We start from the raw sequence: 72089 nt of genomic DNA, 5'->3' as shown, positions 1-72089 counted from the left end.
GACCTGAGCCAATGTCAGACACTGAACCAACTGGGCCACCCAGGAGCCCCTGAAAATATATTTTAAAGGAAATTAATTTTAATTCATTCTATGAGATATATGTTTGTCTATAAAGATAAATTCAACTCATAAGCTACACATAAAATATACTTTTTAATTTCAAATAGTATATTAAATATTAGCAAAATTTCTCCTATGGAGATTTGAGTTTCTACCTGCCCCACACCCTTTTCATGAATGGTAGAGAAAATCTTGTTAATTGCACAGAAGCAGCAAATATATTAAAGTTATTTGTGGACAATTTGGCTTCATGCTGCTAAGTGCTGAGTGATTGATTCAAAATATAAATTTGAAATAGCTGGTCACAAATGAATTAGTTGAAATGGCAAATGTATTTCTAGACATTGATTATTTTCATATATTATTAACTTTGTATACATAGAGGTGTTTGCAACTTCTGTATTTTTACATTTCTGTTCTTTCTATTTTTAAAAATTCTCTTTTAACCATAATGCTTATTGGGTTTACGTTCATGAATTTTTTATTTTATTTCTAGCTGCAGGTGACTTGTCTGAAAGCAAATTTCAGAACTTTAACCATCATTTGGATAACACCTTCTATTTTTTAAAGTTATTATTTTTTTAATTAATTTGTATTCTGTCAATGTTGTCCACTTCATTTACTTTAATCATGTTTTTGTCTTTTCCCTTTGCATATGTGTTTTACTTTAAAGCAAGGTTTTTCCAGAAACATTTTAAGCATAATTTTTACTGTGCTATGCTCTTATTGCTACAATTTCAAATGATTTCTGCTTTCAAGATTGAAGCTGTATAAGGAAGTATGGGCAACCTCACTGCACATTCAGTGACATGTTTAGAGAAGAAAATTGAGACAAAATGCTAAGAAACCTGTACAAATTTTCCAAACCCTCTGAGAGTTCACAAAATATATTACTTTCCCCCCCTCCCCAACTTTTGATAAAAGGAAAAAATTCTTAAAGGTATGTAAAAATTGCCAAAACATCTCCACGACACACAAAATTATAAATAATTTGAAGCCAATGACTAGAAATATTAATTTTTTGACCAATTTGTCATGTTGAGCAATTTGTCATTATGATCATTTTGTCAAATCAGCCAGTTTATTTTCAACCAATTTACCTGTAGTTTAATAAAATTGTTCTGTAGTTTCTGGTGTTACTAGAGACATTTAAAGGCCCCTAGGAGAGAAAATTCTGTTCGAAGTAAATGTTCATAAAATCTTCCAAGAGAAGTACACTTTTTCTTTGACCCTTGGTTTTATTCCTGCCAGACCATTCAATTACTATGTGTACAATATATTCCAATTTGGTAAGTGCATTTGATTTTGACCAACATTTAATGTAAGAGTGTGGCATACAAGTATCTTGAAGGTACCAACTTTACAAAACTTCAAGAATTAAATATATTTAAGATATATCAGAGGCTAAAAACAACAAGTTATGGAAAAATATGATTAGCATGATTTTACACTTGCACAAAATAAAACAAATAATACAAAAGTTTGTATTTTTATGACAATTCCCTGAGCAAATGGGATTATACCAAAAGGAATTATAAGGTAGGAACTCTCATTTTTATTTCATAGTTTTTTGTGTCATTTAGAATATTTAGAAACATTTAGTACTTTCATAATTGAAAGATTACATGGTTTGGGTGACTAGGCAGCCATTTGGCTAATCATACAGATAGGCCTGAGCATGTGTCTAGAGAAAAGCATCAACGTCTAGGGTAAAAATTGGAAACTGGCAGATCTAGGCACAAGCTTGACATTCAGCAGACTGTGCATGATAGTCATGCTGAAGATACTCATATGAAGGTAATGAGTGTCCTTGACTCCCTAGAGCCCAAGAGAGGATTGATTGGTGAGCTGAGTCTCTTCTGACACTGAGATGGAAATTACAGAGCAGTAGGCTTCCTACGTTCTGTCAAAGCAAAAATTGCACCAAAGCTAAACAAGTAAGGATCTATTCAAGACTATTCCAATAGAGAGGTGCCTGGGTGGCTCAGCTGCTAAACATCCAGGTCTTGGTTTCAGCTCAGGTCATGATCTCACAGTTGGTGGGTTCGAGCCCTGCATTGGGCCCTGTGCTGACAGCATGGAGCCTGCTTGGGATTCTCTTTCTCCCTCTATGCCCCACCCCTGCTCATGCTTCTCTTTCTCTCTTTCTCTCTCTCTCTCTCAAAATAAATAAACTTAAAAAAAAAAGTTGTTTTTTTTAAGATTATTACAACAGGAGTGAGAGACTAAACTCAACCCTGCCAAAAAAAAAAAAAAAAAGTCAGGAGAGTTTTTAAGTCAGGGTGCTAGTGGAAAAGTACTGGAGAATGTTAGGGGGTAAGTTCATCAATGGGATGCATCAAGCATATTGAATTATTTCCCTTTTTTTTTTTCTATGGGATTAAGCCATCTGTTTGCTAATTGGTGCCCATTGAATTTAGCTTCCTACACTCCAACAGACTAGGAAATAGGGGTACTATCTTCCTTGATGATTGCATTTCAAAGTTATAGCCCCTAGGTTTCCAAGAAAGACTTTCCTGGGTTGTAAACATGCAAGAAGCTTTTTAAATGGGGCACAGAAAAAATTCACAATTGTAAGTTTTCTAAGGTAAATGCTTTAAGAAAAAGGAGATTAGGAGTTTGTGGTTAAGAAGAAACCTATATAAATTTCAGTCAAGCTAAGTGGAACATTGAGATAATCTTGGTCATTTATTTATATTTGTATCCCATAAGGTCAACATTTCTTTGCCTTTCACCACCTAAGGGATTATGATAAGAATATGACAATAACCAGATATGAGCTAAAATGAGTTTGTAAATTTAAATAATATATAACATATTATATAAGGGAGTCTAGTAGTCAGAGAGTCAAGGTGAGTCAGATTTCAGGACACAAAAATTAAAGATACAGAATTATTTGAAGAGTTAGTTGCACAAATACCCGAATAACCAAATAATAAAGCACTTAAGGTTCAATGCACCACACAAAAATAAGACACACTCAGGAACCAAGTTTGCCTTAGCAAACTAAAGGAATCAAGAAATGATTTAAGCAAAGCATGTTACTCGTTAAGACTTTTTGGCTTATTGATTTGAAACTTGTTTCATTGGTTTGAAAGTTTAAGTTCAAAAAATATCTTACAGGGGCACCAGGGTGGCTCGGTCGGTTAAGAGTCTGATTTTGGCTCAAGTCATGATCTCAAAGTTTGTGAGTTCAAACCCTGCATCGGGCCCTCTGCTGTCAGCTTAGAGCCTGCTTCAGATCCTCTGTCTCCCTCTCTCTCTACCCCTCCCGTGAGCTTTCTGTCTCTCTCTCTCAAAAATAAATGAATATTAATTAAAAATATCTTACAGTACAAATACATATAGAGATAGATATTGTATGGGAGAAGCTAGGGAACAGGAGATATAATATAATAGGTCCAAATGGGGAGAGGGGAATGTAAGTATGGAACATGGGTAATAATGTAACAAATAGTAACACTAAAAATTCCTAAAGGAAAAAAACATGCAAGTTTGTAAACCAGAAGGACTCACCTGTTTTTCAGGTGGATGATGAAAAATTATACATACTTAGCTCTTAGCATGGTCAAATTCTGAATCTAAAAGACAAAAAAAAATCCTTTCAAACTCTCTGACAGAAAGAACAAGATAACTACAAAGGAACAAAAGAAAAGAGAGCAGATGCCATATATCAATACTATTTGTCTGGAATTTAGAATATTATACATACTTGCCAGGGAGTAAGAATGCTATCAAAAGCATCTGAAAGAAAATACTATCCATCAAATACCTAATATATGAAATGATGTTTCATTTCACAAATAATCAAAAAATAGGGTATATTTTAAGATCATGGAGGAAAAGAAGTTATACAACCAAAAGGCAATTGTATTCAGAGTAATCAATATACTGATTTCTTCAGAAATTTTCAGAAAACGAGAAGTAACCTCAGGTTTGTAGATGATTGCAACAAGAAAAGGTTATCAGACAGTATAAGATTCAGAGAAGGGTATTTAGAGAGAAGAGAGTGAAATTGCAGAGAAGGAAGATTGGGAGACAATTTCTAAGTCTCTTTCGATTCTGCCAGTTTCAAAAACAGACTGTCTTTGCTCTGGCCAATGTTTTCAAGGATGTTTGTACAGCAAACAACTTTGGGAGATAGAGAAAACAAAGGGCAGATACGTTTACTGGCCATTGCAATAAAAATAGTGTCTCCCTATTTGGCGAAGTTCAGGCAGTCTTATTACACATTTTGAAAAATCTGTGTTTCCTAAGCACAGGGTTCCTCTCCTGTAACGCATCCCCATGTGCACCTGTGTTACCTGATCCTCTCCTTGTCACCCTGCAGGAACTGGGTTTCAGAGAGCTGGTAGAAGAAAGATGATATTCTGGCCACTGCTCTTGTTGTAATAAACTGTCCTTTGTCTGTGGAAAGAGGAAAGAAAAGAAAAGGAAAAAGAAAAAAGAAGGAAAGGAAAGGAAAGGAAAGGAAAGGAAAGGAAAGGAAAGGAAAGGAAAAGAAAGGAAAGGAAAGGAAAAGAAAAGGAGAAAGAAGAAAGAAAGAGAAAGAAAAAAGAAAGAGAAAGAAAGAAAAAGGAAGAAAGAAAAAAAAAGAGAAAGAAAGAAAGAAAGAAAGAAAGAAGTAGGGAAGGAGGGCTAGAGGAAGGAAACATTCTCCAAATAAAAGAAAGAAAACTATGACTTGGAGACAGTGAAGGAGAGAAAGAAAAATGATGACATATGAACATTAATTAATACATATAACCACAGACAGAATATGTGTCTCTATATACTGTCATATTTTAATGGGCTGATAATCTTTCTGGGAACAAAAAAAATATGAAACCTGGAACAAAAGAGGACATACTACGAGGAAATCCTCAAAGGTATTCTGTATCTCCTAAAACCTAAGCGTTGGTACAGGAGGGAGTGGAGGTACAATACTAAATCTTCCCTCAGATAGTGCAGAAGGAAGAAAGGGAGAAAAGGAATAACTGTATTTTGAAGATGCCAACTGTGGGATGGATTATGGCACTGTGGAGATGAAACAGTGCTTCTCAGCAGGGGGAAAAAGTTGGCATCTTGTTGCTAAATAATAGTCATACATGACCGAAAAAACTAGAAAAGCAGAAGTAACTATGAATATAATGGTGAGGCACAGAAAAGCCTCTACATGCTGGGGTAGGGTGGGGTTGGGGTAAGGAATTGATAGCATCTTGATTAAAGAAGAAAAAAGGAGGAGGAGGAGGAGGAGGAGGAGGAGGAAACATCCTTATTTTGTGCATGAAGGCCTCCTGGAAGGCACTGAGAACCAAAAGGCAGCCTTACCTGGGATGGACTGCAAGGAAATAGGGGCTAACACGTGAGCCATTCCAGGCTGGCTGATATGGCAGTATCCTTACCTGCAGAATTACAATTGAGAGATGCACAGATATGGAGGTAAAAGGAGCTCTGAAGAATTAGAAAAGGATGACAAGTAATTACCTCTGAATATATGGGAAAGATTTCTTGTTCAAAGTTAAAACTTCTCCATTTTCTAGCTTGCAACAAAGAAGGTTGGCAGCCAGCCATGTCACTCTTCCATCTTGGATTCATACACTAGTATGAGACTCAAGACCTCTGAAGCCTCCAGGGTTGGCAGGGGTGAGTGAGAAGTGGTGAGAGAGCAGGACAAAGTCTTTTTTGATTACCATCTGACATTGGTTTCTACTAGATTTGAAGATATTTGATGCCAAAATCTTTTCCAGTTTAAACATTTCTGACAATTACCTCTTACCTTCCTAGTTCACTGAATCTAATACCTTGACTCTGAAACTTCTCCAAGACTGGGACCCATATCCATTGATCTCACTCTCTTTTCAGTGCATAACTAGTATCTCCAGCTTTCATCCTGTAAAATACCTACCATTTAAAAATTTTCTCAGCAGGAAACATTTTATTTTCAATATACAAATTTAATAGTAATCCATTTTAAGCTCATATTTTAATATGCATTTACATCAATGTATACACACACACACACACACACACACACACACACACACATTTTATGTTCCCCAAACTCAATATAACATTCTAAACAACAAAAAAGTGGAGGTGAATCTTAAGATACATTTTAAATATAATTGACAGAATGTCAGAATTATACATAAGTGTATTGAAGATGTTTGCATATAAATAGCATGCAAACTAAATACATTTTTACAGGCAGAGCAATTATTAGTTATTGGCAAGTAATAATTTTATGATTTGTCATCTAGGAGCGCCTGGGTGGCTCAGTCAGTTAAGCGTCCGACTCTTGATTTCAGCTTCAGTCATGATCTCACAATTCATGTGCGTTCCAGTCCCAAGTCAGCTCCACGCTGGCTGCGCGGAGCCTGTTTGGGATTCTTTCCCTCTCCCTCTCTCTCTGCGGGTCCCCATGCTCATATTCTGTCTCTCTCTCAAAATAAATAGAATAAAGTTAAAAAACAATTTTTCATTTAAATAAGATAGTTTTTTTTATTCACGGACATTTTACTAAGTTTAGTTACATTTAAGGAAATTGGTTGGGGCTTCAGAGGTAATAAATAAATTTTTTATAGTTTTCCCTTTTCTTCAAAATAAGATATAGGCTCTTGGTTAGCTGTTTTGCACAAAACATCTGATTTACAGCGATGGATTACTAACTAAATGGGGATCCTCACATTTCCTCACCATCCGGTACACGATGTCTAAGTTAATACCACATGTATTAGTTCTATGTTATGGCAGCCCCTTTAAGTTTCACATTTCTGTGTTAAGGAAGTCACAGTTGTTATAACAAACATGCATCAAGATTTCGGGGACAAAAAAATAAATGTTGCTGAGCTTACTGTTATAGTTGCAGGCCCCGTCTTCTGGTGGCAGAGTGCCATCCCTGGCCTCTATTGTTTTAGGTCCTCATCAGTCTCCTTGCCAAACTGTGTGACCACCTCTCCCCATACAAGTCCTAGCCGGCCGACGAGAGCTACCACTGAACTTCTTAGTGATGCCAGTGCCCCTCTCAGGCAGTATATTCCTGATGAATATGACTGATATGTCCTCTGGACCCTCTCATATTTACACTACTCCTCTGAGGGGTTTTATGGCTTCTCACAATGTACTCATTCCAACATGCCTATCTTACTGGACTCTTTAATCCCTTCCATCATAATTCAGGCATTTCAACGTCATTTGGTGTGGACCACTGCTTTCTCTACACTTCTCAGAGCTACCATATCCCTGACTTTGCCTATTCCTACTGAGTCCTACCAGAGAGTTAATGTCCCAAAAGAGCTTATGCAAATAAATTAATTCTTGCTCATCTAATCCTATCCAATGCCATAGGTCCTCCACTGAAAGCTCCAAAGAACTTCAGAAGTCACTAAGTGCTCTTTGGTAGCTACCCAAATATTCCAGATACCAGGGAATTCCCAATAGCAAGAAGCTATGGGATGCTATATTTGAAAGTATGGGGAATCACCAAAGCCAGGGGACCAAGTAGAAGTTATAGTCAGATATCAGGTGATCTGCAGGTCATAAAGAGCCTGACTGGTACCTGATAAACAAAGAGCAATGGCCCACCTTTCTGGGAGCAATTGTCTTGAGACAATTGTCTCTGTTTAGAGCAGACTAAGTGGTGCACCAGCTGCAAAGTCTCCATCTCTGAGGCTGTGAGAATAGTGTAACCCAGAGCCTGGTAGTAATGAGCCATGACCAAGCTGCAGAAACGGCTTTGTGTGAACAGAGGTCCCCTGCCAACAACTTGAGAAAATGCCAGTTCTTCCTGTACTCAGATACTAGTCAGAAAAGGAGGAAGAGGAGCCAGGACTCCAGGAGGCTGGAAAGACAGATGTGATAGGGAGTTAATCTTTAAATTCGGAGAATAAATTACCCAAAAGGCATTCATTTAGACTGAGGGAAAAAAAGGTCTAAACTAGAATTTAATGATATATGTAGTCCTTATTATTGCTAATCTCCCATTAGGCAAATAGGGTTTTGTGTGAAAGATGATATCCTTGTTGAAAATAAGGAAAGTTTAGATCTCTGTTGTTTTCATGTCTATTCAAATTCTTATGTCCCTAAACAGCTTTTTCTTAAGTTCTTTTGTTTATGTTCATCTGTAAGAGGAGGCTACTATATAGGAAAAATGAACCTATTATACTTAAATCCCCAGTATACAGTCCAGCCTTCTTTCATGGATAAAAACATATAGCTTGGGTAATTGACTCCAGATCCAGGAATGATCCCTAATTAGAAAAGCCAGTCATGTCACCTACTTCCCTTGCCAGTAACTGGTTGAGGAACCTAGATGGATCATTGTAGGGTTTTCCCCCAGCAATAGGAAGGTGACTTATGCTAAATTCGAACACAGGGAAAGATTTATTCTATGGATACAAAAGAGGAGATTTGTACGTAAGAAAATAATCAGTTCCTTGATTTACGTAGCCATATTATAAGCACGGGGAAAGAAATTAATATGGCACAATGTAGACAGGAGACATGGAGGGACCTGAGCCCTTAATGATATTCTTGAGCTGCAGAATCTAACAAACTTGGGGTGCCTGGGAGGCCCAGTCGGTTAAGCGCCAGACTTCAGCTCAGGTCATGATCTCACAGTTAGTGGGTTCAAGCCCCACATCGGGCTCTGTGCTGACAGCTCAGAGCCTGGAGCCTGTTTCAGATTCTGTGTCTCCCTCTCTCTCTGCCCCTCCCCTGCTTGCACTCTATCTCTCTCTCTCTCAGAAATAAACATTAAAAAAAATCAAAAAAAAAAAAAATAACAAACTTGAGACTCACACAACTTCTACACTTTTGTAATTTCTTTGTTGTTTGAGCCAGTTTGTGGCTGGAATTTTCTTATTTGGAACCAGAAGCATCCGGATTGTTACACATCAATATGAAAAGTCAATATGAAAAGTCATGCCACCGGCAGTTCCTTTTGAGTTCTCAAATACTTGTATTGCCAGTCAGTACTAAAGCTTTAACAGGAGTTAATGGGCTATTCCTAAAATAGCAACAGAAATAACCACAGTAGCAGTCAGCTTGTCTCTTCAGTCAGAGATGCCATATTCTGTAGTCCTATTATAAAGATCAGTGAATTGTTCTCCTTATTGAATTCATTTTTAAAAAAGACAAATGTATTTCTTAAATTGAGAGATGGAGTATTTTCCAGGAAAGAAGAGTATCCCCTATTGACAGACAATCTCCAAACCCTCCATGCTAGTAGAAAAAAAATTTTTACAAGAAGAGGACTATCATGTAATGACATTACTCTTATAATTTTCATTTCCACTACTTGCTAAAAACCACCACAGAAGTGCTACCTCTGCAAACACACCTGTGTGGAGTTCATTTCTAATATATAAAATTGGGTAGAAATTACTCTGCAAGGTATTGCACAAAGAATTTTAGAGGGAAAAAAAGTTATATAAATCCAATAGACTTAACTATTTTGAAGAGAAAAAGGAAGAACCTAAAAGGGTTTTGTTTGTTTTTATTAGCTTTACTGTACCAATAGAGGAATTATATACATGTTTGCTGAAATTCTCTTTTATCTTAAAGCAGCCTCTCTTTTTATCATTAGAATAGCGTGTTTAAATACATACCTGAGACAAAAGTACGATACTGCTGCTAATGTTTTGTTCACTACATCTTGTAACTAATTGTTGCAACATGTGTGAAATGACATATCAGGTAGGAAGTTCAAAAAGACAGAGATTCTAAAGGAACCCACTACTGCGTTCTCCAAACTCTAGATGCAGAAGCACTATTAAAGCCAAGGGAGATTTATATTTTAGATAAGTCAGTTGATGATAGACTTTTAGAACAAAATGTTCTTACTTGTAATATTTGCCTTTAGAATATATCTGCATAGGCAAAGCTACTCTTAATTCTAAATTCTAAAATTGTGACCTGAACTTGTAAGAGCTCCCTTTGCTACTTAAATTTCCATTCAGGATTTACTCTAGGAGATCTTTAGAGTTAGTCGATATTTTCTTAAAGTCTTTTAGGTATTGAAAATAGTATTAAAATGATTAACGTCTAATCAGATAAAAACTATATAAAAAAGAAAAGATATGGCCCATGTTTAGCTGAAAAAAGCATAGCACATACACTTGAGAAAAACAAGACCCTTCATACTCCCCGATGAGACATCACTCTTAGAGTGAGTTTTTCATTTATTTTATAAATAATCTTATTTTATAAAATAAATGAGCTTTTCTAAATGGACCTCTGAATAGTTCCTTAGAGCTATAAGATTATATTATCTTAAGAACATATCAATATTGAAAGCATATTAACAAGGAGTAAAGAATGATCAAATCTAAGCAGGATCCTTGAGAGAATTTGAAGCCCCATGGGGTGAAGTATTAGTGCTTCTGTAATGTTCCCATCAATAGAATAGAATCTATACCATAAGTCTTAATCTGTATTTTTAATAAATATCATTAGATATCTCACATTATCTTATTTTTAAAAAAGGAAATTATAATACCATAGCTTATTCTCCTATATTGTACCTCAAATTATATTTTTCATGGCCATCAAATGCTCTGAGATTTTTCCCTTGACTTACTATTTCTAACAATTCAAAAATAAATTCTATTTTAAATTAATTCTATTTTCATTAGCTAAGAATATCAGAATTTTGTTTAATTTGGGCAAGCTGCTTCCTGAGTCTGAACCTCAATTCTTTGGCAATTAAGTGAGAGAGTGAGGATGTTGGATAAAGTTGTTTCCGTAGTGTCCAAAGTGCCCATCAAGACTGAAACTTGATGATTCTATAGACCAATTAAGAAATACCTACTACATTATGTTTTCTGGTGGACTGTGGAGCTACAGGCAAAAAATGGAAAAGTTCCGTGAAAATTACTACATGTAGCTGTGAGAGAAAACCTCAGAAATTGATTTTACAAATAAAAATCTTAATTTTTTTAAAGTAACCATTTTCCAAAGTAACAGAGGTTTGCTTGTATTGCCTGAATAATTTGAAATTATGTAACCTACTAAAATAACTATTTCGAGGACATCATCATTCATTTGAAAATAAAACTCCTAAAAATTTTATTCGGTAAAAGTGATATTCCCAAATACCCAGGATCTTGGGTATATAGGTATATAGATGGATAGATGAATAGATAGCTAGACAGATAGACATAGATATAGATATATCTATCTGTCTGTCTAGCTATCTATATATTTTTTCCCCTTTTTGAGAATCCATACTTTAGTAAAAACTAATTATGAACTCTTCTTTATAATACATGGCTTTTTGCCACATAACAATATAAAGATGCGAAATTCATATACACCAGACATATCCTTAGAGGCACCTGATACATGTTCTCTTTCTGATATGTTCTATAAAAGTAGAAAGATTCACAAAGCATGTGATGATGTTCTCAATATCTTCTTAAAGTTCTGTACAGGCAAATGCTCTGACCTGTAGCAGGTGAGAGGGATGGGATTCTGAGACAGGTTATTTGTGATAGCTGATCTCACCAGAATTAGACTCGAGGCATGGTGTTCCGACACAGACTACTATTGCCAATCCTATCCCACTGAAAAAGAAAGACTCTAGATAATATGATTTTTTCTTTTCCTCAAAGGATTAGAGTCATAGATTTTTGATGGTTTATTTTTGTCACATACTATGTTATATACGTTTTGCTGTACCAGCATTTTAAAATGAGATTATTTGCTTCTAACAGTACAGCTTAGTAAGCCTTTTATACATATTTACTATATATAATAGCACATGTCTAAATTGCATTTAAATTATTCATTATTCTGGAAAATCAAAATCTTTTAACTACTTAACCAGAATTTGTAAGACCTATGAGACGGATTGTTGTTCAAAATGGCTACAAGATCTAAAAGCAAATTTTAAATATTTTTGCTTAAAAAATGTGTTGTTTCCATTGTAATTTTTATTATATAAATTTTGCATTCAAAATTTTGAAATTGGATCATCAGTTTATACTGTACAAGCTAAATCTGTGAAGCAAGTACAAGTATTTATAAATAAGTAGAAAACCCCACTCTTTACCCAGACAACAAAATGGAGGATTGCTTATAAACAATCCTTGGCTTAGTAACAATTAGTGATGTCTGCACATCCAGTGCCTGAATCCACACTAAACACTCTATCTTTTAAATCATTTATAAAATTTTAGTGTAATGTATAACCTGCTTAAGTAAAACTGTTTACATTTATAATAACATTGAAAAGAATTCATTGGGGAGCCTGGGTGCCTCAGTCGGTTAAGCATCGGACTTCAACTCAGGTCACGATCTCGCGGTCTGTGAGTTCGAGCCCCTGTCGGGCTCTGGGCTGATGGCTCAGAGCCTGGAGCCTGCTCTGGATTCTGTGTCTCCCTCTCTCTCTGCCCCTCCCCCATTCATGCTCTGTCTCTCTCTGTCTCAAAAATAAATAAACGTTCAAAAAAAAATTTTTTTTTAAAGAAAAGAATTCAGATTCTACTCACCAGTGTGTTTTAACCTTAATCAGAAAAAAAATTAACATGGATCCCATTCTTGTTCAACTCTTGGCTTGTTCAAAGCTGGCAGTTAGCATCAATTGAGGTCCTTTCACAAATAATCTTATTTGTGAATAAAGTGAATTTATATCATCAACAGATTAATCATCAGCTACTGAACAGATGGGAACAATTTTTAGTTACTCTCAATTTTATCAGATTTGTAATATTAACTTAACTGTGTTAAAACCTCTGTGTTAAAAACCTGTCTTATATTATGTATTCTTCATGTGGATTAATTTATTCCTTTTTTGTGAAAGATACATAGTCTTAGCAATTTCCATTTTGTTTTAACAAGCTTTTCATGTTCCATTAAGTTTTTCATTGACCCAAATGTATACTCATTCCCATAAAACTAAAATCTTTGAGTACTAATCTGAAGTATGATTGGATTAAAAGAAATTTTCTGCAAGAGAGTAGTTTTTTTCTAACTGCTTAGTAGACAATTTGCCTCGTTTAATCATTTAAAATCACTAAATACAATATAGTAAAGATCTTTGTTATCTCTACTTTTCATTTCCAAGATAAAAATGCCGCATTGGAAACTTTTGTTTGTAACACTCAGATTACATCTATTAACATAGCATTTTATGCAGAACCTAAATATATAGTAAGGAAAAACAACTATGATAATTCATCCAATTATAGTTAATCCGCATTATTTGTGCATTCTGTATTTGTGAATTATGAATTCATCTACTTGCTAAAACTTATTTGCAACCCCAAAATCAGTACTCAAAGTGCTTTGGGGTCATTCATGGGCATACACAAAGCAATGAAAAATTTGAGTCACCTGTTTTAGGCATTACTAGCTGAGGTCAAACAAAGCCATGCTCTACCTAGTTGTTTTAGTTCTCATATTGTAAACAAATGTTTTCTGGTGGTCTTTTGAGCCATGTTATTTCACTATCTAAAGTGGTCCCCAGGTGTAGTGCTGAACTATTTCCAAACTCAAGAAGGCTGTGATGTGCCTTATGGACAAAAAGCGTTGGATAAGTTTCATTCAAGACATGCATTGTAGTGTTATTGCCTGCAAGTTTACTGTTAAAGAATTAATGATATATATTAAGTGTCTTTAAATAGAAATACACACAAACCAAGGTTATGTATTGATCAGGTGATAAAAATTTTGTGATCAGAGGCTCTCAGGATTTCTGGTAGGAGTAATGATTCAATATGCATTAATTCAGTATTCACAGTGATTTTATAAACCTTAACTACTGCAAGTAATGAGAATATATCATATCCATTTTCAGGTAACTAGCATTATCCCCAAGTATACTATAACCTTTTTAATTTCAAGGACTATAGTGATATCAATGCACACTGAGTGGAACAAATGCTAATTCAAATAAGCAGACCTGGGGCGCCTGGATGGTTCAGCGGGCTAAGTGTCTGACTTCAGCTCACGTCATGATCTCATGGTTTGTGGGTTCAAGCCCCATGTCAGGCTCTGTGCTGACAGCTCAGAACCTGGAGCCTGCTTCAGATACTGCCTCCCTCTCTCTCTGCAACTCCCCCACTCACGTGCACACCTCTCTCTCAAAAATAAACATTAAAAAAGTTCAAATAGGCAAACTACTCATGAGAAAGGTACATGTATCATGGGCAACTCTGCATTTTTCTTGGATTATCATTTATTTGACAGGGACTGTGCATTTACAGAAACTATTACAGAGCCACAATTTTTTTCTTTGAAAAGTTCTATAATAAATATTTTATAAAGTCATTGTGAGTCAATTTGCAACGAATTTGACTCTTTAATCAACATTATTTCCTCATCTATATACTTTCACAGATTGACATTTCTAGAAACCCTGATATAAACTCTGAAAGCTGCACCAGGATAGAAAATGCCTTGAAGCACAGATAGGAAAGATGCTAAGGGAATTACGATCTCCAGCATTTACACAAGTCCTGTTCTTAACAACCACTTAGGTCAGAGAAGAAAATAAAATCTGTTATGACCTTATCATATGAAGGAGTGAGCCCCACTTCCTTCCACTTTCAATGAAACTTCAATTTTTCTTTGATTCAGGCCACACTGTCCTTTCAAAAGCATGTGAACATTTTTGTCTTTTTTTTTAACTGCTGAAGCAAAAGCTACATTTCAGATTCTCAGGCTTTTGCAGATATGAGATTATTTTAGCACAATAAAATTTTTGAAACGTTTTTAGCATGTTAGTAAATTAACAGAATTTTTTTGCAGTCCAAGAAAAAAAATAACTGTTTTAGATACATCTGAAACAATAGCAAAAGCTATACGTTTTTAGAAATTTCTTAAAGCAATACAAATCCCCCCTGCTGTCCAAAGCTGAAGGCAGAGTTTCCTAACAACCTTGAAATATTCTACCATAAATATTTATTGATACTTTAAGAATACTCCTTTTGTACTAGTGGTACAACAAGTCTGCAAATGCACTTTTACTTGAACTCAGCTGGGAGTCTTAAGAGATATAATCAATGGAACTGTACTATAATTGAATTGCAAAGAATGAAAGAAATAAACTGCATAACAAAATTTGATCAGAAAGAGCTCTTTCTAAGGGAAAACTTTTTAGAGTATGTTGGAAAATAAAGCTTCTGGAAGGCCTTGATTATTTTTTAATCACATTAGCAATCTGGAAGCCCTATGACTCAATGCAGAGAATGCCTTGGGCTTCCCCAGGAAAAGATTATATTGATTTCTGCATCAGGTCCTGAACAGATGGATGAGGGTCATAGTCCATTATGCTAGAAATCAATGCCATTTGACTCTATCACTTTCCAAACAATGAATACTCTGTTGTAACTGATGCGTCTTTTTATTTTAGCGTCTTTTATAAATTCTAAGCACAATGCCAACCTATTAAATCTTTATATTCTACTCCCAAAGTAAAGTAATTGAAAGAGGTAATTACAATTTTTAAAAAGGGGGGTGGGTCAGGCTGCCAGTATAAATACAGATATTATAAAAATTCTTTATCCCTACCAGAAATTCCAACTCAAAATTGCTATCATGAAAGCTCATAAGAAAATGTCTGGACAGTGACACCCGGAAATGTTCCAGACAAAATCTTATCTAATGTGCAATCAATCTGGTGCTTGCCCAAAAGCAAACTTCAGACAGAACCGGAATATAATCCAGCTGCTTTCTCAAGTGGCACCCAAAGGATCTTCTACATCCTCCACTGTTCCATCTATGCCAGAGGAATCTTTTATTCAGGCATGATTTCTGTTAACACAAGTCATAAATCTTTTATTTATGGTATTTAAACACACTTACCCATATAAGATTGGTAGGTTTTCCCTTCTATTCTTGCAGAACTTAATAATTGCCTTCCTTGTTAACAAACATGCTTAAGAAAGAAGTATTCTTTTAACAAAGAGAGTTCCTCCAGGCATTCTTATTTTTTGAAAACTTCAATTTTGTTTTGTGTGCCTCTTTTGAGATGATGAAATTCATGATTGAGAGCTGGTTGGGACTTTCTATTTTCTTTCTCTTGCTCCCTTGCCTTTGAAATAAAGGAAGAATGGGATTGCCTGGGTCTTAGGATCTATTTCCTCTCCTTTTCAGACCTCTTAAATTCCTGAAAATGCATCACCTGCTGAAAACCAAACTAGGAAAGAAAATACTTTGAATGACATATAAATAGAAAGAGACTGGAGGAACTATTGGTACTCATATTTCATATATTTTACTTCACATAATTATGAGTTTTGACATTTCATATATTTTACTTCACATAATTATGAATTTTGACATCTCTGTACCTAGGAAGCTTAGGTCTTAAAGTCTGTTCAAATAACCATAAAACTCAAAATCAAAACAAATAAATACATTTTATGAGCTTCTGCCAATCACTGATTTGCAAACTGGAATGTACACAAATTATTTAAACTGTGCTTACTGTGCAAAATACACTTTGGCTTATAATAAAACTGGTAGCTAACACGTATAGGGCACTTATGGAACAAGCATTTTCTAAGCACTTTACATAAATAACGTCAAGGTAATTATTCAGGCGAATACCAAAACTACCCCTCATCTACACGTTACATTTGGGATATAGAGGGGTCAAGTCATTTGTTCAGTTTTCCTGCAACTGGTATGCGGTTAGAAATGGAACCCATTTTTGGACGTGGGTGCTTTTTGAAAAGTGAATCATTAAACAGGTTTAAATCCCACCCTCTAGGTTTAAAATTTCAACCTCAAAAGTGATTCAAAGTTTTATGAATTAATTCATAAAACTAGAGATCATCTTTCATAATTCCCATCAGATGCTGAAATCCCTTGAATACTTTCTTTGAATCCTTTGAATTTTTATATATTCCAATGCTATTTATTTTGGTGAGGTTCATCTTTATAAACTCCTATTCAGCATATCTTGTCTCGGTTTTCCAGGCTGTTACAGAAGAATCCCATTTCTCACCTGAGATTCAGTTGATCTTCAGTTTTCTCACCTCAGATGTGTTCCATACACAAAGCATTTCCAGCCTCTCCTCTGCAGCTCTTGAAATCACTAGACAACTGGGATGATAGATGGCACTTATGTTCCCAAAAAGAAAATGTCAAGCTACTCCTTCATTGTCAAAACTGTCAGAAGTTGTTGAAGTTGAATCTAGAAGCTCGGCTTACAGTGTATGAGCTCGTTAAAATATCCCCTTCACTCTCCTGGTCTCAGAACTGTACTCTGGGCTTGCCTCACTGTGCTCTTCCCCACCAGTGTCCTCAGCAGTAATGGGACAGCAACACAGAGGTTGAACAGGGGTGTTAAGAGTACAAAGGGGCTGGGGGAAGGCTGTACCGTTTATCTAAAAGGAAGGAGAAAGCTGAAACAGCAAAACATAATCCTATCAAAAGGAAGATAGTGCCTATGGGAACTTCCCTTGATAGACCATTTGGAGAAAACTTCATACTTGCATTAGCCAATCTCCCTTTATAAGCACAGTGCCATTGTTAGACAGTTACATTTTCTACCCCGGTGTTTGTACTGATGTATATTTGTATACTCTTTCTGTTACTCTTTATTATTATATAGCTATAAAATAGGCCCTTTTTGTGAACAGTGACAATGATAGAAATACAGTGACTCAGAAAGTCTTGAATATATTGCCCAACAGAGACAAATTATTACTTAGGTAGCAATAGTAACAGCAGTATTAGTGTGGGTAGATGTTTTAAAACTTGGTCTATGAACCAAAACTTTCCCTAAAACAGATTTTCATTGAATTTTTGTCAGTATTTTTCATTTAATTTAGGAAAATATGTAATCAGATATGTCAGGGAAAGATTATTATGTTCAATCCCATTTGAGATGCTGGCCTCAGCATGCTGATGCACACTAACACAAGTCTTCAGAGTGTTATTAAAAGAAATAGATTGAACTCCTGACATGAAATGGGTAAGCTGCGATATTTCTGTTAGTTTAAAAATAGGACATTAGAATGTGTGTGTCTCCAGAATTTCTTATCACTCTGGTTGATTTTTTTTCCCAATCTGTTCATCCTCTCCTAACACCTTTTCCATTCAGCATTTCTTCCCCCAAAGTCCAAATATTTTTTTAATTATGTGATTGTAAATAATCTTCTAACTTAAAAACTGGTCTATTAGTTGTGAAATTAATTGTAGAGGATACAGTTATTAACCATCATATAATTTCTTTCTACAAAAATCCTGGATGATTAAGAGGAAAAAATAAATGGGTTATGGATTGGGCTGTAGTGTTTATAATTTTAATAGTGTATAAGAACTTACATGACTGGTCTCTCTATTTAGTGTCTACATTTATAATACAATGTCAATACTTAAGAAGGAACTGATCTTTATGAAAATATCACTCTGTCTTGTATATTTTGGTGTATGGTCAGTTCCTACTCTACCTCATCATTACCCTCAAATGCCCCCTTCAAAACCGAGCTTCACTCCACCTCTAGTTTCCTAAAGGACTCATCACCCAACACAAAGACAACCACTTTATTCTCAGATCTTTGTAATAAATTGCCACAAGTTCTAGATTTGTTGCTTTATGGCATTTTGCACCTTATTTCAGGAATGCATGTTAATATAGTCACAAAAAACAAAAAACGTAATTTAAAATTCTGTTGTGTCTGCCCCATCATAACATGCTGTGCTTCTGGAAGTTGGAGCTCAATAAATGCCTTTTAAATAACCGAAATATATTTTTCTGCCAGTAGCATGCTGGTTAGGAGTTTTCTGAATCAATTCACATCTCCCAAGAAATTAGAAACTCATCAATGCACGAGACTTAGCCAAATGATAAATATAACATTTCTGCAGAGAAAAACAACATGGTGATTAACAATCTGAAAATCTGCCCCAAAGCTGAAGAGCCCTTTCTTATTATTAAGATCTATATAATCACAACAAAAATTAGTTTGGACCTAATCCCAGAATTCCCCTTAGCAGTGCGTGTACGTGCCTTATGGGTGCCGTGTGGTATGGGAAAACACCGAATCCATTGCTTCACTTGTGACTGATTTGGACATAGTCACGGAGCTGTAGGCTAAGGTTGCTTCTGCATTCTTTCTGAACAAAAACGATCCCTTTGGCCAAAAAAAGCAGATATTACATTTATTTTTCCACATTATTTTTAACTATTAGTAGTGCTACGAGATACAATAGCAAATGTGGAAGGAATGTTGTTAAAATGAACCCAAATGGAGTTAAAATTCAACTTATTCTCATTGTAATTTTATAGTTAGTGATTTTTTCTTCTCTTCAATGATTTCCTCAAAATCAAAAACACGTTAATTATATTTTGGTCCTTAGTTTTCTTATAATAATTGTGATAATAGGCATATTTTTCCAGATCAGGAGGAGATATAATTTGCACACCAAATGTGAGAAAGAAGTTGAGAAAATTTAAATAATTCAGACAATAATTTAAAATATATACTTGGACTTCAGATTCTAGTTTGGCTATATAAATCATGGCATGCCATTAGTCCCATTGTAAGAAGTAGAAAAAGATATATTAAATCAAAGAAAAAAATTTACAGCATTTAAGAGCTTTGTATGGAAAACAATCTAAACTAATTTGTGCTTTGAAAATTAGCAAAAATTGGCAGCTCCTTAGCTCTGAGAGTTATTTCTAAGTAGAAGTGGGAAATTGTGCCTGCCACCAGTAAAGGAATTCTTGAGAGGTTAAGAAGAACCAATCGGGGACTTTACTGGCCGCCTAGTCTGATGTGGTAGACGGGGACCTGGAGGACATCCAAACTCAGAGCTTATTCCCCCTGATCACCAATTATTTGCCATGGGCTTTAGCTGAGTGTGTGCCAGTGTGAGAAGGAAAAGCAGACACATCTTACTGTCTCACTTCTTAGATTCCAAAGCTCTGCACGTTGCAATACATACAGGACAAAATTGCCATCCTGTATTTGGAAATCATTATTCCTTATTTATGCCATTTTTTTTCTTAATTCCATTCTAATCATTTTCTTTAAGATGTTAGTTTTTCTCAACACTAGTAAGTCTTACATTAATTTTAAAGTATTAATACTGTTGGAGCCAAGGGCAGGCTGCCCTAGGTGGGACACTTTGGCATAAAGATTATTTTGAGTTAAAGGCCATCAAAACCCAGCAGATTTAGGAAAAGTTCTTTTACCCCCCCCCCCACACACACACACACAAACAGTGCCTGAAAAGAATTTAGAGGATCTATTCCAGGAAGAGAACTATCACTAGCATTATACTAGGAAATGTATACTAACTAGGTATGGGAATATGGTAGATAGGGAAGAACCTAGCAAGGCCTAAGTTTGATCAAAGTCTTCCTTGTCCTGTGGTTTCTGAGTGCCCCAGTAAACATTTGTTTACCAAACATTTAGTCTTTTTTCAACTTTCTGTAAATTAGATTCCTTCTTTTGAAGTCCAGATCCCTATCACTTCTCCTTAGTTTAGAATAACATGTATACCTCATCTTGCCTGTCTTTGAAATTCTTTGAAATTTCCTATTGGTGTGGATTCTCCCTATGTAGGAAATTAAATTTGATTTTTTTCCTGCTAATTTAGCTCATGTCAATTTGATTCTTAGTCCAGCGAGAAGCACCTTGAAGGTGACAGGACATTCTTGTTCCCTGACAATACAAATTGGTACCTAAAACTTTTTAAAATTATGAAAAGCATTTCATCTAAAGCTTAAAATGTATAATTTTTCACTCTTACATGAATTTTCCCATTTTTGCCTTCCTCTTTTAAGAATTGAATATATGGTACTCATTTAAAATATACAACTGTCAGACCTTGAAAAGGGACACAGTTAGTTTTAAAACTAATGGAAGAAAGGACTAGGACAGAGATTAGAAGAATAATAAAATAATTATTTCAAAGGCTTAAATGCACAATACAAAAATCATATACTCAAGATAATTTGCTTCTAGCACGTTAAAACCCATGGACATCAAGTTTATGGCAGTAAAATATTACTAAAGAAATTTAGAAAATTATGAAAAAAAATATTAAAAAATAATCTAGAGGACAATATTTTACATACTTTAATGTAACACATTTATATCAATATTGAGCCTTTCAAGTAAAAGGATGGTATATAAAAGAAAGGTCTTTAAATTGAGATCTCCGTATACCCATAATATATCCCAGAACAAATGATAAAAAGGAACCCAGAATGACACATTGCAAATAGCTATGACATTTCTAATAACTTTAGACAGATAACTGATCTGTCAGTGATGATCAGAAGATAGAAATTTTCTATCAGGAGGTAGAAATTGTTCTAGCTTCTTTTTCACCGGGCATTTTTAAAATTCTGTCACCTTAGAACTGTTTTTCTCTTAGTTAGAATACAATAGTATGTGTTTGTACTCACCCACTATAGATTTTACTTTTTTAATCAGTTAACTTCCAAAATAAATGATGTTCCAATCTTTGATGGTCTATAACAGTCCTATTTCTTTTTTTTTTTTAATGTTTATTTATTTATTTTGAGAGAGAGAGAGAGCCAGGGGAGGGGCAGATAGAGAGGAGAGCGAGAAAATCCCAAGCAAGCTCCGCATGGTCAACATGGCGCCCAACTTGGGGCTCAATCCCACAAACCATGAGATCATGACCTGAGCCAAAATCAAGAATCATAGATAAGTAAATGACTGAGCCATGCAGGCGCCCCTAACAGTCCTATTTCTGAGGGAATTTCCCTGATCTCAGATTTTATTGTGTTTTTGTTGTTTTAGTTTGGGTTTTGAGTTTTGGGAATTTTGTTTCATTTTTGCTGTAGGTTGTATTAAAAGCATTATAATACTAATAAGAGAAAAAAAACACTTTCTGTCTTCCAACTCAATTTTGAGGCTATTGGTATCTGTTGTTTGCCTGGATGCCAGCTAGAAGACACTGATCTGAACCCCTGCCATGGGGAAACCTCAACAGCAAAGTTAAGTGAGCTCACCTTGTGAGAATGGCTCCTGTAGAACTACAGCTTGCAGCAAACTTCATCCGGATACAATAGCACCTGGGAGCACCTGGGCAATGAGAGGTAACTGAAAGTTGTTATTACAACTACCATTGAGGAAGAAGAAATTTTCCTCTGTCTAAGATTTTTATAGTTGGACTAAGAATCAAATTGACATTAGACAGATTAATAAGAGAAAATCAGATTTAATTTCTGACATATGGGAAGTCTACACAGACATGAAATCCCAAAGACAGTCATGTAAAATGAAGTATATATGTCATTCTAAATAAGGAGAAGTGAGTACAGGTCTGGGACTTCAAAGGGAAGGGATGAAATTCACAGGAAGATAAAAAAAAGTCAGTGTTTAGTAAATGTTTGCTGGGACACTCAGAATCAATGGGACTTAGAGAGGAATTTTAACAGACTTTGAAACTTCCTCCTTGTCTATAATGTAGTTATCTGGTCCTCTATCTAAATTCGTTTTAGGCAATAGGTTGGTTGGGGGGGGGGAAGGTCAAAGATAGGGAAGGTCATCATAATCTCCATGCTGAAGTAACCCATCTTGGGGTGGCCTGTCTTTGGCCTCTGTACAACACAGCATGTTTATTGCTTGGTATAAAATGATATATAAATAAATACATATTTACCAATTTCTAAGTACATTATCTTTGGATATGACATGACCATTGTACTTACAGGTAGAGGACTAGGTTTTTTTACCTAGATTTTTAGAAAACCAAAACACAGTTAATCTTAAGTGTAAATACAGTTTAATAAAGATGTTTCTTTTCCTTTAGAAAAGTTTTGCTCTGATAAGTAAAAATAAATGCTCCTTACATAATTGTAAGATTATTTTCACAAATAAATAGATGATGTTGATTATTATGCAGGTGCTTCTCATTTGTCAGCTCATAAAAAATCTAAAATATTGGCTTGGGCAATCAAGGCCAGGTACAATTAGAACCCTGGTATTAGCCTGCATTTTTTTTTTCTGCAGCACCTATCACATTTCATAATACTCTACCTACTTATGTTGTTAATTGCCTCTTCTCAAAAGGTAATCCTAAAGGTCAAGTTTTCACATCTGTATTCTTCATTGTGGCATTCATAGCTCCTTAAGCAGTGCCTGCTTGGGGGAGGAGAAGGAAAAGATTGAAGATGGCAGTGTAGGAGGATGCTGGGCTCATCTTGTCCTGCTGATTGCTTAGATTCCACCGACATCTGCCTAAATAACCCAGAAAAATGCCAGAAGACTAGCAGAGTGGACTCTCTGGAGCCAAGCAGTAGACAAGAGGCCGACGGAGGAGGGTAGGAAGGGCGGAGAGGCGGTTCATGCTACACAGACTGGCCGGAGGGAGCCAGGGCGGTGGAGGGACAGTCCACCTGACAAGGCAGAGCCGTCAAAGTCTGGCTTGCAAAAGCGGAGGGGCCGGACTCCATGAGTTCTGACAGCCAGCAGGACTTAACATCTGGAATGTTAAAAGTCAACAGCTCTGCTCTCAGAGCAGGGAGGGTGAGAGGACACTGGGAGGGACAGTTGTTGAGTCCCTCAAGACAGAGCTCAGCTCAGCAAGGGAACAAATGTGGGCAAGTGCCATTTCCCTCTTCCATCCCCCAGCCAAAATTCCAAAGGGAACCAATTCCAGTCACCGAACTTCCTTGCACCACGCAAATGCGCAATGCTGTGCTTCTGTGGATCCATCACTCCCATGGGCCTGCCTCCCTCCCAGTGCTGCAGGGTCCCTCCAGCAGGGGACCACCCATGGCAAAGCAAGCTAAGCCTGCACCTCCTGCCCCTGTGCACCTTGCAGATACACCCCAGCTAATACACCAGATCCCATCGAAGCAGCACTACAAGCCTGGCAGTGTGCAAGGAGCCCAGACAGGGGCCACACCACTCCAGAGTGAGTCCTGCCCATGGGAGAGGGGAAGATAAGGTACACACCAGTCTGACTGTGGCCCCAGCGGTGGGCTGGGGTCAGAGAGCAAGTCTGACTGCGGCCCCGCCCACCAACACAAGTTACTCTGGACAGCACAGGGGAAGTGCCCTTCAGTTTAGAGCTATTGCAGGGACTACCCAAAAGAATGAAACGGAAGAATTCTCCTCAAAAGAAACTCCAGGAAGTAGTGACAGCTAATGAATTGATCAAAAATGATTTAGGCAATATAATGGAAGAAGAATTTAGAATAATACTCATAAAATTAATCACTGGGCTTGAAAAAAGCATAGAGGATGGCAAAGAATCTATTGCTACAGAGATCAAGGGACTAAGAAATAGTCACGAGGAGCTAAAAAGTGCTATAAATGATGTGCAAAATAAAATGGAGTCTGCCATAGCATGGAATGAAGAGGCAGAGGAGAGAATAGGTGAATTAGAAGATAAAATTATAGAAAAAGGGGAAGCTGAGAAAAAGAGATAAAAAAGTCCAGGAGTATGAGGGGAGAATTAGGGAACTAAGTGATGCAATCAAACGGAACAATATCCATATCATAGGAATTCCAGAAGAAGAAGAGAGAAAGGGCCAAAGGTGTACGTGAACAAATCATAGCTAAGAACTTCCCTGCTCTTGGGAAGGAAAAGGCATTGAAATCCAAGAGGCACAGAGAACTCCCTTCTGACGTAATTTGAATTGATCTTCTGTACAACATATCATAGTGAAACTGGAAAAATACAATGATAAAGAGAAAATTCTGAAAGCAGCTAGTGATAAATATGCTCTGACTTACAAAGGGAGACACATAAGAATAGTAGCAGACCCATCTACTGAAACTTGGCAGGCCAGAAAGGAATGGCAGGAAATCTTCAATGTGATGAACAGAAAAAATATGCAGCCGAGAATCCTTTATCCAGCAAGTCTGTCATTCAGAATAGAAGGAGAGATAAACGTCTTCCCAAACAAACAAAAACTGAAGGAATTCATCACCACTAAACCAGGCCTACAAGAGATCCTAAGGGGGATTCTGTGAGTGAAATGTTGCAAGGACCACAAAGTACCAGAGACATCACTACAAGCATGAAACCTACAGATATCACAATGACTCTAAACCCATATCTTTCTATAATAACACTGAATGTAAATGGACTAAATGCTCCAACCAAAAGACAGAGGGTATCAGAATGGATAAAAAAAATAAGATCCATCTATTTGCTGTCTACAAGAAACTCATTTTAGACCTGAGGACACCTTCAGATTGAAAGTGAGGAGATGGAGAACTATATATTATGCTACTGGAAGTCAAAAGAAAGCTGGAGTAGCCATACTTATATCAGACAAACTAGATTTTAAATTAAAGGCTGTAACAAGAGATGAAGAAGGGCATTATATAATAATTACAGGTCTATCCATCAAGAAGAACTAACAATTATAAATGTCTATGCGCCGAATATAGAAACCCCAAATAAAAAACAATTAATCACAAACATAAGCAACCTTATTGATAAGAATGTGGTAACTGCAGGGGACTTTAATGGCCCCACTTACAGCAATGGAAAGATCATCTAGACACAGGATCAATAAAGAAACAAGGGCCCTGAATGATACATTAGATCAGATGGACTTGACAGATATATTTAGAACTCTGCATCCCAAAGCAACAGAATATACTTTCTTCTCAAGTGCACATGGAACATTCTCCAAGACAGATCACATATTGGGTCACAAAAAAGCCCTTAATAAGTATAAAAGAATTGAAATCATACCATGCACATTTTCAGACCACAATGCTATGAAACTTGAAATCAACCACAGGAAAAAGTCTGGAAAACCTCCAAAAGCATGGAGGTTAAAGAATACCCTACTAAAGAATGAATGGGTCAAACAGGCAATTATAGAAGAAATTTAAAAATATATGGAAACAAATGAAAATGAAAATATAACCATCCAAATGCTTTGGGATGCAGCGAAGGCAGTCCTGAGTGGAAAATACATTGCAAACCAGGCCTATCTCAAGAAACAAGAAAAATCCCAAATACAAAATCTAACAGCACACCTAATGGAAATAGAAGCAGAACTGCAAAGACACCCCAAACCCAGCAGAAGAAGAGAAATAATAAAGATCAGAGCAGAAATAAACAATATAGAATCTAAAAAAAAAAAAAAACCTGTAGACCAGATCAATGAAACGAGAGTTGTTTTTTTGAAAAAATAAACAAAATTGATAAAACCTCTACCCAGGCTTCTCAAAAAGAAAAGGGAGATGACCCAAATAGATAAAATCATGAATGAAAATGGAATTATGATAACCAATGCCTCAGAAATACAAGCTATTATCAGGGAATACTATGAAAAATTATATGCCAACAAACTGGACAACCTGGAAGAAATGGACAAATTCCTAAGCACCCACACACTTCTAAAACTCAAACAGGAAGAAATAGAAAACTTGAACAGACCCATAACCAGTGAAGAAATTCAATCAGTTATCAAAAATCTCCCAAAAATAAGAGTCCAGGACCAGATGGCTTCCCAGGGGAATTCTACCAGTCATTTAAAGCAGAGATAATACCTATCCTTCTCAAGCTGTTCCAAAAAATAGAAAGAGAAGGAAAACTTCCAGACTCATTCTATGAAGCCAGCACAGCATTACTTTGATTCCTAAACCAGACAGAGACCCAGTAAAAAAAGAGAACTACAGGCCAATATCCCTGATGAATATGGATGCAAAAATTCTCAACAAGATACTAGCAAATCGAATTCAACAGCATATAAAAAGAATTATACACCATGATCAAGTGGGATTCATTCCTGGGATGCAGGGCTGGTTCAACATTCACAAATCAATCAACGTGATACATCACATTAATAAAAGAAAGATAAGAACCATATGATCCTGTCAATCGATGCAGAAAAGGCCTTTGACAAAATTCAGCATCCTTTCTTAATTAAAAAACCCTCGAGAAAGTCGGGATAGAAGGAACATACTTAAACATCATAAAAGCCATTTATGAAAAGCCCACAGCTAATATCATCCTGAATGGGGAAAAACAGAGCTTTCCCCCTGAGATCAGGAACACGACAGGGATGCCCACCCTCACCGCTGTTGTTTAACATAGTGTTGGAAGTTCTAGCATCAGCAATCAGACAACAAAAGGAAATCAAAGGCATCAAAATTGGCAAAGATGAAGTCAAGCTTTCACTTTCAGTAGATGACATGATATTATACATGGAAAACCCGATAGACTCCACCAAAAGTCTGCTCGAACTGATACATGCATCCAGCAGTTGCAGGATACAAAATTAATGTACAGAAATCAGTTGCATTCTTATACACTAATAATGAAGCAACATAAAGACAAAGAAAGAAACTGATGCCATTCACAATTGTACCAAGAATCATAAAATACCTAGGAATAAACCTAACCAAAGATGTAAAAGATCTGTATGCTGAAAACTATAGAAAGCTTATGAAGGAAATTGAAGAAGATACAAAGAAATGGAAAAACATTCCGTGCTCATGGATTGGAAGAATAAATATTGTTAAAATGTCAATACTACCCAAAGCTATCTACACATTCAATGCAATCCCAATCAAAATTGCACCAGCATTCTTCTCAAAGCAAGAACAAGAAATCCTAAAATTTGTATGGAACCACAGAAGACCATGAATAGAGAAAGTAATATTGAAGAAGAAGACCAAAGCAGGAGGCATCACAATCCCAGGCTTTAGCCTCTACTACAAAGCTGTAATCATCAAGACAGCATGGTATTGGCACAAAAACAGACACATAGACCAATGGAATAGAATAGAAACCCCAGAATCCGACCCACAAAAGTATGGCCAACTAATCTTTGACCAAGCAGGAAAGAATATCCAATGGAAAAAAGACAGTCTCTTTAACAAATGGTGCTGGGAGAACAGGACAGCAACATGCAGAAGGATGAAACTAGACCACTTTCTTACACCATTCACAAAAACAAACTCAAAATGGTTAAAGGACCTGAATGTGAGACAGGAAACCATCAAAACCCTAGAGGAGAAAGCAGGGAAAAACTTCTCTGACCTCAGCCACAGCAATTTCTTACTTGACACATCCCCAAAGGCAAGGGAATTAAAAGCAAAAATGAACTATTGGGATCTCATGAAGACAAAAAGCTTCTGCACAGCAAAGGAAACAATCAACAAAACTAAGAGGCAACCCATGGAATGGGAAAAGATATTTGCAAATGACATATCGGATAAAGGGCTAGTATCCAAAATCTATAAAGAACTCACCAAACTCCACACCTGAAAAACAAATAATCCAGTGAAGAAATGGGCAGAAAACATGAATAGATGTTGTTTTAAAGAAGACATCCAGATGGGCAACAGGCACATGAAAAGATGTTGAACATCACTCCTCATCAGGGAAATACAAATCGAAACCACAGTGAGATACTACCTCACGCTGGTCAGAGTGGCTAAAAAGAACAAATCAGGAGACTATAGATGCTGCAGAGGATGCGGAGAAATGGGAACCCTCTTGCACTGTTGGTGGGAATGCAAACTGGTGCAGCCTCTCTGGAAACAGTGTGGAGGTTCCTCAAAAAATTAAAAATAGATCTACCCTATGACCCAGCAATAGCACTGCTAGGAATTTATCCACAGGATACAGGAGTGCTGATGCATGGGCACTTTTACCCCAAAGTTTATAGCAGCACTTTCAACTATAGCCAAATTATTCAAAGAGCCTAAATGTCCATCAACTGATGAATGGATAAAGAAATTGTGGTTTATATATACAATGGAATACTATTTGGCAATGAGAAAGAATGAAATATGGCCTTTTGTAGCAACGTGGATGGAACTGGAGAGTGTTATGCTAAGTGAAATAAGTCATACAGAGAAAGACAGATACCATATGTTTTCACTCTTACATGGATCCTGAGAAACTTAACAGAAGACCATGAGGGAGGGAAAAGGAAAACAAAAAGTTAGAGAGGGAGGGATCCAAACCATAAGAGACTCTAAAAACTGAGAATAAACTGAGGGTTGATGGGGGGTGGCAAGGAAGGGAAAGTGGGCATTGAGGAGGGCACCTATTGGGATGAGCACTGGGTAATGTATGTAAACCAATTTGACAATAAATTTCATATTTAAAAAAAAGAGTGCCTGCTTCATAAATATTTGTTGAAGGAATATTTAAAAGAATGTCTGAGGTGATATGAAGACTTTTTATAAATATATCTAGATCATAACTAGGAGAAGTTCTTATGTGATCCGAAAAATCTTTCTAGTTACCTTCTGACTCCATGTTTTTTACACAGTGAAATTAAGAATTCCAAATTGCTCCTTCTGGCATTTATCCTTATTTTGTCATAGACGAGCATTTGTGTTGTGCTCTCTAGAAATTTTAAACAGCACATAACAAACAAAAATCATGGAAACAGTATGTATGAGATATCTGTTGCATAACAACCAATATTCCTCCTCATTACAGATCTTTCATACATGCTGGGAAGCCAAATGTCAGTATCTGACAAATTGTTGAATGTAGCAATATGCATCTTTCCTAAGGTTTGGAAGCCAGCCTCCATACCCATGATGAAGCTTTAATTGTGGAGGTATTAGTATTCATAGGTACGTCAAGAAAAGACCACTTTGTCATTGTGCATATCTATTAAATTTTATGTTGCTTCAATTCATCAAAACATATTTTTAAATACCTTTTGAATTAAATAGACTTTGATCTGATATCGAAATCTCAAAATTTTGATCGTCTAGTTTTATAAGTTTAAAAATATGGAATACAAGTCAGGTACCATCCATTTACTTATTTCTTTAGATCTAAGCATGGCAGATAAATGAAATATATAACAAAATTGTTTTGAAGACCATTGGGATGTTCAGTAACTTTTTTCTAAAAATTCTATGTATGTAATTATAGTATATAATTTACATATAGTATATATGTAATTTAGTTCTAAAAAACCTATACATAGTTATATTCAAGGCAATTAATTTTATTTAAAAATATAGCCATGGTCAACTAAGAATTGTGAAGTTTTATATAGCATGTTTCTTATCTTGTAAAAACTTAAATTAATGAACAAGATGTCTAGTTAATACCAATATCTTGCATGTCAAAATTTATCAACAAGAAAATGTTTTAGATGCATATCTAATATTTCAGGAGGCTTTATAGTCAAGGATTTTTTTTTTTACTGTATACACAAACAAATACCATTTATTGCCCTATAAAACGCTAACATTTACCTTCTTGTAAAATAAATCATGCACAACACATTTTTAAATATGATCCCTAATAACAAAGTTTGACAAGGTGCTTGTTTTTAATCTTTCTTGGGAGGTTTAACTCCAATCTGAAAGGCTATTTACATTCAGCAGTACAATCAATTCTTTCACATTCTATTTTACTGGAAACAGTTTCATTGAAATGTGCTAGTGTAAATGGGTTTCAAGATGTTTATTAAATATCTCATAAGCCTCTCGGCAGTACTAGACTGTAATATAGTTTTAAAACATTTCAAAGCTGTGGGTCTACATAACATAAAGTAAAATATTTGTAATTATGGTGAAATCTCACAGAGTTAGACACTTCATTCAAAATTCCTAATAATTTAAACCCATTGCTATGATGTCTGATTTCTTCTGGCTTCTGACTGTAATTTAATGAGGAAAAACAAACAAACAAAAAAACTTTTAAGGCAGAAGCAATTTACACATTTAGAATCCCTGACATTGTATTATGAATACAAATTCCTTACTATAGAATTGTTAATACAGTTGTTTATCATTGGAAGGGCTAATTGACATCACTATGACTAAAGAAGTTGAGTTAGAGGCTGTCATATATAAAGCTAACATCTAACTGAGTGATTAAGTATTTTAACAGAACAGTTCTTAACATTCCAAGAGATCTAAAACTCATAGCTCATACCCAAATATAAAGGCATTTGCTTTCAATACTTAAAATTATATTTACAGCTTATGAAATAATTAATACTGGATTTGTTTTAGTCTTCAATGAATTTATATTATACAGTTAAAATAAAACTCACGTGTTGCATTGTATCAGTGCCCCATTGTTGCTATAAGAAATTATTAGAAATTTAGTGGCTTAACACAACACAAAGTTATTCTCGCTCTTACAGTTCTGGATGTCAGAAGTCCAAAATGAGTCTTTTAGGGCTTCCATCAAGGTGTTAGCAGGTTGATTCCTTCTGGAGGCATTAGGGGAGAATCCATTCCTTATTCTTTCAGCTTCTTTGGTTCCTGGCCTCTTTCACCTTCAAAGCCAGCCATTTCATCATCTGGCCTCTGTTTTCAAAACTCTCACTTTCCTGCCTCCCTCTTTCCCTTGGAAGGACTCTTGTGATTACATTGGGCCCACTTAAATCATCCAAAATAATTTCCTTATCTCAAAACACTTAATCGCATCTGCAAAGTGCTTTTACCTGTAAAGTACCATATTCCCAAATTTTACCGACCGGGTCATGGAGCCATTATTCTGCTTGCCACATAAACAATAGTGAGTTTTCTTTTAATTTTTACCAGCACATCAAAGTTTTTTTTTTAAAAAGGCTTAGCCCTTTTAATTATAGCATTGAACATACTGTTGTATTTTAGGTTAATATCTGTCCTATTTTGATACTGGTTTTTTTGTTTTTTTTTTTTCACAAACAGTTCTATTTCCTTCTGGTCATTTCAGTTAATATAAGTGAATATCATCATCCAATTGAAATAGTTATTTTGAACGGATACATGACTTTTAAAATGTTCTTCACTGTTTGCACCATTTTCATTGTGTTTTTATAAGTGTGTAACATTTTTTTGTGAATCATAACCTTTCTCAAGAGAATACGCCTTAATAGTTCAACTGAGACTTTTCCTTCTCTTTTGAAGCCAATTCACACACTTAGCCCCCACTTCAGTTACCTCTTTCTTGTCATGTGAGGCACGTTTTTAATGGCATAAAAGAAGTCAGGTGTTATTGTTAATTATAAAGACCTCATGAAAAATTTAGCAATTCTGTACCTTGGGTAGTGATTATTATAAACTTCACCAAAAAATTAAGTGTAGGATCTAGAGATGTTTTTTCAACACAGATATATGACAGCATAATGAACTGCAAAGAAAAAAAATTTAAAGAAAACAGTTTATTATTGAAGGAGGGGAAAGAAAATGAAGTGGTTTATCACTAAGCACAGTCTTTGTAGACAAGCTATTTAAAAAACAGTGGGAATTTTATTGCTGTCCTTGTAAGGAATGGAATGTACCTACTCTCTTCCTCCCTTGACTCTAGTTCAAGCATTATACATGGAAGAATACACAAAGGACAGACTATAAAATTAGGATGTTTTATTGCTTCCCATGGTTCACTGATTGGAAGGCAGTAGAAGATCCTGTGCCTATGTACCATTGCCTCTATTAAAGAGAAGGAAGACTAGATAAGAAGTAGTGATTCTATTTATTGTTTATGCAAAGAATTTTGGGGTAATTTAGATTTCTATAATTCACATTGCTGAGACCAAACTTGGGCCCATGGAGAAAAAAAAAAGGAAGAGAAAAATTTATTCAGAATAAAATTGAGAATCTGCACAGATCCTTCCCACAACTATACTTTCCTACCATTCAAACCATTGTCTGTGAGGAAAAAACTATTCCTAGCTTTTACATAAGTAGTTCATATGAAAGAAAACTTTATTTTTCAGCCGGCAACATGTTCAAAATCCATTATCCCTGAGATGATACTGCCAAAAATTTTAAGAATGTAGACTTGATTTATTAACAGAAACATGATAGATGCGGATTATAAATAATGTAAAATGTAAATAAATAATTTAACAAATCAATAATACTCTGTATTGGTCATGCCATATCTGGAATATTGTACTTAGTACTGGACAGCTTTTCAAATCAGTAGGTATAAAGAAGAGGATGAAACCTTTATAGTAAACCTTTGATGGCTCCAGAGTTCTTAACCCTTCAAAAGAAGTAATAAAGTTTCATCTTGGCCCCTGAGGGAAAGTTTCTGTTCAGAAAAACATTTGAACAGTTAGTTATTTGAGTGGGTTATGTTGTAAATAAGCAAATTAATTAATTAAAAATCTATCTTAAATTAGTATAGTTCTTAAGCTGCAATGTGTTTTAACATCAACTGTTTTCTTTCACTTCTACAACTTCCCTAAGAGAGAGACAAAGCAGCAGTCGTTCCCCTATTCTAGATAAGGAAATCAAGCTAAGAGGGATTGAGTAGTTTGTATAAAATCACACAGTAAGTGGTAGTCCATGTCTCAAATATTGACATTCTCTTTATAATTTTGTATTCTATACATGAGACACAGTAGTCTCTTGTGTGATATTATTGTGTGAATTAAATGATACACTATATATATATATATATATATATATATATATATATATATATATAGCATGATATGAGACAGTATAGTGGATTGAAACAGAGACACTGGGGCACCTGGGTGGTTCAATCGGTTAAGCATCCAACTCTTGATTTCAACTCAGGTCATGATCTCATGGTTCGTGGGTTCAAGAACCACACTGGGCTCTGTGCTAACAGCATGAAGCCTGCTTGGGATTCTCTCCCTCTCTCCCCCTCTCTCTGTGCCTCCCCTGCTCAGTCTCTCTCTCTCTCTCTCTCTCTCTCTCCTTCCCTCTCTCTCAAACATAAATTTAAAAACTTTAAAATAGACACAAATTGCCTCAATTTACATCACTGTCATACCAACTTCTAGCTGTTTCACCATTTGTGAAATGTGTTAATAATACCACCCATCCTACAGGGTATTTGGAGGAATAGATAAGTTAGTACGTTATAAAGTGATTTGCTGTAAGAGCTTTATCAGTGTTAATGACCATAAAAATTTATTATTTTCTGACACATGAAAGGCACTCAATAAATGTTAACTACATTAGCTCTCCAATATCAGAGTGTTAATCCAGATGATGAATTAATATGTTTGTCATGTTGTAGAAGACATTCTAGAAATGCAGGGATTGGGGGAGAGTAGGATTTTTAATAAGCAATCTCCTGAGTTCATTTGTAAATTTCTGTAAATCACTGTGATGTAGGGAATCATATGGAAGTTCTCTCCCAAATCAAATACATTCTTTTCCATAAAGTTATATTCCATATATATCTAATCTATGCCCAAGGTGTAACTGAGTGACTAAATTTGCAAACTGTCCTAGGCTTTGGTAAATAAAAAGATAATCATAGCTATAATTATATATGCATAATTTCCTGTATCAATTTCAATACCCACCAATTTATAGGAATTTTTATCAAAAGTCTTAATTGCTGGTGAATGGATAATGTAACCTCACTGAAAAGATTTTCCTTATTCAGTTTTTTATTTAATATCATTTTTAAGTTTGCAGATTATGCATTCTATACTGGTGAAAGTCAATTCTCCATATTTGCTTTGATGTTCACAGAGAATAAAATTCACAGAAGAACTAAGTTTACGTATTTCACTACTAAAATGTAAACCAAGGTGAATTAGATGCATTTTTTTTCCTCTAGGCACTGGAGCAAAAGCAGACAGTAATTTAGTCACAGTACATCTCCAGAGGAAATTACGATTTGTAAATATGTCATGATCTGAGAAAAGGTGGATCCACTATACATATTTTACAACTATAACACTGTCTTATGTGTGTACAAATTTATAAACGAGAAACACTGTGTTCTCTGCTAGATTCATGGTCTTATCTATGGTACAAATTTATTCTTTTCAATATTAACTAGAAAATGATTACACTAGGCCAAGGGAGTATAACCATGTATTATGAAATAATTCTAATAGTTCATTACCATGTTGGTGTCTTGAATGGTAAGTAAGAAATTTTTCAAATTGGTTTATAATTTTGTCAGAAAAAGGAAATTAATATTTAAGCTAATGTAAAAGAAAAAGATGCCCATAAATTATTGACAATGCAAGATCTCTGTATAAGTTTTACAAATCTATATGATGTATGAAGAAAATGTTTTCCATTTCCAAATTGTTGTTTTGTTTGCTTTGTTCTTTTTTTAAATGTTTATTTATTTTTGAGATATGGAGCGTGTGCACGAGGAAGAGAGGAGCAGAGAGAGGAAGACAGAGGATCTGAAGTGGGCTCCACGCTGACAGCAGAAAGCCCAAAGTGGGGCTCAAACTCAGAAGCCAGGAGATGGTGACCTGAGCCAGAGTCGACTGCTTAACCGACTGAGCCACCCAGATTCCCTTCTTTGTTCTGTTCTCTATGGCTAATCCCTTTTTCCTTTTTCTTTTTTTTTTTTTCCCTCACATTATTCTTCTCAATTTTCTACTGCTTATTTGTTGATTTCTTACACACATGTGCATCTAGATTGATTTCCATTTTGTGGAACTTTATGTGAAGTTTATACTATATAACCTCTTTTTACCTGATGTCTTCTGATTTACGTGATTTTAAGATCCATTCATGTTATTATGTATATCAGCAGTTGGTTGCATTTTATGACTGAGTAGTACTTTGTTATAAGGATTTACCATATCTTTATATATGTACCAGTTGTAAATATTTGGGTTGCTCCCAGTTTGGAATATTATAAATAAAGCTGCTATAAATATTGGTGTATAAATGTTTATGCAGATACATATTTTGTTTTGTTTGATAAATGCTTTGAAGTAGAATGAAGTGAGTTATATTGTAGGTATATGTTGAATTTGACTAGACACTACTAAACTGTTCTTCAAAATAGTTGTACCATTTACAACCCAGTCAACAATGTATGAGAATTTCAGGTTTCTACATTCTTACCATCTCTGAGTATTATCAATCTTCTTAACTTTGGCCATCTAATGGATATGTATCTAATTGTGGTTTATTTTGAATTTCCACAATGATTAATGATTTGAGTACAATGGCCATTCAGAAATCTTCTTGAAGTGTTTTCTCAAATCCTTTCTCATTTTTAATTGGGTTTATTATTTCCTTACTGTTGAGTTGTAAACATTATATATTGTGGATAAAAGTTCTTTCTCTAAGAGAAGTGTTGTGAATATCTTCATCCAGCCTGTGGCTCACTTTTTATTTTTTAATCATTTCTTTCAAAGAAAAATTGTTTTAATTTGGATGAAGTCCAGTTTATATATATTTTTTTCTTTCATAGATTATCTTTTCGTATTCTAGCTAAGGAATCTTTGCCTATCCCAAGGTCACACAGGTATTCTCTCATGTTTTCTTCTAGAAGTTTTGTATCTTTGCCTTTTACATTTAAACATGTGATCCATTTTAAGTTAATTATTTTATGGCAGTGTGAAGTAAGATTGATCTTTATTATTTCCATAGTGATATCCTATTGTTCCAGTACTATTTCCCAAAGAGTAGTGTTCTCACTGAACAGTCTTATTTGTTATAAATCAATGACAATATATATAATAGGAGTCTAATCTAATTCTGGACTTTTTCATACTTGTAAATATTATTTATAAATATTGCATTCTAAATATTTAGAAATATTTATATATTTTGAAACATGTATATTTAATATGTGTGTGTATATATATATATATATATATATATATATATTCTTCTGCCAATACCAACAAAACCTAGCAAGCAATAACATAAGGTTCACAATCTCCATCAACAATAAAAAATTACTGGACATGCAAATAAAGGAAATATGAAAAATTAATCAATACAAACAAACCCAGAAATACATAGATAATTAAATTTGAAGATAAGGATGTTAAATACGTAATATAAATACTCTCATTCTGATAAAGGAAGTAAGGAAAACAAGATCATGATGAAGTGATAAATGATACAAAAAATAGTACTTCTAGAGATAAAAATACAACGTAGTAAGTTAAATGGGATTAGCAGCAGATCAAACGGTGCAGAAGAAAATATGTTTGAACTTGAAGATATAATAATCAAAAATATCCAAATTGGAGCACTAAAATAAAAACAACTTTTTTTTAATGAACAGAGCATTTGGAAAATAACTACTGACCTAATAGCTACTGGAATAATTTTATTAGAGTCTCAGAAGAGAGGAGTGGGAAGGATGAAAAAAAAATGCTAAGACTTTATAGCTGAAAATTTTTCTAATTTGATCAAAAATATAATTAATAAGCTCAACAAACACCAATCAGGATAATAATAAAAATGCCAAGGCATATTATAATCAAATTGTTAAAGACAAATAAAAATGGATGCATTAAGTGCAAAAGAACGAACACAAACACAACAGCCTTATTGTCAGAAACAATGCAAGCCTGACAACAATGGAGAGACATCTTCAAAGCAATTGAAGAAAAAGATTTGTCAACCTAGAACTTTCTTCAGTGAAAATATATTTCAATAATGAAGGAAAAAGAATTTCTCAAGTAAAAAAATTTACACATTTTATCTCTATCAGAACTAAAATACAAGAAATACTAAAAGTGACCAGAAGGAAATTGATACCAGATGGAAATTGGGAGCTACACATAGGAATGAAGAGCACCAGGAATGATAAACATGTATATTTTCCAACAACAATGGTGCAAAGCTAATGATCAATAACAAAACAAAGCTGGAAAATCTACAATGTAAATATTAAATATTTAATATGTAAATATGAAACAACACACTTCTGCATAAGTAATGGACCATATAAGAAATCAAATGGCAAATCAAAATGTCTCAAAACAAAAGAAAAAGAAAATACAAAATTCCAAAACCTATGAGATGCAGCAAAGCAGACGTCAGAATGAAATTCATGCTATAAATGCTTGTATTAAGAAACAAAAGTTCAAATAAACAACATTATAACAGAAGAGACTAGAAAAAGAAGAAACTTAGCTTAAATTTAGTAGAAGAAAGAACTAACAAAGAAAAATCAGAAATAAAATAGAGACCAGAATAAACAATAACATAACATTGAAAGTAATGAACAGTTTTTTTTTAAAAATGGCAATGCTCTAACTATATGAACTAGGAAAAAAAGAGAGAGGATTCAAAATGGAATGAGAAATGGAGGAGAAAACAATAAAACAGATAACCACAGAAATACACAGTGTGATAGCAGATTACTATAAACAATTATATACTAACAAGTCAGACAATCTAGAAAAAACAAAAAAACAAAACAGATAACTCCTAAACACACACACGCCAAGTTACCAAGATTTAATGTTAAAATCTTATATCCAAGAAGTAAGAAATCTTCTTAAATCAATAACAAGAATAAATAGCTGAATTGGGAATTAAAAATATCCCAGCAGAGAAAAGCCCAAGACCACACAGCTTAATTGGTGAATTCTACCAAACATTAAAAAAATAATAATAATTAATAACAATCTTTATCAAAATCTTACAAATAATGGAATAGTGGGAACACATTCAAAATTATTCAATGAGGCTAGTACTTCTCTGATACCAAAGCAGGATAAAAACAATACAAGACAAAAAAGTCCAATATAAGTATTGTTACTCCAACATTCTTTTGACATCCATTGGCTTGATAAATGTTTCTCCACCCCCTCACTTTCAATCTGCAGGTATATTTAGGTGTAAAATGAGTCTTTTGTAGGCAGCATATAGATGGGTCATATTGTTTTGTCCATCTTGACACCTTATGTCTTTTGATTGGAGTATTTAGTCCATTTATATTCAAAGTAACTATTAATAGATACATATTTATTGCCATTTTATTACTTATTTTGTCATTTGTTTCTGGAAATTTTCTCTGATCCTTTCTTGTCTTTGTCACTTTTGGTCTCTCCTTTACAGTTCCCTTTAATATTTCTTGCAGGGCTTGATTAGTGGTCATGAACTCCTTTAGTTTATATTTGTCTAAGAAATGTTTTATCTCTCCTTCTATTCTGAATGATAGTCTTGCTGGACAGAGTATTCTTGGCTGCAGATTTTTGCCATTTAGCACTTTGATTATATGATGCCAGTCTCTTCTGTTTTGCCAAGCTTCTGTTGAGAAATCTTCAACTAGCCTTATGGGCTTTCCCTTGTAAGTTAATGACTTTTTTAAAATTAATTTATTTATTTTGAGAGAGAGAGAGAGCATGAGCAGGGGAAGGGGAAGGGCAGAGAGAGAGGGAGAGAGAATCCCAAGCAGGCTCCATACTATTAGCACAAACCCCAATGCAGGGCTCAAATTCAAACTGCAAGATCAAGACCTGAACCGAAACCAAGAGTTGGACGCTTAACTGACTGAGCCACCTAGGTGCCCCAGTTAATGATTTCTTTTGTCTTTCTGCTTTTAAGATATTTTTTCTTTATCACAATAGTTTTCAAATTTAATTACAACATATCTAGGTGTTGGCCTGCTTTTGTTGATTTTGATGGGAGTTCTCTGTGTCTCTTCGATCTGGATGTCTGTTTCCTTCCCCGGATTAGGGTAGTTTTCAGCTATTATTTCTTGAAATAAATTTTCTTCTTTCTCTCCGTTGTTCAGCTTCACTATTTTCCATTATTTTGTCTTCTAAGTCACTAATTTGTTCCTCTGCTTCTTCCAGCCTGCTCCTTATATCAAGTCTATTTCTAATCTCATTTATTGTACTCTTCATCTCTGATCCTTTTTTAACTCTTTTATCTCTGTGGTAAGGGTCTCACTGATGTCCTCTATTCTTTTGTCAAACCCAGTGAGTATCCTTATGACTGTTGCTTTAAATTCTCCATCAGGCATATTACTTATATCTGTTTCACTTAGATCTCTGGTTATGACCTTATCTTGCTCTTTCATTTGGGATAAATTCCTCCATCTTGGCATTTTGCCTAACTCTCTGCCTTCTTCTGTGTTTAAGAAAAGCCAGTTAAGTCTCCAGCTGCTAAAAGTAATGGCCTTATGAAGAAGAGGTCACGAAGTGCCCAGGGCCTGGTACTTCAGGGAGCATCTCCAGTGTGTGCTATGTGCGCTATGCTATTGTGTTCTGGCTGCTCTGTCCTTCAGGCAGTCATCTACCGAGGCCCTCCTTGACTGCTGTGGGCAGTGTTTGGTCCCTGGTCTGAACGTGGCAGGAGTTTTAATTGGTGTGCTCTGGTCTGCTTATGAAATGAGACCTGGCACCAGTCTTCTTAAATTTGTAATCTTTGTTATGCCCCTTATTATGTCAGTTAACCAAGGGGATTCTTCTGCGTGTTCTTGAAGAAAAAGTGTATTCCATTTTTCTTAAATGGAATGTTTTATATATATCTTTTAGAACTATGTACTGTGAAGTGTGCTTCAAGTAAAAAAAAAATGTTCTTGTTGAAAATAAAATAAATTTAACTGAAGGGCACCTGGGTGGCTCAGTAGGTTAAACTTCTGACCTCAGCTCAAGTCATGATCTCACAGTTTGTGAGTTCAAGTCCTGTATCAGGCTCTGTGCTCACACCTCAGAGCTGGAGCCTTCTTCTGGTTCTGTGTCTCCCTCTCTCTGCCCCTCCCCTGCTCACACTCTGTCTTTCTCTCCCTCTCTCAAAAATGAATAAAAACATTTTAAAAAATTTAAAAAAAAAACTTTAACTGAGGGTACTCATTTATTTTTTTGTTTTGATTTATTTTTGTGAGAGAGCATGAGTGGGGGGAGGGGCAGAGAGAGAGTGGGGCAGCGGATTCAAAGTCAGCTCTGAGCTGACAGCAGCAAGCCTGATGTGGGGCTTAAACTCAAGAATAGTAAGAACATGACCTGAGCCGAAATCGAACACTCAACGGTCTGAGCCATCCAGGTGCCCTGAGGGTACCCATTTAAAATAAAACATATCAGAGGGAAGGTAGGGAGGATGGGTGAAATAAGTGAAGGGGATTAAGAATATACTTATCACCAGGAGCACTGAGTAATGATGTATCAAATTGCTGAATCACTATATTGTACACCGGAAAGTAATATAACACTATTCGTCAACTATACTGGAATTGAAATTAAAAACTTAATTTAAAAAATGATAAACATGTTGGTAAATATAAATCAAAGTTTTTCTTTTTTTTAATCTCTTTAAAGAGAACTGACCATCAAGTCATTTTAGTAGTTGGCAGGAGGTCCTAGTATCTTTCCACATGGATCTGTCTGGGAGATTGCTTGACTGTCCTCACAACATGACAGCCAGTTTCCCTCAGAGTGAGTGATCCAAGAGGTAATGAGAAGAGGGAGCTGTAATGCCTCTTATGACCTCCAAAAGTCATGTATACCTTCACTTTTAGCACATTCTAGTCATTGGATGTGAGTCACAAAGTCCACACTCCAGATAAAGAGAAGGATTTAAAGGAGGAGTGTCAAAGAATTTGGGGACAAGTTTAAAGACCATAGGTATGTGGTATGTTAAACAAGTGAAAATAATAAATATTATTTTTATCACACAGAATTCAAGGTATCCATTTTTGTCAAAAGAAAACTACTTTGCTTTTAAGAAATTATCTTTCACTCATCAGCTAAATACGGTGGGAGTGTCTGCCCCCCAACCAGCCCTCCAGTCCCTCCCTAACCCAGAGCACAAGCATGTGATCCAGAGGCCTGTGAACAATATCAAAACAACACCCTTGTTTTTGTGCATTCAGTATCTGTTTTTCCTGGTGAAGTATTCCTCCATCTCAAGACATACAAAGATCAGTTTGAGAGCAGGGACAAAAATACTGCTGGGTAATCACAGACTTCTGTGCATCTTGTTAGACACGGGTCTACTAGAGTGAAGTAGTAAAGAAAATGGATTCTGATTGAGATCCCTTTGGGTTGGCAACCTGGCCCTGCCACCACAGAGTTATGTGACCTTCTGAAAGTTACTTAAACTTCTCTGTGTTACATTTTCCTCACATCTAAAATTGAGATTAAAAAAATAGTATCTACCCTTCATGGGTTATTATGAATATCAAATGAGTTAAGACATATCATAAGTTATGTTATACATTTATATTTACCTTTATATGTATAATTATATTTATTTACATGTAGTCACCGGGAGAATCTGAATCTGTGGCTGCAGACATCCATTTTCCTAGTCATGTAAAAGGAGATCTGTAGAATGAAACCAAAACAAAGATAGAATAAAAATTAAAAGGTAGTACCAATATCATTGTTTGAGCCCCTGAATCCAGCCGTGCCTGAATCCATAGATGCACTCTGCTGCTTAGAAGGCCAATAAGTTCCCTTCATTTTTGCCTAAGTTAAATTTGCATTTGAAAGAGTCTTGAGAAATAGATTATGTAAAGCTAATAGCACTGTGTTTACCACATATTAAGTTGCCAGGAATGCTGACCTACACTGTCCCTGTAGTTCATGTAATTTAAATGGGGAAAAACACTGAAATTGTAATAAGTTTTGAATGTTGAGTAAGTGGTCATTGGTTGACTGTCCTCAAGCAATGTCCTGACCTCACTGTAAGTGAGCTAAAAGGGAGTGAACTAATTATTAAATTCTGATTTATTGGATCGTAGACTGAGAAGACTATCTCTGCCCTGAAACAGCAAGGGCAGTTCCAGATGAAGTGAGGCTTGGGTCAATTGCCAAAAAAAAAGAAATTAAAAATAATAACTTTTAAAACATATATAAAAAGGGGTACAGACAGTAATAAGTGGATGCTGGTATAGGGAAATTACAAAAATTTTTACCTTCTTTAAAATTTTCCCTAGAAGTAGTATGGCACTTGTGTCTTACCATTTCAAAACTCTAATGAATTATGTGAACCAACTCCCTATCTACCAACTCCCCATCAATCATATGTCGGCTTTATACCAAAATATTCCTAAAGTTATTTTGCTGCACAAAAGAAATTTAATTGAATATCTAATAGCTTACATTTAAAGTAGCATTTGTTTTATTATTTATGATGATATGAATTATAACTTTCTATCAAATATGTAGTTATTTGCCCTTTGAAATCGTGTCTGAATATGTATATTGTATATGAGAGTATGTAAGCTGATACATACACTCACATAGATAGTCTCTAAGCAAATAATTTTCTTTTATGTTATATATTCCTTGCTAAAGCATGTTTAAAAAGTGATACAACAGTCAGTCTTTTGATAATTTATTATAAAGAGAAAAAGCTAGCAAAGCAATTTAATAATTACCTTCAATTCAAAACAATAAAAGCATTATTCCCTTTCTGGTGCTCAAAAGGAAATGCAAATGTTCTTTTTAATTCAAATAATGGACATTAAATAACAAGAAAAATAATATGTATGCTATATTTTCTAGAACTAGACAAAAATCACTTATCATAATATTAGTATCAAAATGTTCTTAGTTAAATTTCTAACCAGAAACAGAAGTGGTCACAAACATTAACAATGAGGGACATAAAATTTAATTAGACTGGATTTGCAGTGACAATAAGAAATGCCTATGAGTCCATTGCATCTTATTCAAATAAGTCATATGTCATATGACCATAAATGTTGAAATATAAAGTGTTCAACATATCTAAAAAAATAAGGGATATTTCAAAATATTGATGTTTGAAATTTGGCAAATAATTGATTTAATTTTTTATTATTCACTGAATTATTCACATCAGCAATGCCCATGCCACAATTGCATCAACATTACCTGTCAAAACTACACACACAATCACATAATATATTGATAGCAGGTTGATTTTGAAATGTAAAATTAGAATTTGCAGATGTAGCCTGGTGCTGGAGTGTCACATTCCCCAGAACTTCATGGAAAATTGAAAACATTTTAACAATTTTTGTGAATTGAGATTACTTGCCGATTTTCACTACATATGCTAATTATTCTTTAAACATTCATGCCAGGGGACATGTTCTACAATTCTAAGCCACATAAGTTAGCAGGTTTATCTTGGCCATAACTGTAAAATTTGGCATTTGGAAAGTATAATGAGCAACAGGGATTTAAAGGGGAGAGAAAGAGAATGACCCCTTTCTTCTGAGCTTGAAGAAGGCATATCATGCAGAAGAGAACGGGAGGTGACCACAGTGAGAACTGACTTGTATTCATACCACATGCTAATATTTTAGATTTCACTGCTATTTTCTCTCAGTGCAAATAGTTCACACTCTTGGCTTCATGTCGAGCAACGCACCTGGTAGTAGGAAGAAGATCTTGAGGCAGATGATCTGCTACACTGCTCATAGCACCTGCTCTGTGGGGAAGCTGTGCTCATTTTGAACTCTGCTGTGGATGAGAAGACAGACCAATAACCTGTGGTAAGTTGAAACACACACGAAATTAACCTTGATAGGCCAATAATGGAGAAACCAATCAAAAGACAACATATTAGCCAGTACACTAACTCTGATTGATTTGCCATGCTTTTCTCTAACAAGGCATTTATGGTTCGAGTTAAAGTAACTGGCTTGCTCTCTTTCTTCTAAAATTCACATGGTTATAAAGCTAGTCTCTTTTCAAAAGTACTTTGTATTTTTTCCAAATGTCACTTTGATAGTCTTCTATGAAAATAGAAAAAAATCCTTATGTTTCTTCCTAGTTCTTCATAATCATTTAATCTTTGAATGTCACTATAATCATTATTATTAAAAATAATCATCGTATTAATGGTAATAGCCTCCTGATATTGCTGGGGTTTTTTATATTAACATTGTTATTATTTTCTCCCAACATATCCTGGAATAATTATCCTATTCTTTAATAGGCTAACAAATGGGGAATCAGAGTATGATAATAAGATAATAAAGGAATGGCAGTGACCATTTTTCTGTTTTTAATGATACATTAATTGAATTTTTATTTCTTCATGTTTAATTTACTTATTTGGAAGAGCAAGAGAGCATGCAAATGGAAAACCTCATAAGCAATATCTACAGCAAAGCAAGGCAGCAAGGTATCCCTATAAATTTCAAAATATAACTGACTGAGAACCAACACTCAATGACCATAAGACCCATATTATATCAGCATCTGTACATGAGGAAGCAGAAGAAAGCAATACTTTGACTGATGGAACTAAGAAAAGAAGAACCTCAAAATATGCAACATAACCAAACCACACTGCCATTTGAAAGCAGTAGCTGAAACTGACTGTGTTCTTGCCAAAACCTGTATGAGATGAGTTGAGGGGTCCACAGTAAAATAATCTAAAAAGGCCAGAGCAGTTTGGCCCCTGGGAAATCTCAGAAGTGACCACTTAGGTCTCCTAAGCTAAGGAGAAACTGCCTGGAGTGAAATAAAAATTGAGCAGAACAATTATAATAGAGATGAAAGAAATAAAAACTTTCAGAGAAAGATGAAGCAGGAAACAAAACTAGGAAGTCTTAGAAAACAAGCTTCTATACTTTTAGTGTTGGATGAAAATAAAAAAAGAAGGAACTGAAAGAAGTTTAGGAACTCTTCCAGAACCAACCATCCTACTAAAAGTTCAGAAAAAAATTGGGGCACCAGGGTGGCTCAGTCAATTAAACATCAGACTCTTGATGTGGGCTCAGGTCATGATCTCACAATTCATGAGAGTGAGCCCGCGTCAGGATCTGTGCTAACAGCATGAAGCCTGCTTGAGATTCTCTTTCTCCCTCTCTCTCTGCCCCTCACCTGCTCACATTCTCTGTCTCTCAAAATAAACAAACAAACAAACAAACAAACATTTTAAAAAATAAATAAAGTTCAGAAAAAAATAATTTCACATCAAATTAAGAAGCAAGAAGTATTGGGATGCCTGGGTGGCTCAGTTGGTTAAGCCTCCAACTTCAGCTCAGGTCATGATCTCACTGTTGGTGAATTCAAGCCCCGCACTGGACTCTGTGCTGACAGCTCAGATCCTGGAGCCTGCTTTGGATTCTGTGTCTCCCTCTCGATCTGCCCCTCCCATGATGATGCCTTCCAAAAAGTGATACTTAATAAAAGGATATCTAAGTGTGTCCCCTAACTTTCTATAACATGGAAATAAAGACAGTATTATATCTAGTTTTTGATCTTTAATGTGAAGATTACATAGCGGGCAATTTTATATTTAGGTCTTTTTTAACCAATAATAAAAAACACTAAAATTTGCCCCAAAACTTAGGTTTTCAATGTGAGATTACTAGTTTATACTTTCTTTCCATAAAAGCAGGATTTCCTTTACATTTTTTTCCTCTGAAAATAAGATTTTTCTATGTAAATAAAATTAAAATTATCTATGTTCCAAGTTTAGAAATTACTTATCGGAATAAATGGAGTCCAGAATTTGGTCGTAAGCAATTCCCTTATGTATTAGGTATATGTACCAAGTCAAGATGTAGAAATAAAGGGCAAAACTTCAAATGGGAAATCTGAATTTCTACCAGAAAGATGAGACAAGAGTACCTTTGCCTTAGTTTCTTCACCAGAAAATGTTTTTCTTAAACTATGGGGTTAACATATCCTATAGGCTTACATTAAACAAAAATGTATATCAAGCATGAAAGAGTGACAGATGTATTTAAACAAAAGGAATAATTTAAAATTTCACACCATTTTTTCATTTCCTTTTTAATATTTGAAATAAAAATGAAAAGAGGGAAGACTTTATTCTTTTGTTCAATACCTTTCTTAGCATATGTTAATTATTCTTTTCACAAAAATCTACTTATATTCTGATTAAAATTCCATTATTGTCATGTATGTCAGAACAGGCCATAATAATAAACCTCATTCTTTTCTAGTATATACATATTAAATTAGCTAACCAGATTTAACTATGTCTTTTTGCAAATAAATAGGGAATGCTGAAATTGAAGGGGAAAGCCCTCTAAACAATTGAGATGTTTTCCCTTACTTTAAGTTTGTAAGTACCAAAGGTCTGTTTCTTCTTTTACTACCTGATATGTCTCCAAAACTCCATTCTTTATTTTGAGTAATCACACCAAAATGGCAATTCAATGGTGTTGCATTTGGAAAGTTTAAGGGACATTGGTTTAAAAAATGTTCACTGTCTTTGTTACTAATGTCAGTGTGTCTGGATTGCCAAAAGAGTTTTTTAAAAAGCTGACAATCTAACAACGTAATTATTTTCATTGTCATTTCAATAAAGAATTCATCCAGTCATCTGACTTTGAGCAATTCATGTGGCTTTAGCTGTAAGATAGGGACCTTCTCTTTTAAGAAATAAATCGAGGGGCTCATCCATCAAATCTCTAATCACTTCTTTTCTTTTAGAGCACTTTAAACACTATATGGGCTGTGATGCTGTGAAGCTAGAAGCCGAGCATCTCTTTTTATTTCATTATTTCCAGTGAGCCCTCAGAAAATCAATAGTATTTATTTTAAGATAAAGCTTTGGTTTTTTGTACCTTAGCTCTGCATTATTTTAAAATAGGCTATTTGTTAATATACAGGATGTAATATAATTGGCACATTCATGTCAAAAAAGGAAATGTGTCCTGTTCCTAATGTAAATGATTCTGATACATTTGAAAAAGAATGTTAATTTTCTTTGTAAGATATTTGGGTTTTGTTTTGTCTTGTTTTGTTTTGCTATGATCTTTACCTTAAGGTAATAGTAAGCCCTTGGGTTGGGCGTGTAAATAAGTGTGATTTAAAAAAAAAAATAAAATCTTGGCAAGATATTGGAGCTACAACAGAGACATTGACAGTTACAACTGCCAATGTCTTTCCCTGACATTGAACAAGAATAAAACAGATGCTTCAATGTACCATGTAGCATTGTTCTGCTTCCTTAAAATTGCAGTCTAATAGCTAATTATTCATTCATTTTTCTGTTCATAAAATAGTGTCAATATTTTTCTCCCCCTACATACTAATTTTTTTTTAATATAGAAAGAAACCAAGATTAAAATGGACAATAAAAGTATTTTACATATTTCTCTAATATAAGCAGTTTATTTTACAAGAGGAATGGTATGGCAGGCTGATATTTTATTTCAGCATAAATATTAACCAGTATTCCTTTGTTAAAATGTGTTTTTCGAACTGGGAAATAAAACGTATGGGAAATGGCAAAGGAACTGAGTTTAGCCAACCTGCAAACTAGACATTTGAAACATATAATTTAATAACTTTCAAATATACAAACTGTCTAAACACAGGGAATACTAGACAACCACACCCATCTCTACCTGAGGACAAGACCAAATGAAGTGGGCTCAAAATGTGGCACGAACATTTTAAGTTGGAAATTCAACTATTGAAGGGATTGGGCTGGCCTTTGCAGAGGGTTCTTTTTATGAGTTACAACTGGATCCCTCATCTCAATTATTTCTTTCTTTTGACTGTGACTTCTAGATAATATTGAGAATCTACTCACCAAGAAATGACATTTACTGTGCAGTCATATGTGGAAACGGTCATTCAAGGACCTGTTTCTTTTTATTGGCAACTTATCCTTATCACCTGATACAGACTATTATACACAGTAATGCGCAGTTAACTATTGGCTACTGAATAAATAAATGAGGTAATGAATCCAAGTATGGTGTTCTATAAAATATCAGGCTAAAGGAGGGCAGGGTATCACAGTAGTTAAGAGCATGGTATCTGGAGCTGCAGTTAGGAATAAAATCCTGGCCCCTCCATTTACCAAGTGTATGACCTTGGGCAAGTAATTTTATCTCCCTATGCCTCAATTTCCTCACCTGTAAAATGGGATATCAATAATTAGGTAAAAAGTTAAATATTTAGGTTCAGACACTGAAAGGAAGCATTAAAAAAACAAATAGAAATGAGTTAGTCACAGTGAACTTGTGAGAAGTACATGTTAAGATAATAACATTAAAATATATGGCACAGTGGCATAAGATTCTAGCCAGCTTCAACATAGTTAGTTCACCTATAACCAATTTCTCATTTGACCCTCAGTTGTCATTTGACATTCTATAGCCTTAATTTCCCATCTATGTGAAAGAATCTACTAATAGGGGCCCCTGGGTGGCTCAGTTGGTTGAGTGTATGACTCTTGACTTCGGTTCAGGTCATAATCTCATGGTTTGTGGGTTTGAGCCCCATGTCGGGCTCCGCACTGACAGCACAGAGTCTCCTTGAGATTTTCTCTCTCCCTTTCTCTCTGCCTCTCTCTCTGTCTTTTTCCCTCTTTGAAAATAAATAAACTTAATTTATTAAAAAAAAATCTACTAATAGGTAACCCTACTATACTTCTATAGTATCTCTTATGTATCAATTATTTAAGCACATTTTCATCTATTTTTCAGGTTTTTTTAAAGAAAACTTGCAACATTTAAACTGAGGAGCAAAAGCAAAACTTGGAAACAAGCTATCCACCAGAACCAAATCCTCACAGATTGGTCAAATGTCAGGACAGTGATTTTTCTTCAGTGACAGCAAGACCACGGGCTAAGCCATTGCATGTGTCTGGAAGGCAGTGTCTGGCAGGAACCTGACAGAGGATCTGTCGAGAAGAGCAGATGGGCAAGAAAATGCTTCACAAGGAGGACTCCTCTGTGCTTTCCACACATATCCACACTACCTCAGCGCACCCTCCCTACTACCATCAGACCAACATGGTGCTAGCAGCACAGTCATACCTGACATGCAGTTTCAGGGAAAAAAAAAAAAAAAAAAGCTTCAGTAGTCAAGTCATTAAAAGGACCCATGAAATATCTCTCATTCTCGGGAATATAGAAAATTACAGTTGTGTTTCTTTCCTTCTTTTCCTATTAAAAAAAAAAGTGAACCAGGTGCATGGCTATGAAAATTCCAAAATAATAGTTTGAAAGATACAGGAATCCTGAAGTAATTTATCTGCATGTTTTGAAACATTCTCCTAGAGCCAAAATATTGCAATGCACACAGAGACACAGCAGGAAACTGATCATTACTGACAGTATCAGCAACATTTTCAAATTAGGAACTTTAAGAACTTTGTATGATTTTAATAGCAGTTAATAAAAATCCAACCAAGATATATACTAGCCTACTGACTTTTCTTTGGTAACAATTTGTCATTTAAGTGACTCTTAATAAATTTAAACTATGTCAAATTTTTTCATGAATATCTTAGGATGGCAGATATATATCAAGGTCAACCTATTTGCCCTGCTTCCAGGTAGATTCGAATATAACTTTTTATTGACTTCTCGTCATGGTGACTTTCTACTAACTTATTTTTTAATCATTTTTTCATTGAAAAATAAAATGAAATTAAAATCCCATATTAAACATTACTTCCCATTTTGAGATTTATGTTTCAGATAACAAAATTTCTAATTTCCATCAAGAAAATGTTGGTTAAGTATACTTTCAGAAACTTATGGGCACTATCTTCCCATCTTTTCCTTTGTAAAAATAAACTCTACCATAATTTGAGTAAAAATCTGTATCAGTTTATTGCTTCAGAACTTATTCTATTTCTACTATCAAGATCAACTAGACTGACTTTGGACAATTGAGTTCAACATTCTCTGCTGAGCATAATTCAACTATGGATAAGGAGAATTCAACTATGGTCTTAGAAAAAAAAAGCCAAGTAAAGGATTTTGATTTCTTATGATAAAAATGTGCTTTTAAAAAATGATGTTTTAGTTTCCTTCTTTTATAGTTAACCCAGGCTCTACTTAAATCTATTACAGTCCTCTGCCTGATCATTATACTAAGAATTTTTTTCCCTTCAAATATTTCCTGCAAAGCTATTTCTGAAACCATTTCAACCACAGAGAAGGAATCACACTAAAGTTGCTTCTGAGTAAAAGAAAAGGGAAATGCAAGCATAGAGTAACCACTTACTGAGCTTTTAATACGGGCCACTCAGCTGAGTGTTTCTTTGTAAACCACATAGAAAAACTCAATCTGTTTTAAAAACATGGAGGTAAATTACATGAAATTAGGAGATAAAATAATGGGAAATAATCAATTATTATTCTTTTTAAGTAAACAACAAAGAAAGCCATCAAGGTCACCTCTTTATTTAAGGTTATATATTATCTATTACTGAATTTATTTGAACTCTTTTGATTATAAACTGATTTTGCTTTCAGAGATGCACAATCACTGGAGAAGATGTTCATCTCTGAAAACAAATAATAAAAAGATGGTAACACTGAAAATTGTCCTTCAGGATACCGTTACATCTCAGAAGAAGGGCACAATCAAATTGCACTATTGGCTGCAGTCTCTGTCCATGTATGTTGCTACTCTTCTTCCTGAGGGGTAAATATTTGTTAAATGCTACATCTGAATCAAAGAGATCTTTTTCAGATTCGGAAAGAATAACTTGGTATATTTGCATATATTCTTTGCAATATATTTGTTATTGATAATTAACAGCTCCTGATATCCTACTGGGACCTGACAGAACACTTAACCATGGGCAGCTCTAACGCAGCATATGAATTGTGCAGTATGGGCTGAGATCTGACAGACCCAGCAACTCAGAAACTTGGGCATGTCCAGGAATAAGTCATTATAAATTGGAAATGGTATATCTATTACTGAGCACAAGAAAGACAACAGAATAGAAATAGACTACATTGTTTCATGGTCCATTTATTCTATCACTGTTTTACCAGCACTGCTCCCTCAGGGCACATTTATAGCCTCACAAATTGTGGTTCTTTATGATCAGCTGACAAATGTAGAAAAATCTGAATTTGATTTGTGAATAAGTCAGCTTAGGATGTGTGTACATGAGTTCAAGCCTACCAATGTCCCGAAAAATATTAAGAGAAATCTTTTCAGTGTGCGCTGTATCTGCTCATCTACTTTGTGTGGAAAGGGAAGAATGCCAACGTTAGGATATATAAAGGCATATGGGTAATGGGAAATGGCTTGGTTGGTTGGACAAAGGCCTAGAAGCATTTGAAGAATGAGGTTAAGAAAGTCTGGGCAAAAGGCTTATGGATGAATATATGGGACTGGACATCAATGAGATCTTTGAATTACATGTTGACATCCTCCAGGAAAGTTTGCACCCAGAAAAGGCCTGATTCAACAATCAAGTAGAGAGAATAACTTGCTAATTGACTTTAGTCAGCCACTATCATAAGACTTCAGAGTACTGGCAAATGGACACATCAAATGAGTAGACATAGGTCTGTCACTATGGTGTCTCATTCACCAAGGCTGATCTAGCTACTATTAACACCGAATGTTCAAGGTACCAGCAAGAAATATTAAAGCTGAGCCTCCAGGGGTGCCAGGGTAGCTCAGTCGGTTAAGTGTTCCACTCTTAATTTTGGCTCAGGTCATGATCCCACAGTTCATGAGTCTAAGCCCTACGTCAATCTCCACACTGATGATGCAGAGTCTGCTTGGGATTCTTTCTCCTTCTCTCTCTGCCCCTCCTCTGCTCACTCTCTCATTCTCTCTCTCTCTCTTTCTCTCTCTCTCTCTCTCAAAATAAATAAATAAACTTAAAACAAAACAAAACAAAACAAAACAAAAAGCTCCAATATGACACACCAAACCTTGCAAATTCCTGAGAGGTGCTCTGTGGAAAATTGACTACATTGGACCCCTTCAAACTTGGAAGGAGCAACAATTCATATTCACTGGAATTGACATATATTTTTGCCTTTCTTATTCATAGCATCTCATCCAGCAGAGTTCGTGTTTGACCCAACACTATATCACTAATCGGTATAATGCAAGAGTCTGGGAACCAAGAGGAGACAGTAGGAGTGGTCTTATTTAATATCACTCTAAATTACCCATTTCTGTGAATTTGTACTTCCTCTGGTTGTGACTCTTGATTCTGAAGATTTAGAAGTCTTGGATCACAGAAAGGAGAGAATACTTCTACTAGATGATATGTTAATATATTATTCAATTTTAAACTAGAACTGCCACCCAGTTGCCCATGATAAGAGGGGTAATTGATTCTTCACTCAAGTCTTTTTCTCAGAGTTTGCTTTGCTGGGAAACTGGCCTGCTACAATCCCCTTCTCAATGAGGCTTTCCTGACTATTATATTTAAAGCTATACCTCCAATACTTTCCATTCCTCTCCTCTACTTGTTTTTGTCCTTAATACCATCTAACCAAGCTATTTATTATAGATAGGTGTTTTGTTTATTAAAACATGTGGGTAGAGTGTTACCCATTTTTTCATTCCTGTATCCCCAAATCTCTGATTCAGCTAACAGTTGCCACAAAAACTAACTCAAAACTCAATGATTTCAAATAATAATGTTATCCACTTGCAATTATGCAGTCAGTGCCATGAGTCTATTTCATACTACATGCCTGCATCCACTAAGGCAGTCATTAGATATGTCATCATTCAGAGTCTTTTGATTTGCTATTGTCTAGTAAAATTCTTTGGATCTATTTCATCTGTAATTTTTTATCTATTCTTTAATACATACTTTATAGAAAAAATACTATGTTCATAATTCACTAAATTATGCCTCTAATTTTAACCTTTGACCAAAAATGTGCTACCTTTGATAATACCTAAAACATAGAATATGAAATCTCATTTCCCAGAAGTTTTTTCTTTATCTACTAATCACCAAATAAACTTCATGGACTTTGAAAAAGGATCACAAGACTTCACTGTCAACTATTTAAATACTCATAGTCCCTATATTGTGATTTTAGGAAACTACTTCTGAAAGAAACTTTTAAGAATGCTTTTTCATTTTATCTCAATGCACAAAGATTTTATTTATGAACATTTTCATATATTTATATACAAATAGTATTTCTTTGATGTTTCATTTTTGAAGGCAAAGAAGACATGTTTGCCTCAGGCATTTCATTCCCATTATGAGCTTTATGGAAACAGACACTCTATTGTAGTACTTTTAAAAAATTCTGGTAAAGAAGCACATGGTAAGCCTGCTCCTGTTTATAGAATTCTGATGTAGAAAAGCATTAGAAAATGCATTAGAAAATTAACATGAAAGATTTATGGACCAATAGATTTTTTAATGAGATATGTTAAAATTTTGAGATATACTGATTATTAAACCAAGAATAATATGTGAAATATTTATAAAAGTAGTCTGCTAAAAAAAAGCTGATTTGACTCTTTAAGGAAATATAATTTAGGACAATTAAAACATTTATATCCACAAACATATGCCATACATGTATGTATCCACCTACATACATCAGTACACATATATGTACAAAGGCTATATGGGTTACACTTTTCAGATAAAAAATGTCTTGGTTTTCAAAGTTAATTTATTATCATCATGAACTTGATATTCATTATCCACAAGTTTGCATATAATAATGATGTGTCATTTTTATTAAATAAACATTACTTACATTTTAATTAAATATAATATAACTTGCATACATTGTTCCTTAATAAAATCTGTCATTTTTTCACTTTAATTGAAATTATATAACTATCCTTATTCAATCTATAGAAAGCTTAATATTATAGAAATATAAATATATAACAAACATAAGTTTTTCCAAAAGGTTAGAACATACACAGGAGAAAAATAGTAATAAACAATGGATATTAAAAAGATAGAAGCAGTAATGGAAATGAACGGAAAAATAAAATCTGTGGGATTAGAATTGAACATGTTATGCACACACACAAAATGTTTTGATCCTATGATATCAAAGATATTTAGGGAAGTATCAACAAAGAAAATATATTCAAGAAGAATGAGAAAAAGAAAGGAAGGCAGTGAGGAAAACTACCCTGTGAAATGATAACTTTTTATTTTCATAAAGCATTTAGCATGGACACTGAAGCTGAGAAACAGGTATCTTAAAGGCATGTATATGATATGAGAGAGAGAGACAGACTGACAGAGAAAGAAAGAGGGAAACGCCCTCTAACTTCAGAAATTACTCTTAGCCTCACTAATGAATGACATGGGTGCCTCTCCATAGATATGCTAGTAAAATCCCACACTAATTTTCTAGTGTGTAAAAGCAACTCATTGTCTAAAAAATCTTTGATATGGCAGAGCGACATCAGAATTGTTGTGATAAAAAAGAGAGACTTTCCCCCAAATCCAAGACTTTAACAGTCCTAAAGTCAATGCAAGTTAATATCTCAATAAAATCTGCTATCTATGTAATTATTTATAAAATACATACTTTGTATATACATACAAGCCAAAAACACAAATTTTCACTTACAGCAGTATACATTTTTCATAAGAGGATAGAGAAAACTCAAATTCTCCTATGGTTATTAGCTTAAAATTTGTTTCAAAAAATATTCAACTTCAACATTCTAACCTAGTTAAAATTTATTATGGTATTAAAATGGTTCTATTTTGTAAATATCTACTTATTTGATTACCTTAGATTTTAAAGCTACATGCATGTTCGTAGCTATAATTTTTTGCCATAATACTAAAAACATTGTTATATGAAATTGATTTTTTTATTTTGCAAAGACATTGATGAAAAAATGAACATAACTCAAGCAAGTATCTTGGTATTTAGATATAATTCATTTTCCTGATTATTTGACTTTATATAAATACAAATATCAATATTTACATATACATATAAGTCTATAGTATGTTTTGTGTATTCATGTAAAGCATCATTAAAATAACAGATCTTTTTAAGTATGGTAAATAATGTCACAAAAGATGAGAATAAAATTTCATTATGTATGTCTTTAAAATCCCAAAGTATTTGAAAAAATATTATATTTTTAGCTAGTGATAGAAAAATTTCCAGATGGTAAAAATGTGAATGATAAAAATAGGCAAATTGAAATTAGAACTGTGATGGATTAATTTCCTTTTGGTTGTCCTTATGTTGTTTATATTCATGCCAAGTACATGAGCCAATAGTTTCAAACAACACAGTCAGTAAAGAAAAGGAAAGGAAAAATTTTTAAGTAGTTTTCAATAACATTTGCAATTTGAAAATCAAAATAACTATCCACACACACACACAAAATCTTAGTTTCTTTACAATGTTTGGTTTCAAAATGTTTGCCTTCAACTTTAAAAGCCCTCCCATATACTTTTGGATGTAAGAGAATATTAGATGATTACTAGAAATACTGTGGCCAAAGGTAGAAATTTAGCTTGCCTGTGAAAACAAAACTTTCCTAAATTGTCATATGAACAAGACAATCAAAACATTCCCAATTGTAACAGGCTATTTTTTCTTGAAAATAAAATGAATTGACCAAACACTCAGGAAACAAAGTAGGAAGGAATCAAGAAAAGCATAATTTGACTGAAGAAAGGTTAATTTTTCAATTGTCTCCTCTTTATATCTAACATTATTTATTATCAATAAATGATAAGATTTCACAATAGCCCAAGAACGGTACTAGCAATGTTCAGTAGCAATGTTTTTGGTTTGAAAAAACAATAGTGAAAGCTGATTTTTTTTAATCCCCCCCCCAAACTCCCACAAGAAATGTCTTTCGGGCAGTTATTTAGCTAAAGGCCACCTGTGGAAAAGCGCTGGCATGTGCTGGATCCTTTTTCTCCTAAAGGAAAATAGCATGAAATATCACATTGACTATGCTTGCAGTAAAACATAGATTAATGGAAATGCTCTCAAATGGAATTTTGGAAGTCTTATGCAATCTGGCTGCAGAAAATCTCTTCCTGGTGTTAAATTTTTGTTATTGATAACCATTTTATTCTAATATTTACCAAATGTTTCAAAATGCCTACATATACAGCAAGACTAAGGGTTCTGTGATTAAATACCTGTGACAAATGCTGAAATAAACACACTAAACCCATGTGTTTGGCATAGGTATCCTCAGACATACTAATATGCTAATGAGGAACACGGATCTCCAGAGGGACATTACTGCCTATGGCTGTTCCAATATAGAAGCTAACTCATACATCTGCTAGAATCTTCTTGTCCTTCAATTCCTAGGTGACATTGCCATAAAATTTGAACTCTCATTCTTTGGATTTTGAAAGTATTTTGCCTACTACTGAATTTTTGCAAACTCCCTGAAGGATTTGAGACAGGTTGAAGAAAGGAAAAGTTTTAGTCCTGAAGTTTATTTAATTTTGTAAGCAATTTCTAAGAAAAAATAGTATAAAAGTACAAATACATAAGGCATAAAAATTAATATTAATATTCACTTGAGAGCAAAGAAGAAATCACAATCAACGGTGCATACTTTTAAAGCTGAAAAATTCCACAAACACCGCAATGTCCAGAAAAAATATTTTTATTAATTGAAACAATTTTATTATAGTTTTATCATAATTTTAGCTATACAATTTTTTACTTTCTCTATGACAACAGTTTTGTAATAACTTTTCTGTAGGGAAACAAATCCCTCTCCTATCACAAGAGATTAAAATTTGGTTTTTATTTTTGAAAATTTAGAAAAGTTACTTTCTTGCTTTTTAAGTTTATTTACTTGAGAGAAAGAGAATGCCTGTGAAAACAGGCTGTCAGCACGGAGCCCAGCGCAGGCATCTGATACAGGGCTCGGTTAAATCATGACCCGAGCTAAAATCAAGAGTCAAAGGCTTAACCCACTGAGCCACCCAAGTGCCCCAAAAATTACTTTCAATTTAACAAATTGTTCTTGATGATGCCATGTAAGAATTTACTACAGTTGCCCAATTTGGGGAATTTTCTACCAAATTTCTTTTTCTTATTTAATATTTTTAATGTTTATTTATTTTTGAGACAGAGCATGAGCAGGGGAGGGGTGGAGAGAGAGGGAGACACAGAATCTGAAGCAGGCTCCAGGCTCTAGGCTGTTGCAAAGAGCCCAATGCAGGGCTCAAACTCACAAACCATGAGATCATAACCTGAGCCCAAGTCAGATGTTAAACCAACTGAGCCACCCAGATGCTCCCAAATTTCTTTTCTATATGGACTGTAATATTGTAGTGTGTATTCAATTTGTCTTGTGTATTGACCAATACTAACTATTCTTTGAATTGATGGTGCTCATTCACCACTTTCTCTCCAATATCTGTTGAAGTCGCATATTACAGTTATGGATATCATCATTAATGATCTCTATTTACTGTACTATATATTTTAGTATTTAGTTTTACTTAGGCTCTCAATTTTGCCATCTAGTATTTAACAAATGGATTGTTTTGTATTTGAATTTACAAATACAAGTACCCTTTACTAACAACTTTTAGAAAAAGAACTTCAGATAATTCAGAAGGGAAAAAATGCTTTCTTGCTGTTGCAGAAAGAATGCCAGTTGGGATGATAACATGAGACAAGAGAATCTGCATTGATAAGATACCAAATTAAGAATAGTGACAAGAGTATCAATGTATTCCTTTCTGATACTAAACATAGAATAAAAATGTTTACATTTTTAAACTTTAGCCATTCTTGCCTATTTTCTGTTATCATAACAAATATATTTGTAATTTATTTGCAAAATAAATAAATTTTCCCATGACCCTGACATTTTAATGCTGATTGTTAGAGCTTATAGAACATAATCTTTAATATCAAATGGCCTTGTTGTCAACTGGTTATTTGGTGTAATAATATTCAAATTGGAATCTCTGGTTGATTAAGACATAAATATTGAGTGCTTTTTTTTCTCAATGAATCTTAAAAATTTCATTTGCCTAGTTCCCTTTTGTGAATAAAGGGGAATATAAATGGCTCTGTTGGATTTCTCATATTAATGAAATGTATGTAAGAGTGTTTCCCATTTTCATTCATAGGTTTTAGTTTGTTATATCATCCTATAATTTTTAGTTATTTTATTTAGAATGTTTTCATTGATACTTACTGACAACACAAATGAGACTAGCCTGTATTTTTCTTTTTGATGTTTTAATTGTTAGGGTTGGAATCCATGTATAAAATTTTCCATAAAAGTAACTTGCAAATTTTATTTTTGAAACATGATGAAAAGCTTAAATAGCATTGGAATTATCTACACATTATGGCATAAATAGAACTTGCAGCCTCACTCTTGCTTTTGCTTGGTTGGGAAGAGGAGGTGATGCTAAATCTTTAATGAGTCTGATTCTTCTAAATTGCTGTATTGAGTTCATCTCTCCTAAAATTAATTTGATTAAATTATATTTTCTTTGAAAATGATTTCTTTCACCCAGTTTTCAAGTTTCAATAGAGAGGAGTAAATTATTCATGGTAGTTCCTGGTCAGGAAAACAGAAGCCACTCTAGGTATTCAAATAGAGGACATTTAATGCAGGGAATTGGTTGTATAAGTGATGGAAAAGCTGAATGGCTAAACAGAAAACAGTAAGGAACCCTAAAGGAAGCAATAGCAAGAAGGTGCTACCCTAGATGGACAGAGGAAACAGGTAATGTAACCACAGCTCAGAAACCAGGCTGTCCAGTGAGAATAAGAACCCAGCAGGAGAGGCCTGAGGGAAGCTGGGACCATGACAGGGAGGGACTGTCCAGTGAAAGCTAGAATCCCAGACAAAATGTAGATGGCTTATAAGGCATTATCTAATGTGGGAGTCAAAAAATACCCTGGATTTTCCCTGGTGCTTTCCCTAACCTATTTGCAGAAGACAGAGAGCCAGGGAGGTGGGAAAATATAGTTCCCACTGATGTGGAGCAGAACAAGGAAATCCAGGGAATGGATCTGAGAGTAATCATGACAGGAAGTTTTAATTTTCTTTGATATTTCTCCATAGTCTTTTCTTAACTTACATGTAAATATACATAGATTATATTTCATATCATTTTTAAGATAGGCTAACTGATGATCAATTTCATTACTTTTTTCAAAGATGCAGACATTGCCCCTTTCTAGCCATAGGGTATACCAGATGCTGGAAAAGCTACTGTTTCAGAAATTTTGGATGCAACATGTGATCACATTATGTGCATAGCTGCCAGCACAGTCAGCCAGCACCACTCTCCAAATGCATACAGTATTTGGTAACTATTGACGCTAGATGGAAAATTCTACATAATATTGCATGGGAACAAGGCACTCACTTTAGAGCAAAGGAGTCCTAACGGTGGGCACATTCCCATTAGACTCACTGCCCTTATCACATGTTGCACCACTCAGAAACTGCCAGCCTCATAGAGCAGTCAAAAGGCCTTTTGAAGGTACAACTGAGGCACCAGTTAGGAAACAATACCCTGAGAGGTTGGGGCCCATCCTCAATGATCCCTATATCACACTATATCAGCAACTTATATGTCGCTGTGTCCCCAGCAGGTATAATACATGAAACAGGGAACCATAGGATAGATATTGACATTCCATTCTTACTATAAACTCGCATTATCCTCTTTGGAAAATTTGTTCTTCTTGTCCCCTCAACTTTAGGACATACGTGGTATGTGCTATGTAAGTATTCACTGTTATTTTTATGTTATGTTAATAGTAAATTATTATTTGATATTGTATGAAGACAAATTCAGAGGAATTGTCTTTCCTCATAGCCAAGAAGATACTCTTGAATAAAAGGTCCATATCAAAACCCCATAATATAATAAAATGTACCTATATAAAACATATATAATCACATGTAATAACCAAAACATAATAATATAGGAGTTATATTTTAGATTTACTGACCAACTGTTCACAATTGTCCATTTTTTACCCTCTGCATCGTTTTGACTGAGTGTTTGTGTCTGTATAATATGAATTTCTATCCCTAATCTCTTAAAAATCACCTGAAATTTTCTTTGACTTTAATTATTTTGATTTTTCTTACAAATCCAGTTGACAGATTGATACTCTTACTATCTAAAACACATTCTGCTTGTGAATTATAATTTATCACAAGATTAGTGATGATCATTTGGCAAGCAATTGTTGTAATGAAGACACAAGTACTCTTAGTAGCCATAACAGTATCATCAGGAGTTAAGGACAATACACACATTGGAAGACATTTCATAGGTCAAATAGCTACTGTCGTCTGCTTTAACCTGGAAATAGGAGAAGCTCTAATATATAACCTGAATAAGAAGATGCATTTTCAAGAACATGACATGCTAAAAAATAGAATCTCAAAACCCACCCAGAGTGGAAATGAACAAATAAATTGCCATGAGAATTATCTTTATCAATGCTTATTATTACAGTGAAGGCTTTGTTCAAATATAGAAAGTATGTGGGAGGTTATAAAGGAAAATGTTTCACTAAATCTTAAGACTGTGTAAAGTTTATAAAAATTACAGCAATTGCCTAATATAAAGAAGGTGGAGGAGGAAGCGAGGAAGATGAAAAGAACAGTAAGAGGAAGAAGAAAAGAAGCAGAAGAACGGCAGCAGCAGCAGCAAGAGCAGCAACTTTGTCCTTCAAAGGACCATTGGAAAGTATCAATGCCAATTTAAAAATATTACCCATTGTTTACACCTTGACACAAGCCCTGACACACACCTTGACCCACTGTTTACACCTTGACATAAAACAGGTCCATATTTTATTTTATTTTTTAGATATATTCATTGCCAAGTTAGCTAACATACAGTGTATATAGTGTGCTCTTAGCTTCGGGAGTAGATTCCCATCATTCATCACTTACATACAACACCCAGTGCTCATCCCAACAAGTGCCCTCCTCAATGTCCATCACCTGTTTTCCCCTCTCCCCCCACCACCTCCACAACCCTCTATTTGTTCTCTGTATTCAAGAGTCTCTAATGGGTTTGCCTCCCTCTCTCCTTGAAACTATTTTTCCCCTTCCTTTCCCCCATGGTCTTCTGTTAAGTTTCTCAAATTCAGATCCATATTTTAAATAAAAATATAATCCCAATTGACATGAAAAGAGTCCATAGACTCTTAAGAAATGAAAATTTTTAAAAATGTAATTGGCCTTCTAGTAAGCTTATAATTATACTTGGACTTTTATCTAAATAACTTCTTTAACATGTTCTGTACCAAATATTTTACGTACCAGAAACTCATAACCCTAGCAGCATCTGGATAGCTCAGTCAGTTGAACGTATGACTCTAGATTTTAGGCTCAGGTCATGATCTCTGGGTTGTGGGATCAAGCCCCGCATTGGGTTCCACACTGAGCATTGAGCCTGCTTGGGATTCCCTCTCTTCCTCCCCCTCTCTGCCCCTACCCCACTTATTCTCTCTCTCTTATCTCTAAAAAAAAATCCATAACCCCAGATTAACCATGAGAAAATATCAAATACAAATTCTCAAAATATACCTGACCAGTACTCTTCAAAACTGTCAAGGTCATGAGAAACAAAAAGGCTGAGAAACTGTAAAGATTGGAAGAGATAAGGAGGAGACATTGTGATTAAATGCAGTGTAATATCCTGGATTAGGTCTTGGAACAGAAAAATATCATAACTGAAAAAGCACAAATAAAGCCTATACTTTAATTAACAGCACTGTACCAATGTTAATTTTCTAGTTTTGACAAATGATTATATAAAATACTACCATTCAGGAAAGCTAGGTAAGGGGTATATGAGAACACTCTACTCTCCTTGCAACTTTCTGTAGATCTGAAATTATTCCAAAATAAAAATTTGTTAAATACATATAACCCAATTACACATTAAGTGGCTACCTTTGTGACACATTTCTAAGTACCCTTTATCTTACACACATATCACATCTACTGGATAGTAAAAATAAATAACATTTGTGCACAGGAATAGTTTTGATTATCTAAAACCCATCTTAAATTTAACTGAAACTGGTATGCCCATGTTAATATTATAAACAAGATAAACATTTCTTGAGTTTATGAGATTTTTAAATTTTATAATAATAATAATTAACCAGTAACCCTGCATATCTCGCATTATTCTAAGCACTTTATCCACTGATGTATTTAACAAATATTTGACAAATTCCTACAATTTGCCTAATATTGTTCTAAACAATACATACACTAATAAAGCGAAAGAAAAATGCCCTCTGTTACATAACTCACTAACAAGGGAGAGAAGCAGGAAATCAATTACACAACAAATATATAATATCATGCAATGGTAAATAGAATCAGGAAAAGTAAATTGGGGGAGGGGAGAATAGCTAGTTTAGACAAACAGCTGCTCAATGGAGGTGACATTTGAAGAGATCTGAGTGAAGTGAAGCAAATACAGAATGTTTTAGAGAAAAATTCCAAGAGAAATGAACAAGTTAAAAAAAAACAAGATAGGAGCATGCTGGAAAAAATCATAAAAACAACAGTACCTGTAATAATCTATAGTTAAATAAACAAATCACTAATTAAACATAATAATTAGAGCTATAAAAGTTAGCACTAAAATAATTAATTATGGAAAATGCTTGCAGATACCTCCAGGGAGTCAGGTTTTTACTAAGGAAGGGAGGAATAAGAGGTTCCTTGTTTCACAATAAGACTTCCCGAAATATTTGATGCTTTACCATGTGCGTATACTTTATTACTTTGCTAAAGGTTAAAATAATTATATCTAACTCTAAGACTTCGGTCAGTACTCCCATACTTCTGCATTATAATTATCAGTTTTATACCCAGTAGGGATAGGGCTATACTTGTGTAAAATACGAAGTAAGAATTGAAAAGCCCTGCTATTAAATTTGCAAAGTTGGATATAAATGTTTTCCTTTCTGTTCTGTCTTCTCTACGAGCAAATTCTCAATCATGAATATGCTCAGCACCTACATCTGCTTTCTGTTCTTCAAATTCACTTAACCTCATTTTCTAAAATCTGAAATAATTTGTAAATTTCTGTCTAAAATTCTCAGTCCTCATCAGAACAAACACTTAAGGTAACTTCAATTCTCAAGCATACTGCCTGGTTAAGAGTTTAAGACAAGTTTCTGAACATATTGTGAATGTATCCAAATGCATGTTTTCTTTCCTCTGTGTCAGCATTTTACAGAGGTCTCTTAAAGAGTTCTAGGGGATATCAGTTTGTAATCACCCATGGAAAATAAGAATAGGAAATACAATAATAAGTTCCAAAAGCATTTAGCATGATAAGTTCCTTTGTATTATTTCCTATATAATACATGAGTTGCACATGTATTATTTCCTATGCAAATCTTTTGCAAATAGTACTTTGGAGAAATTTGTCATAGGAATTGAAGATAGTGGGTGAGGTTGACATAAATACTAAAATCTATAGAGCATGCGTTTATTGTTTTTGTTGTCTGTCAAGGGATGGCATCATCAAACTGTAGCATAATGTTTAAATATTACCTTTCTTAATAAGTGAGAACACATCTTTCTCAGATACTCTCAGATATTAATAGTAGTATACTTAAATATTTGATTTTTTTCAATAGTATATATGAATAAGTTGAACTATTTAAGTAAGCACAAGAGTAAATTAAGTAAGATAACTTTACATTAAATCAAGGATCAAAGGATTGAAAACAGCTTCTGTTTTTCTAAATATTCCTTTACCCTTTAAAATATTTTTTTCATAATCACTCCCTTTTTTCTCTTCACTAAAGCACATAACAAAAATTGTATATTATGCTTCCAGATGGTCATGATCAAACTGAATGTCTTCAATTTAGAAGTCCACATTAGCTTCTGTTAATTGTTAAAGTAAAACAATCAAATAGCTGAGGAAGAAATTGATAATAACTGGCAAATCTTAGCAAATCTAGTGTTTTCATTCAGTCATACCAAAAAGAAAACTTCATTCACAACCATTTGGTACATAATAAAGGATTGTATTTCTTTTGTTTTAACACTGATATTTGTAAAAGTATGTTCACCTAATGTAAAAATTGCTGAAATTTAGTATTTATACTACATATTATTCTTTAACAAGGTGAAACTTAAATATAAATGGATATAGCACATAACTGGCGATGAAGCAATGTCACTTCTAGGAAATTCACAAAGTAATGTGAAATTATTTAAAGAATTGCCTAAAATATGCAAATGTTATTTAATGAAGATATTCATTTATTCATGAAGGATATACTACATATGTCAACTATGTACCCAAGCACTATATGATGCACCGGTGAGTCAAAGTTAATGGAGCAAACCTCAGTGCTCACAATCTATAGCTGGAAATAAAAAGAATGCCTTCCCAGAGGAGAGATGGTCTAAAGTGAGCTTTTGAGAAGTAAGTGCTTCAAGGCAAAGGATGCACCAAAACATGACTCCTGAGGCAAAATCTCACAGTTGTTTCAGAGATGTCATGAAGAAGGACTTGGGTGAGCTTTAGAAGAGAACTCTGGAAACCATGGATGGAAAACTGACCAAGAGCCTTACATGCTCTGCAAAATTGTTTGAACATTATAGATAGAAACTGGAATTGCGTTGAATGTTTTTAGAAAGAATTTTATATTCTGGAGATTTCTAGGCTTGAGGAAACTCTTACCTATGTACACAAGTAAGTTATCAATTTAAGGTATTTCTTTTTATAAGCGAATCAATTATTCCTCTTTAAAAAAAACTGCTAATTCTGCCTCTTCCTGTGTTTCTCAATTATTACATCTGCAATGTAAACTGACATGTAAATGTATGCACTTATCTTTAAAATTAGAATAGTTAGCACTCCCAAAGTCATTCCCACTTCACCTGCCCCTTCCTAAACACAATGACCAGAAATCTAAATTGCATCAAAGGAAAATAGAGGGGGGTGCCTGGTTGACTCAGTCAGTTGAGCATCCAACTTCTGTTCAGGTCATGATCTCGCAGTTCATGAGTTTAAGCCCCATGTGGGGCTCTGTGCTGACAGCTCAGAACCTGGAGCCTGCTTGGGATTCATTCTCTCTCTCTCTCTCTCTCTCTCTCTCTCTCTCAAAAATAAATAAACATTAAAAAAAGGAAAATACAGAACTTTGTAATTTTCTAGCTACCTTCCCTTTCTTTAAAGATCTGGTGGGATGCCTGGGTGGCTCAGTTGGTTAGGAATCCAGCTCTTGATCTCATGGTAATGATCTCATGGTTCTTGAGATTGAGCCTCGCCTCAGGCTCTGTGCTGACCACTTGCTTGGGATTCCTCTCTCTCTCTCCTTCTCTTCTCTCTGCCCCTCCCCTGCCCTGGCATGCTCACTCACTCTCTCCCTCTCTTTCAAAATAAATAAATAAACTTAAAAAAAAATAAAGATCCGGAAACTGAGACCAAAAGAAGACAACTTCCCCAAGTCTTATAGCTTTGCCCTAGAATGCAAGCCTTCTTAAAAAGGCAGAATTTTATGGTGTGTAAATTATTCCTCAATAAACTTGACTTCCAAAAAAAAATAAGCACTGTATTATGGGCAATCATACAACTGGGGGGAAATATTACAGAAAAAAATTGTGCACAGAAATGATGAGTACACTAAGTACTTTAATTTCTGTAACATTCTGACATTACCATTTTGTTATTTCTTTTTTTTTTTTACTATGTGTAGTTCTTACAGAAACCCATGCAAGTAGGAAGAGAATATTATCTCATATTTACATGTAGTGATAACTGAAACTCAGAAGAATTAAAAATCTCGCCTTATGTAACATAGCCAGGAGCAGACCATGATCTAAACCCTGGTCTTTTAAATCTAGTTCACAGCATTTTCAAACATATCTTCTGTCCTCTACCCCACTCACCATCTTTCCCATACAAACTGACAAAATATAGTAAAAAATTCCCTTTCTAAAACTTCACAAACCACAAAAACTCAGTGAAATAGACCAGATACATCCTACATATCCTCTACTTCTTTTTTTTTAATTTATACAAATAAGGATAACAATATCCCCCTCATGAGGATTTGTATGATGAGGGATAATGAGATTATTATGCACATGCTAGTCCCAGACAATGACTGTCATATAATAGACACTCAATAGACATTAGGTCCATTTTGCCCTTGTTATAGCCTAGTATTAGTCTACTTCTCAAACTGGGTTATCTCTACGGGTAGGAAGTGGTACACTAGATGATAGAGAGTTGACAATGATGCTCTGGGTGCTTCAATTTTACTCACAATTTAGGTGGATATTACATAATTTAAGTGATCAATAACTATACCTTGGTTAAACTCAGACAAGAGAGAAAATAAAAAATAAAGCTGATGTAAATTTTCAGGATTTCAAAGGAATTCTATTCTTCTGGATTACTTTGGGCAATGCCTATATTTGTTCTACCATGCCATGACTGGCATTTTACTGGAAAGGTATGAGAAGCAAGCAAGAGAAAATTTTAAAACAAACTATATATACCCATTTTCAAAACTCTTTAGCAGGATTTTATAAATCTAAGCATATGCCTATCCTCAACCCAGCTATTCCACTCTTGGGTATATGCCTAGCTGAAATATATATATATATATATATATATATATATATATATATATATATGAAACTACACAATCAAATGTTTATAGCAATACTCTTTGCTAGATCTCTAAACTTGAAACTACTTAAAATGCCTGAAAGAGTAGAACTGATAAATTATGGTTATTCACAGCAATACACAACAGTGAGAATCAATGATCCAAAATCATATGCAGCACAGAATGAATTTCACAGACATAACATTAAATGACAGTGACTAGAAATAAGAGTACACACAGTATAACTCAACTTCCATAAAGATCAAAAACAAGCAAAACTATGTCAACAGATTTCAGGAGAACAGTTACTGTTAGGGAGATGAAGTAATCAAAAATGGATCAAGGGGTTATTGGATATTTATAATATTCTATTTCTTATTCTGTTGCTAGTGACACAGGTTATTCAGTTTGAGAAAATTCCTTGGACAGCACACTTACAATAAATGCTCTTTCCAATGTGCATATTATAGTTTAATAAAAGTTTTTTTTAATTACAGAGATATAAAAAGGATCTATCAAAATTTCACAGATTATCTTTCCTTATGTTTAGAGATGGTGACTGAAGATAGTCCCATATTTCATAGAAATGGATAAACAACTTTATTGTATTGGGAATTTCCAATACTAAAAACATGGATTTTTTTTTTTTAATGTTTATTTATTTTTGAGAGAGAGAGAGAGTGCACAGCTGGGAAGGAGCAGAGAAAGAGGGGAGACACAGAATTCAAAGCAGACTCAAGGCTCTGAGCTGTCAGCAAAGAGCTCGATGCGGGGCTCGAACTCACAAACTGTGAGACCATGACCTGGGCTGAAGTCAAATGTTTAACCAACTGAGCCACCCAGGAGCCCCAAAACATGGATCTTTATTCCATATTGGATTCTAAAGTTTTACTCTAAAAATGTAAATGTACTTGAAATGAGTTTGAAATATCTATAGAAAAACTAAAACTTTTTATGGCATTTTAATGATATTTTTATGTATATTTTAAAGAACTACATTATATGCTTATTTCAGTGAAAAATAATTTTACAGAAACAGACATATTTAATAATTTACAAAGCTATATTTCAAGAACTCTACTTTGTCCATTTGTATGAACACACTAGAAAGTGCTTAAAGGCAGGAGCTTTGCCTCACTTATTTTGCCCTTTCCACTACCTGGTACAGATTGTGATACATGGTAGGTGCCAGATGTATGTTTCTAAATCAAAGATTAACATGGTAATAGAGGAGTTAAGATGCAGGGAAGATAGTTTCTCTCTCTCTCTCTCTTTTTTTTTCTTCTAATCACACTGTAGTCCATCTTCCCCAGGTGACACACCATGAGGATGTTCAAGTAGCCCTCTAAAGAATGTCTCATGGTGAGTGTGATGCTAAGTGAAATAAGCCATACAGAGAAAGACAGATACCGTATGTTTTCACTCTTATGTGGATCCTGAGAAACTTAACAGAAACCCATGGGGGAGGGGAAAGAAAAAAAAAAGAGGTTAGAGTGGAAAACAGCCAAAGCATAAGAGACTCTTAAAAACTGAGAACAAACTGAGAGTTGATGGGGGGTGGGAGGGAGGGGAGGGTGGGTGATGGGTATTGAGGAGGGCACCTTTTGAGATGAGCACTGGGTGTTGTATGGAAACCAAATTGACAATAAACTTCATATATTGAAAAAAATAAAAGAATGTCTCATGGTAAACAACTGAGGCCTTTTGCCAACAGTCAATATCAGTGAAACAGTTATGTGAGAAAACCACAGTGGAGGTATGCCCACCATCCTCAATTAAGTGACTACATCCTGACCAATATCCTAGTTGAAACCACACTTAAGATCCTAAACTAGAATGGCTTAGGCAAGCTACTCCTGAATTCCTGATCAACAAAAAAGTGAGATGGTTAACATTTTTTGTTCTAAATCAGATGTTTAAGGTAATTGATAATAGATAATTCACTAAATTTTGCTGATTATGAATAATGCTATAATTCACTAGACAATTAACTAAATTTTGTAGATTATGAATAACACTATAAAACATAGTCTTTGTGTGGACATTTTATTCATTTCTCTAGTCTAGGAGTGAGATCTCTGGATTGTATGGTTTATATATATGGTTGTATAATGCTGCATTTTCACAGGCAGCATGAAAGATCCAATGGTCCTGTGACTTTTCAGCAATTGGTATTCTCAGTTGTTGTTGTTTGGGTTTTCTGTTATTGCTCACTTGTTTTAGCTATTCTAATGGGTAGGGAGCGGTATCTTATTGGAGTTTCATGTGTACTTCCTTACTGAGCATCTTTTCCCGTGCTTATTTGCCAGTCATTTTTCTTCTATGGGTTTAATGTCTGTACAAGTCCTTTAGCACTCTGTAATGGATTGCTTTCTAATTTTTGAATTTGGGGAGTTCTTTTTATATACCAAAGTAAAATCCTTAACAGGAATATGTTTACAATTATTTTATTCCAGCCTCTAGGTAGTCGTTTCATTTGTTAAATGTCTTTTGAAGAGAGCTTTTTAATCCTGATGCAGCAAAATTCATTGTTTTATGATTCATTCTTTTTGTGTCCTAAGATAACTTTGTCTAACTCAAGGAATTCCTTCTGTTTTCTTCTGGAAATTTAGAGTTCTACATTTTAGTTTTAGGTCTATGATCATTTCCATACCTATGGCCCAGAGATCATCTTCTGCTGAAGTTGAAGAACATCACTCTGACATCTCACATTAGAAGTGCTACTCATCAGGCCAGATGACAGATGACAGAAAATTTGTTTGAAAGCATCCTGGATTCTCTCAGTGTCCTTCCCTTTCCTAAAGAAGTGCTACCTAAATGATGTTATATGGGTTGAGAATCTGGTGGCATGAAACACAGCAGGTTAAAAGGCGGGGGAGAGTCTTCTAAGTAAATAATAAAATAAAATAAAATATAAAATCAGATGATCATTCCCAACAAAAAGTCTGCTGGGATTTTGACTAGGGTTGCTGTAATTCTACAGATAAATTTGCAAAAACAAGTTAATATTATTGTTTCTTCTGGTCCGTAAACATGGTATATTTCTTCCTTTATTTAGCTCTTAAGTTTATCTTCCTTATTTAGTTTACCTTCCTTATTTAGCTCTTAAGTTTATCTTTTTACAGTTTTAGATATCTAAGACCGGCATATCTGTTGCCAAAGTATTTCACGCTTTTGATGCTATTGTAAGTTTTTTTCTTTCAATTTCCACTTACTCTAGAATTTAGAATTAGATTGTTTTATATATTTATGCTAGCACTGAGATGAGCTAAACAATGTCATCATTTCAACTAGGTTTTTTTTCTTGCCTTATTATAATGCCTAGCTACACTAGTGCAATCGAAATCGTGAGGGTAGTTATTGCTTAGTTACCAAAGTTAGGAAACTATTAAATATAATGCTTCCTGGTTTTCAAAAATGGTTGAAGAAGTTCTACACACGTAAATTTGACAACTTAAATGTATTGAAGAAATTCCTTGAAAATCATCATCTGTCCAGTCTCAGCAAGATGAAATACATAAACTGAACAGCACTAAAACTAGTAAGGAATCATTAAAAACCTCCCCCCTGACAGACCTTGGCAAAAAGATACCTTCAGGCTATGATATTTCAATGGAAAATTTCACCAAACATGAAAGAGGAACTATGACCAACTCTAAACTATCTCTTCCTAAAAAGAAAAGACAGAGGAACACTTTCCAATTTATTTTATGAGAGGAATATTTCCCTGGTACCCAAATAGACAAAAGACAGTACATAAAGAAGAAAAAAGCAAAGCAAAAAAAAAAAAAAATAGAAAAAAAACCACTACACAACAATATTCCTCATGAACATAGACATTAATTCAAAAATATAAAACCAGGTAAAATCTACTAATAAAGTGGATTTTCTCCTGGGAAGTCAAGACTGATGATATAGTAAAAAATCAACTCATATAGTCTACTATATTCTCAACATAAATAAGATCAATCCCATGATCATATTAAATGATGAAAAACATTTTATAAAATTCACACCCATTTCATGATAACTCTCAGCGAACTAAAAATACAAGGGAAATTTCTCAATCTGATAAAAGGCATCAGCAAAACCTATATGTCACATTTGTTTAAAAAATGGACTTATAACTCATATTATGACCAAAATAAATTCCAAATGAATCAGAGATGAGATGAAAAAGAAATATCTATACAAACATTAACAACAAAGCATAGATAAATAATTTGTGGTGTCAAATCCAAAAGCAATAAGAAACAAGATAAATGTGATGGTATTTTTAAAAGTTACAGCAAGAAACATCAAAAGTAAAGTCAAAATACAAATGACAAACTAGGAGACAATATTTGCAATTTATAGCTAAGACAAATTGTTCTTAAAATTCAGATAAAAATAGCAAAAACACATGAGTAGCCAACCCTCAGGGGAAAAAAATATGTACACAATCCTTAAACATATGAAATATACAATGCTTCACTCATAACAAGAGAAATGTGAATGAAAATCGCTGGCAGTGTCATTGATTGCCTATCAGAATGGCAACTCATGTTGGCAAGGCAGTCTTCTCAAACACTCAGAGGAATTTGACAATACTCTAAATGACATTTGCATTTGAACCACATATCCAAATTCCAGGATCCTTCTAGGAACCTTCTAGGAACCTAAAAATTCCCCTAAAGTGTGTATGTGTCCTCTAAAATACAATACTTCAAGTGTATAAATTTAATTACTGATAGCAAAATTTATAAACAAGCAAACTGCCCAACCACAGAAGATGAATAAATTATAGTATATCTATATGAAAGAGTACTCAGCAGCAGAAAAAGGATGAAAAATATTTCTATAAACTGATATGTAGTTGTCACCTAGATAGTTTAATTGAACAAAATCAATGACCTTTAAAATACCTTAACAGGGGTGCCTGGGTGGCTCAGTTGGTTAAGCTCTGACTTCCAGCTTAAGTCTGACTTCCAGCTCAGGTTGTGATTTCATGGTTTGTGAGTTTGATCCCCACACTGTTAGTGCAGAGCCTGCTTGGGATTCTCTCTTTCCCCCTCTCTTTCTGCCCCTCCCCTGCTCATGCGCGCGCTCTCTCTCTCTCTCTCAAAATAAATAAACTTTACTTTAAAAAATTAATGAGTCAGATAAAATACCTTAAAAAAATAAGGAAACAATAACAA

This window comes from Panthera tigris, chromosome B1 (assembly GCF_018350195.1).
Source record: "Panthera tigris isolate Pti1 chromosome B1, P.tigris_Pti1_mat1.1, whole genome shotgun sequence".
NCBI lineage: Eukaryota > Metazoa > Chordata > Mammalia > Carnivora > Felidae > Panthera > Panthera tigris.
The sequence above is the reverse complement of the archived record's forward strand: the minus strand, read 5'-3'. Positions refer to the sequence as shown.